The sequence below is a fragment of the Staurois parvus genome, unplaced genomic scaffold, assembly GCF_062004578.1.
Source record: "Staurois parvus isolate SC_StPar_1 unplaced genomic scaffold, SC_StPar_1.0 ptg000018l, whole genome shotgun sequence".
NCBI lineage: Eukaryota > Metazoa > Chordata > Amphibia > Anura > Ranidae > Staurois > Staurois parvus.
Window position 1 is genome coordinate 1,479,659 of NW_028317814.1, and position 72,089 is coordinate 1,551,747.

At 42.0% G+C, this 72,089-nt stretch overlaps 1 protein-coding gene across 1 annotated transcript; it reads left to right on the top strand.

The window, feature by feature from the left end:
* Window positions 1-730: 730 nt before the first annotated feature.
* On the top strand, window positions 731-41,263 carry LOC149473014 (cytochrome P450 2W1-like). Its single transcript, XM_089681992.1, has 9 exons — window positions 731-961; window positions 11,111-11,273; window positions 15,511-15,660; window positions 17,993-18,150; window positions 22,135-22,308; window positions 24,288-24,435; window positions 29,640-29,824; window positions 32,209-32,350; window positions 36,023-41,263. Exons 1-9 carry the CDS (start codon window positions 776-778, stop codon window positions 36,208-36,210), a joined length of 1,494 nt encoding a protein of 497 aa, XP_089538118.1. The 5' UTR covers window positions 731-775; the 3' UTR covers window positions 36,211-41,263.
* The last annotated feature ends 30,826 nt before the right edge of the window (window positions 41,264-72,089 follow it).

Sequence of the window (72,089 nt, forward strand, 5' to 3'; positions counted from 1 at the left end):
TTAAAAAATATAATTTTTTTTCACTATTTTGGGCCAGTTTTCTTTTGATAAAAAAAAATCAGGAGATGTCCATTACCATTTACCACCAAATGAAAGCCCAATTAGTCTTGAAAAAAACAAGGTATCATTCACCTGGATGTACAAAGTAGTTGTGATGATATGTACGGTTTTACTAATGCTTAGGCATTTAGATTTGTTTTACCCTTAGGTGTGAAGGGGTTAATAAAATCGCTAAAAAGGCATTGCAAAGAACACAAAAGCAGGTTTAGTTTTACGACTCTAAAAACAAACTTATATTGAGTTTGTTAAATAAGAGTTAATTCATGATTTTAATTATAAGCAACAGAAAAAAACTAAAACAGCTCATTAAAATATAATAGAAATTGAATTTACAGTGCAGAATAAGAAAGATTTTATGGAAAAAGTGCCAAATCCAAAAGCATTTTCAGGGACACACCTATCAAAGCTGAGATTGTCTAAAAAATGAATGGACAAATGAGAAATATGAGAATTGAGAATTATGTGACATGACAAGTGATGTTGTCTTTGTAACTTTTGCTTGTATGGTTGCCAACCTTTCATTGCTCATTATTTCTTCACCTCTGTTTAATCAGCACTATTTACACTGCAAATCAAAAGAACATACTCTAGTGAAGAAAACTTTTTTTGGATGGGGTGGAGCTGGGTTCTAGAAATGGGACATGCTTAGATTATATAAAAAAGATTTGTTTCAACTCTGAGGTTACAGCATAGACAAGAGAACACAACACCAGCCATGGCAATTCTACCAGAGTCAGTGACACTTTTCCTAATATGCACCCTGGTTATGATGTGCGTAAAAATCCTAATGGACCTGCGGAAAAAAAACATTTACAAATTCCCTCCAGGACCCAGACCTCTTCCCCTAATTGGGAACATGCACATTCTGGATATTGTCAGACAGGATTACACGTTCATGGAGGTGAGTCTTTAAAAAACTTAAAGGGTCATATTTTAGGAGATAAACGTTAAAAAGTAGAAGGGTTCTCTATAGCCAGGGCTTTTTTTTGGGAACGGTACCTCCAGTACTGAAAGTATGTAATGGCAAGGAATACTGGAGGGTCTATTGGTGCTGACTGCTGGGGGATCTATTGTTACAGGGGGATCTATTGATGTTGGGCATCAGTTATAGCTGGGGGGGTCAATTATTGCGGGGAGGGATCTACTGTTGAGAGAAAGGTCTATTGTTGATGGCTGCTGGAGGTTTTATTGATGCTGACTGCTAGGAGATCAATTTTTGCTGATGGGGTCTACTGTTGTTGGGGGGAGGTATTGCTGCTGGGGGGGGGGCTCTATTGTTGCTAAAGGGGATATATTTTTGCTGGGGGCTGTATTCTTGCTGGCTGATTTTCTTGTTATCATTAACAAATTCTTTACAAGTTATGATTTGTGGTTCTGTATTCTCTGAACAGGGTGAATCTAGGAGGTGGGTAAGGGGGTCTAACCAAGTGACAGTGCTTGGGGTTGGGTAACGGGCAGAGATAAGGGGTGACCTACACCTATTCTCTGAGAAAAAAAAAACTCTGCTTATACTCATTAGCAACTATGGTGTAAAAGTGATATTAACCCCAAAAGAAAACATGCATTATGTTGCAGCTAATCATTTCCTAAATGTGATGGCTACAATAGTTTTCTTTTTTAGGCTTCCTTTCTTGTATTTTCCTATTGTGATCCAGCCAGCAAGTCTGTTGTTTTTCAAAAGAAGAATGTATCAGTTACAGAGATGAGACAAACCATTTATTGCTGGCAGGGGTGCTTACAATGGTCAACTTTTAGTTATGTAAAACATTTATCCCAGAAGGAAAAAAACTGCTTGCTATATCTACTTATAAAGTATTACCTGGAGTTTGGCTCAATTTATTAGTGTATATAAATCTGCTGGTACATATAACACTCCCCTTCCCCCACACTGACAATTTTGCTGTCCAAATGTACCCTCTGTGCCCCCCTTATCTAGAGTTAAATTTAAAGCGGTATTAAACCCAAAACCAATAATGTAATATATTGCAGCTTATGAAGCCTTAGATGTGGTGGCTGCCTCAGTTTTCTTTTTTAGGATTTTTCCCCCTGTTTTCACCTGGTGATCTGGCCAGTAACACACCTCTTGTATTAGCCCTGGTTCACATATATGTGGCCGTGCGGGCTGCATTTTGCGCGGTAATGAGAGCCCATTCGTTTGAATGGACTCCCATGCCCCGTGACACGCAGGGAAGAAGTCCCTGCACTTCTTCTGAAAACGCAGCCCGCACGGGAACCTCGGTTCCCAGTATGGTTGTGTTTTCCAGTGCGGGCGGTGTGCCATTATTTCTAATGGCACCCGTCCTTGGGTCCACATTCCTCTGTGCGGGTGGTGCGGCTGCATGGATTTTCGTGCGGATCCGCAGCAGCACCACCCGCACAGATGTGAACCAAGCCTCAGAGTGCCCCCACTCTGGATGAAGGAACAAAAATACACCTTTAGACAACAGCACTGTCAATCTGGAGGGAAGGGAAATGTTAGGTGTACTAACATTTAAATGCCCTAAATAAATGGAAGCCAAACTCCTGCAAACACAGACAAATTTTTTTGTTACATTTGGGATAAATATTTTACATAAAAAAATAAAAGCTGATCATTGTAAGAACCCTTCTGTAACTGCTACATGTGCAGGAGAGCTTGTTCTGTTGAAAAACAACAGACATAGTGACCAGAGTACCATCTGAAAATAAGGGAAAGAAAGCCTCTAAAAGAAGACTAATGCAGCACTACATCTAAGAATTTGTAATCTGCAATATAATAAATGTTTGTTTTTGGGTTTAATTTGGGCAGCACAGTGGCTAAATGGTTAGCACTTCCGCATGGCAGTACTAGGGTCGTTGGTTCAAATCCCAACCACGGCACCACCTGCCTGGAGTTTGCATGTTCTCCCTGTGCCTGCGTGAGTTTCCTCCATGTACTCTGGTTTCCTCCCACACGCCAAAGATATGCTGGTAGGTTAATTGGCTCCTGTCTAAATTGTCCCTAGTAAGTGTATGTATGAATATAAGTTAGGGACCTTAGATTATACACCCCGTGAGGGTTAAGGACTGATGTGAATGTACAATATATATGTAAAGCACTGCGTAAATTGACAGCGCTATATAAGTACCTGAAATAAATAAATAATTTGGCTTTAGTTCTCTCTGTAGCCTATGTTAGGGGGTTTCACATTCTCTGTTGGAAAATGTATTCATTTATTTTTATTAATGCAACAAGAGACAAGTGGGAACACCTAAAGGCTGTTTAAAAAATCAGGAGCAATGAAAACCAGTCTCATGGTTCAGTTGATAGATGACTGGATCAGGAAACTAGAGTTCAAAGTTTTCTCCAGTTTTGTAGTATTTCAGCCAATATATCCAGGTAATGCGATCCAGATCCACCAGGGGGAGCCAGCAGTCTAGATGTCATCCAGGATCCAAAGCTCAAAACCACAGATGAATATCAAGTAGATGCAATCTCCCAGAGGGTGCCAGTGGTTAATATGTCATCCCAAGGGCTCCTTAGGAAGTGGGCTCAGAGAAAAAAGAGCCCAAGCACAAACAGTTCCATAGTGCAACACCGCTTTTATTCAAAATTGTATAAAAAATATATATAGTAGTGACACTTACACTTTCAATAGTCTATTGGCATCTGGCCAGATGAGGAATCCACGTGGCAGAGTCACTGAGAGCAACTTCCTGACATGTTTCGTGCGATAGCACGTTATCAAAGGAAGCTGGCTGCTCTCAGTGACATTTCTTATATAATGTGGGCGGCGCATGCGCATTAGGCCATCGTGACGTCATCATCGTATGTTCGCGCATGCGCAGATCGTCCGCGCGGCGGCTATTTTAAAGAAGTCCAGAATTACATTGACTTCTATGGGGGCTTTTTTGCTCAGTGAGAAAAGACATAGGAACTCACTCTGAGAAGATTCTATGTAGTGAGCCACTAATTGCTACGTGTTTAGATCGTAAGATAAACACATATATCTTAGTTTAAAGAGCAGAGATTGTTTAGATCTCATCCTCTAATTCTCAAAACCGATTATATCCCCTCATTTTGTTGCTATTGGTGTTAGTTAATATGTGTAGTATAGTGGTGGAACTACAAGTCTCAATTGGCTAGAGATCTCTGTAGCATGCGCAGACCCACAAATATAGTTAGTCCTCAGTCATAAAATAGCTAATATTAAACATTATGAATTGTTCATATATATAAAAAATCGTATATGTTAGTAAAATAATAATATAATGGTAAATTATGCATATATAAAATTCCAAATAATAATGATCCATGAAAATATGCAAAATATATCCAAATTGTATCTGTATGTATATAATAAAATTATAAAACGCTCCATATACATACATGAAATAGCATAATAATTAAAAGATATAAAATAAATAATGTACTCAATATTGGTTATGTAAAAAACTGTTCTTCAGTACATATCTTATATTTATATTCACACCTATAGTCGACAACCTCGAATAGATAAAATTTCATAAATAAATGCATAAATAAAACTTGGTGAGCTACCCAATGTAAGGATAATAAAAAACGCCACTCCCTGAGATATAGGATATTTATAATACCTGTAAATGAGTTTCCTTACTATCATGATGGGTATTTAAAAATTAGTAATATAATAAAATTCATAACCATAGACCGTTTAATTTAAAAATAAAATAAATATTCCCATGACTGTTGTGATTAGTTGTAAAATGAGGGGAGTTAACTAGTGTCGATATAACAATTAATATCTAATTCCACATTCAAGCCTAGCGCTGCCGAGGTACGCAACAAATAGATCCATTTAGTTTCTAGCCTCGATACCGCACGGCGTTTAAAAATACCCCTCCAATGGCTATTTACAATGTCAATTCCAATAAATTTCAGACCATGTGGGTTGTTCTTGTGGGCTTCCTTAAAATGCATCGATACTGAGTGGTCTTTAAACCCTTTTTTGATATTCGAAAGATGTTCCCTGAGTCTATCCCGCAACCTTCTGGTGGTTCTACCAATGTATTGTTTCCCACAATTGCATTCCAGTAGATATACCACATGAGTGCTGTAACATGTTATCGTTCCTTGGATGTCATATGTTTTACCGGTAATATTGGAGTGGAAACTCTTAACTGTTTTTTTGCGTGTTCCATTGTAGGCGCACAACATGCACCTATTGCAGGGGTAGAATCCTTTATGGTTGAAATTAAAGGAGAGGTTTTTGGGTGGGTTGATAATGTTCGGTGCTAGAATATTTTTTAACGGTGGGGCTTTCCTGAATGTGATTTCTGGATGACTAGGTAGTGATTCACCCAGTACAGGATCGTTCCTGAGAATGGACCAGTTCTTTTTAATAATTCTTGATATACTTCTATGTTGCAACGAGTAGTTCGTGATGAAGGGACAGAATCTTTCGTTATTCCGTTGAACTCCAGGACCAAGGAGATTCTCTCTATCCAAATTACCAACTTCTCTGATCTCCTTGTCCAAAACGTCAGTATGATACCCTTTCTCAACAAATTGTGATTTGAGAATTTTAACTTGGGAAGTATAATCTTCCAATTTGTCGCAATTTCTGCGAATACATAAGAACTGACTCTTGGGGATCCCATTTAGCCATCTGGGATGATGGCAACTAGTTTTTGGGATAAAACTGTTTCTATCAGTAATTTTGAAGAAACTTTTAGTTAAAATACTCATCCCCTCTCTAAAAAGTGCTAGATCTAAAACGTTTATATCGTAATAACTATATTCATACGTCAGTTTGATATTGAGATTGTTATAATTTAGAGTGTTAAAAAAGTTGGTTAACGTGAATTCGTCACCTTTCCACAGGAGTAAAATATCGTCTATATAGCGTTTATAAAAAACGAGGTCAGGCCAGTCCCTAGAGTAAATAATCTCCTCCTCCCAGTTGGCCATGAACAGATTGGCTAGGCTGGGGGCAAATTTTGCCCCCATAGCAACACCAGTGGTTTGTAAATAGTATTTGTCGCCGAACCAAAAGTAGTTATGTGTCATTGCAAAATCAAGGAGTTCTAGAATAAAATTTTTTTGTAATATTGAAATATCGTCAGATTTACTTAAGTAAAGATCCACTGCCGTCAAACCGTCAGTGTGTTTTATGTTGCTGTATAATGATGTTACGTCCGCCATCACTAAATACGCGGGATGTTGTAACTTGATAGTTTTTAGGTCCAATAAAACCTGTTTGGTATCCTTTAAAAATGCAATAGGTGCAATTTTATCTATTCGAGGTTGTCGACTATAGGTGTGAATATAAATATAAGATATGTACTGAAGAACAGTTTTTTACATAACCAATATTGAGTACATTATTTATTTTATATCTTTTAATTATTATGCTATTTCATGTATGTATATGGAGCGTTTTATAATTTTATTATATACATACAGATACAATTTGGATATATTTTGCATATTTTCATGGATCATTATTATTTGGAATTTTATATATGCATAATTTACCATTATATTATTATTTTACTAACATATACGATTTTTTATATATATGAACAATTCATAATGTTTAATATTAGCTATTTTATGACTGAGGACTAACTATATTTGTGGGTCTGCGCATGCTACAGAGATCTCTAGCCAATTGAGACTTGTAGTTCCACCACTATACTACACATATTAACTAACACCAATAGCAACAAAATGAGGGGATATAATCGGTTTTGAGAATTAGAGGATGAGATCTAAACAATCTCTGCTCTTTAAACTAAGATATATGTGTTTATCTTACGATCTAAACACGTAGCAATTAGTGGCTCACTACATAGAATCTTCTCAGAGTGAGTTCCTATGTCTTTTCTCACCGAACAAAAAAGCCCCCATAGAAGTCAATGTAATTCTGGACTTCTTTAAAATAGCCGCCGCGCGGACGATCTGCGCATGCGCGAACATACGACGATGACGTCACGATGGCCTAATGCGCATGCGCCGCCCACATTATATAAGAAATGTCTTTGAGAGCAGCCAGCTTCCTTTGATAACGTGCTATCGCACGAAACATGTCAGGAAGTTGCTCTCAGTGACTCTGCCACGTGGATTCCTCATCTGGCCAGATGTCAATAGACTATTGAAGTGTAAGTGTCACTACTATATATATTTTTTATACAATTTTGAATAAAAGCAGTGTTGCACTATGGAACTGTTTGTGCTTGGGCTCTTTTTTCTCTGAGCCCACTTCCTAAGGAGCCCTTGGGATGACATATTAACCACTGGCACCCTCTGGGAGATTGCATCTACTTGATATTCATCTGTGATTTTGAGCTTTGGATCCTGGATGACATCTAGACAGCTGGCTCCCCCTGGTGGATCTGTATCGCATTACCTGGATATATTGGCTGAAATACTACAATTTCTGGTGGCATTCATCAACGGATCCGAGTTCTGGATGTCCAACCCTAGATGACCTAATACCATCTATTATATGCGCAATATTAAGCGCTATCTGGTTAGTGCATTCTACAGCTATATTTATCACCGAAGTCACCATACTATAATTTAAAATATCAGAGAGACTGTCACGACTCATCACCTATCTGTAATATTGTGGAATACCTGTTTATTCCTTGAATCATCCTGGTCAAATAGAGACGTTACATAGATACTCATTGAGGATATTGTTGATCAATTTAAGCGCTGCATGGTGTATGAAATTTGAGTGATATAGAAGGTTTTTGAGGTGATTACCTTTCATGCCAGCTGCTCCTGTCACATAGATCTAGCGTTCGTTTTTCTTTGATATTTCAATGTGTAAATTAATAGGTTTATGTGAAAGTTATATAGTATACAAATTACGTTATATATACTGGAAGTTTTATTTTTTTGCTAGTAATGGTGGTGATCAGCGACTTATAATGGGACTGCGGCGGGCATTCTGACACTGGGGGGAACTGACTTGGTGTCACTGACATCCCCAGTGACACCAATACAGTCATCATTGCTAATATAAAGCACTGACACTGTACTAATGGCACTGGGCAGGAAGGGGTTAACATGTGGGGCGATCAAAGGGTTAACTGTGTACTGTTTTACTATGGGGGCTGTGTGTGTGCTTCACAGTAAGCACACTGCTTTGTATGGTTCTGCTTACAAACAAAGCAGTGTGCAGGAGCTGACAGGGGAGAGATCTGTATTGTTTACATACAGGTCTCTCTCCCCCGTCGGAAATCCTCGGAGATCGCCAGGTGCCAGTAGGGAATCACCGACCCGGTGATTGAGAGCTGAGGCTGCAAATGGCGGCACGGACAGGGCGCACACGCCCCCTACCTGGAACCACAAAATCATGTATCTATACGCAATTTAGCGCACCCATGCCGCCCTGTAGCAGTATTTCTGCTATAGGGCAGCGTGGAAGCACAGCTGTCTACACAACTTAGCAGTCCAACTATGTTGTTTACAAGTGTAAAATGTACTGTACACAGGGTGAACTTGTTTCCAGTTTAAGTCTCAGTTCACACTACTGCTACCTGAAAGTTGAGCGATGTCGGATACAAATCACATCAATATAGATGGGGATCTGACTTGGAGGCTACTTCTATTAAAGTCTATGGGCACAAGTCGGATAGAAGTCGCCTTGAAGTAGTACAGGAACCTTTTCTAAAGTCGGAGCAACTTCAGTAGTGCTAATCAAGACAGCTCTTGACTAACATGGGATTTCACATGTCATGCACCTTGGGGTCTCCCAAGTCGGATCCCAAGTCTCGACAGTGTGAACCGAGCCTAAATGAGCATGAATGCGAGCAAAAGAAATTATAGAAATTTTTACACGGTCGTAACACATTGCAACCATGTGTATTGCATTTCCAAATGTATTTTATTATTTTGTACTTATATAGCACTGTCAAATTTTCTTCTTACAGGTATCATTGCATCATTGGCATGAGTCATTGTACGACAAAGGAACACACAATGTAACATTTTTGTCACGCTCATATGCACACGCTGCAGGATGACTTTGGAGTGAAAGCAACTGACAGTATGTCTTAGACATTTTTGGAGATAACCCCCCAAAACATAAAAAGAACATTAACATTTTACCAGAAATAAGGCACAATTCACAAAGCTAACACACCAGGATTATCATACATTACTTATATTTAATAAAGTGAAGGCAATTCACTGATTGTGCATTGAAAATTACAGTCACGTCAGGTTTTAAAGCTGTGTGAATTGAGCCTTATAGTGTCCCTAGAAGGACCCTCTGTTAGTTATTGTTGTTCCACCATTTTGTACATTGGTATCCTCAGGAATACTAACCATGGCATTAATGTTTTAGAGCCCATTTTATTCTTTCTGATTTATTGAATGTGGATGTGTTACTTACATTGTGGGCATGCAGTCTTCACTAAAACCAATTACTCAGAATAATGAAACAAACTTCATATTGGCATGGTCACCAATTTTTGCAGTAACTTACTGCTTAAAATCATCTTCTTCTCCGAAGGTTATAAGTGGGTGCCTGGTAACTCACATGTATCAGGCACTCTCCAGGTGAATGACTCAATGCACAATGTGTTTTCCTTAGTAATTGTGTAAAACCCTACAGTAATACTAGTTGCAGGATGTTAAGTGAACACAAGATGGCAGTGTTCTGCGGTTCAGTTGTGCAGACTCTGTTGAAGAGAAGCTTTGTTGGACTTGTATGCTGGTAGCAGGACTTCACTGTTTAGATAACAAATGGGCAGACTACATTTCCCAGAGGAGCTGGCTAATGGGTGTATAAATACAGAAGCCCAGTAACCAGAAGGCAGGATAGCGGGTGTGTAGAGAAGACTGTGCAGGATGCCGGAGATCTGGACAGGACCAGACCACAGAGACTGAAGGAGTGGGGAGAAATCGAATGCTGTTGGAATCAAGCAGGATGGATCATCCTGTAGGCAGGTGGATCGGAGTGCTGTCATCTGCATCACTTTTCCAACAAAGGAACCAAGAAAACACGGGGGCCCCATGCCATATTACTGAGGCTACAGATCCAGTGAGAGAGTCCTATACTCAAACCTTTGCCAGGTACAAGTGACATTGTTAAGTTCAGTTCAGTGCACGTTTGATTCACAATTGCTCACACCAAGGCCTAGATTGTCTAGCCTATCTAGCAATGCAGCCTACTGATTATTGCATTATCAACATCTTAACTCACAGGACGTGGGTACAATATATGCACCCCGCAGACAAAAATACATTAGCGTCTCAGTCCAGTCTATTCTAGTCACCAAGGAACTTTCTCATCATACTAGCTTGCCACCCTGATGTCTGCATCCGCCCCTTTCTACAATCCCAGTTTAATCCTAGACTTTATCCTTTGTGGTAAAGAGATATTATCACTAAAAGGGGAAGTTCCTTTTTCTCCATGTCTACTCTACTTCAAGGAAATCTTGCTTTTACACCAGGAAAGAACAGAAACTTTATGTGCACTAACTAGGGCCCCAATGAGCGCACAGAAGATTGTTGAGTAAACAAAACAAACAAACAAAAAGGGACATTGACCCCTCTAACCAAAGAATCTTTTTACAAAGTTAAAGCCAGTCACCAGTACTTGAGAACCCAAGTGTGATTTATTTTGACACTTTGGTAGTTCCTTCAAGTTTACTTGGGTAGAAACATGTCAGGGCTGGGACTGCTGTTTAAATTCTGATTTGCAGGACATTTAAGATTGTTTAATTTCTATCTCATGCACATATACCAATGTCATTTGTTGTGCTTGCACTCTTTACATATTTTGCTTCAATATAGTCAGGACATCAGTTCCCTCTAAACTGTGTGAGTGTCTTTTTTATAGTTTCAAACCAGGGGGTTCTCCTTGTCAAAAGTTTAAGGTGGTGTCAGCAGGGGTTGGGCTTTCAAGGCGGGCTTGTGACAGACAGAGAACCCGAAAAGTACTCAGCGGCCCTTAAGGGGGTAGCGCAACAATTGTATATATACTCTGTTCATACAGTTTGCTGTTAGCTTTCTTATTAACATTTGGTCTCTGCAGCATTTTGTTTTGAATATTCTTTTTAATAAGGATTCCTTATTCAACCTTTTTTCCAGCTGGCGAAGAAGTATGGCAATGTCTTCACATTCCATTATGGAAGCGCAAAAGCGGTGGTTTTGGTTGGTTATGAAGCCAATCAAGAGGCCTTGGTGAAGGCAAACTATGATTTTGGAAATCGTGGTGTTTTACTTATTGCTGATGACTTCCAGCATAACCATGGTACAGTGAATAAGTGAACTCCTTAAACAGGATATCCAGCAAAAGTAATCTTGTGATGTGGTGTGTACAAAAAAGTTACTTGTATATATCCCACATCTAAATCACTGCTGTATAGTGAAAAAAATCACAGTTCCATTCATATCGCAAAGAACAGGTGTTCTGTGGATGGAGAAGAGCTGCAGAAGTGATCCTGTATTTTATCCACCCCTCTTCTTCTCTTGTCCTTTCACAGAATGTCTTGTATTCTGTAAAGAAAATGCAAGCTGTTCTGTGAATGGTGAAAGGGAGAGGAAATACGGATAAATGTAAGGATCACTTCCCGGTATAAGAGCCACAGCTCTCATAGCTGCAGTGCTCGAAGTACATCGCTAGCTGTACTTTTTGGCATGAATGAAACTGAGATTTTTACACTTTAAAATTGTGATCCTGACATAGGATAAGCATCATTACGGCCAGTAACATTTTTGTACACACTACATATTCGCCTAGCCATTCTGCCTTGAGTTTCTCATTATGTATCTGTCAAAGACAACCAAAATGGATTTTGCAAGATGGAATAAAGCAGGCATACACTGTAACCTTCAGAAATATGAAAGTGTCTACAGATGCTGGCTTTAGGGCTGTCATGCTAGTTATTGGTGAATTGATTTTGGAGTTGAAAGCCTCAGATCCATCATCCTTATCTTTGTTTTCCTATTGACAGAGACATTGTCCTGTAACAAGCATGCAGCCAGTTAAGTGTTTTTGCTGGTGACACAAATCAGTGAAGCACAGTGAAGGATAGCAGTCCTGGAGTATGTAGTTTAAATCAAGAGCTTCAAGCAAGCACTTAAGTATAGAAATGTTAATACCAATAAGGGTCCTTTCACATGGATGTTCTGTTCGGGTCCACCGCCTGCCCGTTTTTCAGGTTGACCCAATCGGAACTTCCATTCTCCTCTATGGAGCGGTGGGTGTAAACGGACGTGTCAGTTTACACTTGTCGACATCCGATCCGATTCGACCCGCAAAAAAGGGACGGATGGTGATACAATTCCCCTTCCGTCTGTCGGATCGGGTCAGGTGGAAAAGACCAGCAGTCCATTTTATTTGACTGCGCATTGAGGAGAGTGAGCTGCTCTGTGTCCGCTCAGTAGCAGTAGCAGAGCGGACACAGACCTGTCATCCGCTTACTCAGCGGGGATCAGTGGAGAGATTCCCCACTGAGCAAGCAGATCTGCTAAACGGGTCCGCCTCGTGTGAAAGGACCTTAATACCTATATGGGAGCTGTCTTACATGCCAAAGGATTTGTATTTCTGCCCATCCAGTTTTGAGAGAAACACAATCCTTTCTGGCAGTAAAGGGGACCTGTTGCATTTAAATAACACTTACAGGCCATGTACTTCTAAGATCATATGACTGGACAGTGATCCAGCAGACTGCTGAGCTCATCCCATTGTCACTCTGCCCTCTGTTATCAAAGTGTCCCTTGTTAGAATATGATCCCTGCAGCACAGCCCAGCCCTAATACACAGGGCATTGCAAGGCTGATACCAAGGCAAATGGAGGTACTTACACTATTTGCATTGAAAAAAAATGCATGTAATGATGCATAATGAATGCAGAGTAGCATTATTTGTGTCTTTCACATGTTCCTGGAGCTCAGCTTTAAAAATAAGTCAGTAAAGGTATCTAGCTCTGATATTTGTTTCGTATTAATTTCTCAATAATGCACATTAGAGCAGCATTTCTCAACTCTTTATCATTCAAAGCCCCTCTTTAAACATACAGTTGCAAGAAAAAGTATGTGAACCCCTTGGGATTACGTGGAGTTTTGCATGAATTGGGCATAAAATGTGCTCTGAACGTCATCTAAGTCACAACAATAGAAGAACACAGTCTGCTGAACATAATACTACACAAACATTAGATGTTGCCATGGTTTAATTGCACATAACATGTAAACATTCACAGTGCAGGGAGGAAAAAGTATGTGAACCTTTGGAATTAATAACTGGTTGACCCTCCTTTGGCAGCAATAACCTCAACCAAATGTTTCCTGTAGTTGCAGATCAGACCTGCACAACGATCTGGAGTAATTTTGGACCACTCCTCTTCACAAAACTGTTTCAGTGTAGCAATATTCTTGGGATGTCTGGTGTGAATCGCTCTCTCAAGGTCATGCCACAGCATTTCAGTCGGGTTGAGGTCAGGACTCTAACTGGGCCACTCCAGAAGGCGTATTCTGTGCTGTTGCAACCATTGTTTTGTTGAATTACTTGTATGCTTTGGGTCATTGTCCTGTTGCATCACCCATCCTCTGCAGAGCTTCAGTTGGCGGACAGATGGTCGTATGTTTTCCTGCAAAATGTCTTGATAAACTCTGGAATTCATTTTCCCATCAATGACAACAATTTGTCCAGGCCCTGAGGCAGCAAAGCAGCCCCAAACCATGATGCTCCCTCCGCCATGTTTTACAGTGGGGATGAGGTTTTGATGTTTGTGTGCTGCGCCTTTTTTTCTCCACACATAGTGTTGTGTGTTCTTCCCAAACAACTCAATCTTGGTTTCATCTGTCCACAGTATATTTTGCCAGTAGTGCTGTGGAACATCCAGGTGCTCTTTTGCGAACTTCAAAAGTGCTGCAATATTCTTTTTGGACAGCAATGGCTTCCTCTGTGGTGTCCTCCCATGTATTCCATTCTTGTTTAATGTTTTCCTTATTGTAGAGGTGTCAACAAAAATGTTAGCATGTGCCAGAGATTTCTGTAGGTCTTTATCTGACACTCTGGGATTCTTCTTTACCTCATGCAGCATTCTGCGCTGTGCTCTTGCAGTCATTTTTACAGCACGACCACGCCTAGGGAGAGTAGCAACAGTGCTAAACTTTCTCCATTTGTAGACAGTCTGTCTTACCGTGGACACATGAACATCAAGGCTTTTGGAGATACTTTTGTAACCCTTTCCAGCTTCATGCAAGTCAACAATTCTTGATTGTGGGTCTTCTGAGAGCTCTTTTTTGCGAGGCATGGTTCACATCAGACAGTGCTTCTTGAAACCAGTAAACCCAAAACAGGTGTGTGTTTTTTAAGGGCAGGACAGCTGTCAGCAACACATCCAATATCATCACACTGATTGGAGTCAAGGTTGGCTCACTCCTGGCTCCAATTAGCTCTGGGAGAAGTCATTAAGCTAGGGCCCCATACTTTTTCCTCCCTGCACTGTGAATGTTTACATGTTATGTGCAATTAAACCATGGCAACATCTAATGTTTGTGTAGTATTATGTTCAGCAGACTGTGTTCTTCTATTGTTGTGACTTAGATGACGTTCAGAGGACATTTTATGCCCAATTCATGCAAAACTCCACGTAGTCCCAAGGGGTTCACATACTTTTTCTTGCAACTGTATGTAAAATCTTCAGGCACGGCAGTCTAAAATTTAAAAAATGTAAACGTCACTTATCAATAGGTAACTTGGGTCTGGGACAATGTACACAACCACCTTGATGAAATTTTACATCAGAGTCCTCCTTCACATCAGAGTCACCTCTTAACATGAGAAGCCCTCATCACGTCAGAGGCCCCCCTATATATGAGAGCCCCACATCCCATCAGAGTTGCCCCTACACATCCAAGGCTCCATATATTTGAGTCCCCTCCATCACATCTGAGTCCTGTTTTAAATTAGATTCCCGGCCAACCCCACAAAGTCCCTGTATCTGAGAGCCCCACAGTCACAAAGGCCCCCCCATCAGAGACCCCATTCACACAGCCCCGTATTACAGAGACTCCAATCACACAGTTCCCTCTTCACATCAGAACCCTACTTTTTGGTTCCAGCAGAGCAGCAGAGGGTGGGAGGTGAAGGAGGTCTGGAGGTGGCAGACCTCTGTTTTCTCCTGAATGCTGAAGGCCAGCCCACCTGCATTATGTAAACTCATGGCAATGATAAGGAAAACTGGGTCCCAAGCTCACGGCACCCTAGGGGAACCAAGATAACACCCCAGGGTGCCACAGCACTCTGGTTGAGAAACACTGCATTAGAGACATGCATTTAGTTTGAAGGATATGTATGAAGGAATATTTCATTTTCAGACAGTTATTTCCAACACTCTTTCTGCAAGTCTAGTGTTCATAACTCATATCAAACTATATACTGTATATATACTATTTATTTGGTCATCCGCATATTATTTTACACACACAGATATACAAATTTCTGCGTTCTATTTACTTAACATCTTTTTCCCTCTTAGGAGTCCTTTTCTCAAATGAGGAAATATGGAAAGTGACCCGAAGGTTCACTCTGTCCATTCTACGAGACCTTGGAATGGGAAAAGGGCTAATTGAAGGCAGGATTATTGATGAACTGCAGTTCTTAAATGCATACATTCAGTCTCATAATGGTGAGTTATGTACAGAATTCAGTAATAGGTAACAAATCCCAGTTTACAGATTGGTGTTTAATATCTAGTAAACGTCTTCAACTGCCTTGTTATTATTAAGTACAATCAAGTCAACTCCTGGTGAACACAGGAATAGTTTTTTTCCCATAACAATCTTTATTCTGAATCCTAAAATTGCCTACATAATATGTATCCACATCCAAAATGTTTATAAATTGTAAATGAAATTTGAAGAGTGAATTGGTTGTATACAGCAGCGAAGTAAGGCCATAAGCAGTCAGATCTTGACAGAACCGGATATCGTATGTACTATCCAGCGCCTCAGGATATGCACAGCCAAAAGGGAAGCCAAGGGTACCAGGACAGCGGCAACCAAAGGAAATGCTTCAGGGGTGCAGCCCTCCTCAGACGGGGAAATCAGCCACTGGATAGAGAGAAAACAGGTGGCGCACACACCTAGTGCATTATCCAAGGTTTATTGTAGGAGTGAAAGAATAATAAAAACATACTCACAGACGAAGCATGTATCTAAAAAGCATAGAAAAATGACAATGGCCACAACGGCAGGAAAGGTGTTCTCACTGTCAGTGCGGTCAAATACTGACGCGTTTCGGGGACGAATCCCTTTCCTCAGAGCTGATGACCAACCTGTATGGAGGTCAAGTAGTAAATAACCAGGGCTAGATGCCTTGGGAGCAAAGCTCCACCTACTCTACTTCTTATAAGATGAGGGGTTGGAGGGGGTTATTTAAAGTGCAATCTTTTGTAGTTTTTATAAACGCATATACATACATATATACACATGCATATACACATATACAAAGATACATACATGCACTGAGAGACAAAGCAAATAAAAAATTATTAAAAATACATGAATATAGCACCTGCAAATGTAGATAAATAAAACATTTTTTTTTAAATAAGATATATAAAAATAATCATAATAGTAACACTGGCAATGATGATAAAAATAATAATATTAGTAAACATCATAAAAATAAAAGTAATAAGACTAGTGGATAGTGGATGATTATCAGTTTAAAGTAACGAGTGTGGCTGTAGACCATATATATCTATTCAAACGTGAAGCGCTGAGCAAACTGTCGGCGCTATGTGAGTGCTGTGTAATGATATTGGACTGTTGTTGAAAAAAACAAAAAAAATTGGGGACATTAGAAGACATGAAATAAAGATTGTGTCTATGGGTAAATGAATGACCTTTAGGAGGCAATGGTTAAGTGAATGGATGAGACATATGAATATGGTGTAAATACCTCTGATGCAGATGTATGCTGAATGGAAAGTAAGAGCCTTGCTGTTGATGCCTGAGTGGGATGGTGTGGGAGTGTGCTTTATGCCTGTGGGGAAATGACTGCTGGAATGCAAACCACGAGACAGGAAGTAAACTCCGGATGACTCATTTCTGGTATCCCTGGAACAAAACATCAACACGCGCAAGGCTCCTCCCAGGGGGGAAGAAGGGAACTGAGTCAGCATAGCCATGTGAAGGATGGCTGGAGGGGGTGAATGTGGTGTTGTGGTGATAATGGCACGGATGGCCTCGGGAACAAAGGGACTGAACTGAAGAGTGATAGGAGGCAGATAATGAGTGTGACAGAAAGATCTTGACAAAAGTATGGGTTGAAGGAAGTGAAAGAAATCTGGTTAAAAATAATTGGAAAAAAAGAAAAGAAAATCTCCAATCAGAAAAGGGGTCTGTCACTTAAGGACACTAGCAAAGAATTGGAGCCTCACAGAGTGGATGGGGTTCCCAGCAAAAACCTTTGCAAATATCCACTCACCTAAAGGCAGCGTCATAAAATGAATGCTCTAAGAAGCAATTCTTGAATCTGTACTGCACGGTTAAGATACTGTAATATTTTTTCTTTCACACAGTAATATTGCATTTTGCTAATATGTTTTAAAGCATAAATAAACTTTTAAAGCCATATCACATGGTCAGTCTTGACGCATGCATGAAGTGAATTTTAACACAAATAATTGTATGAAGAATCTCAACTTCTTTAGTATATCGGCATCATATTGCCTGAAAATCTTTGCTGTGTTCTCTCCTTAGAAAACCCATAGTGCTCTCTGAATCCTTTGTTACGATCGCACCCTGTATAAGGCTGGTTGCCAAAAAGCAAAAACTACCTTTCGAAGACTGTCTCTAGGCAAAATTGAGTGATGATGGGTCCTCAGCAATATTGTCCATCACTTAGCTTTTCTAACTACACTGTACAAGTACAAGTATTTACATAAAGTATACTATTGAATAGTTAATATAAGCATTGTACTTTAATAGTCATTTTTTATTTTTTCCCTTTAGGCAAACCTTTTGAGAAACAGGTTTTTTATAGTGCTCCACCCAATATAACCTTCCGTATGTTATTTGGGAGACGTTTTGATTATGATGACCCAACTTTTAAGAAAGTAACTGAAATAATAGATGATGTCGTTAAACTCACTGGACATCCTTCAACCAAGGTATACTACATGAAAAAACCCAGTTTACAGAATAGGCAATTCTGTTTCTATGCCTGAAGTTATTATTACCTCAGCATACACCTGTAATTGCCGTCTCCAATCCTCCCACCATACCTCCGCCACTGGGTAATGATAGTGATTTTAGGTGGTGGTGATGGTGGTGAGGGGGGGGGGGGGGGTTTGCAGAGCTAGCATGTCATTTCCTACCACTGTACTAGCATTTGTAATGCCCACAGAGAACTACAGTTCCCATAATTCCACATATCTCCAATTTGGCTTGAGTCTATTTTGCATATCACACACCTAGGTGTCAAGGTACTGTCATGCCCTCTTGAGTGAACATGATGAATGAATACAGTTGGGCATGTGTTATGCAAAGTATCAACAGGGCGGGGCATAGGCCGGACATAGGCAGGCTGATTGTGAGCGAAGTGGGTGGAGTCTTGGGGTCTTCTATGGTGATTGACACGCTAGGGCTCTCCAAGGAATGGTAGCCTGATTTTAGCAATGTCCCCAATGATGTCATGCTGCCATGCTGTAGGCCGATCGAGAACATAATGCAAAATGGCACAACGCAGCAATTTGGAGACAGAGAAAACTGCATTGTCCCCTGCTTGAAAGAGTAGGATGAGCGAGCTTTCAGTTGCAGGGGGAACAGGTAGAATTCTCAATATCTTTGCATCTACAGTATATAAAAAGCAAAGAAAGATACAGTTTGTTTTGCATGTTAGAAAGTTTTAGTACATTTTGAATTTAGGATTTTGACCATAGATCTACTGTAAGCTATATATTTCCCATTTCTAAATAAGCTCTCATTTGAAAGATTTGCAAACCCCAACAATGAACTTCTTTTATTTGTACTGTTTTAGTCTGTTAAATATACAATTAAAAGTGTTTATACAGTTGTGTTCAAAATAATAGCAGTCAGACATCTCTAACCTGATCAATCACTGTTTTTGGTAGAAATAATATTTCTGCATGGCAAATAATTTACTAGCAGGTGTGGTAGAGTAATAGAAATCCAACAGACCCAACAGTCATGACATGCATGCTGCTGATTCTGTGTAATTGAATCACTAATTGAAAGGGGCATGTTCAAAATAATAGCAGTGTAGAGTTCTATTAGTGAGGTCATTCATTCTTTGAAAAACAGGTGGCAATTATTGCCCTTTATTAAGGAAGGAAGGCAGCAAATGTTGTACATGCTGGTTAGAGTGCATTTCTCTCTGAAATTCTGAGGAAAATGGGTCGTTCCAGACATTGTTCAGAAGAACAGCATACCTTGATTAAAAAGTTGATTGGAGAGGGGAAAACATAAAGAAGTGCAGAAAATGATAAGCTGCTCAGCTAAAATGATCGCAAATGCTTTAAAATGGCAACCAAAACCTGAAAGACGTGGAAGAAAGTGAAAAACTACCATTCGAATGGATAGAAGAATAGCCAAAATGACAAGGACTCAGCCAACAATCAGCTCCAGAAAGATCAAAGAAGGTCTAAAGTTACCTGTGAGTACTGTTACAATTAGAAGACACCTATGTGAAGCCAAGCTATCTGCAAGAAGCCCACGCAAAGTCCCACTGTTGAAAAAAAGACATGTGCTGAAGAGGTTACAATTTGCCAAAGAGCACATTGACTGGCCTAAAGAGAAATGACGCAACATTTGGTGGACTGATGACAGTAAGATTGTTCCTTTTAAGTCTAGTGGCCAGAGACAGTTTGTCAGACCACCCCCAAACACTGAATTCAAGCCACAGCACACAGTGAAGACAGTGAAGCATGGTTGTGCAAGCATCATGATATGGGGATGTTTCGCATACTACAGTGTTGGGCCTATTTATTGCATACCAGGGATCATGGATCAGTTTGAATACATCAGAATACTTGAAGCGGTCATGCTGCTTTATGCTGAAGAGGAAATGCCCTTGAAATGGGTGTTCCAACAAGACAACGACCCCAAACACACCAGTAAACGTGCAACATCTTGGTTCCAGACCAACAAGATTGACGTTATGGAGTGGCCAGCCCAATCTCTGGATCTTAATCCAATAGAAAACTTGTGGGGTGACATAAAAAATGCAGTTTCTGAGGCAAAACCAAGAAATAGAGAAGAACTGTGGAATGTAGTCCAATCATCCTGGGCTGGAATACCTGTTCACAGGTGCCAGAAGTTGGTTGACTCCATGCAACACAGATGTACAGCAGTTCTCAGAAACAGTGCTTATACATCTAAATATTAATTAAGTGATTCAAAGGAAAGCAAAATCTTCAAACATTTTTCAGTTTATATAGTGAATGTTTGTGTTTGTAAAGAAGAATACAAACACTGCTATTTTTTTGAACAGTCTCACTTTTCTTCACTTTTTTTAGAGGAACAACACAAATTTGATATATTTTTTTGTCATGTTTTGATTTGGAATAGAATGTGTAGTGTTCCCAATGCATTTGTGTGTATGGAAATAAAATCTATTAGAAGGATTTTGAGCTTTTTTCACTTTTTTCAACACACTGCTATTATTTTGAACACAACTGTATCTGTTCAATAAGTGCCAAACATGCTGTTGCTCTGGTCAGAGGCCCAGTGAACCTGTAAATTCCTGTACACTGTGCTTGTGTTGCACTGAAATCCCAAGGATTTACAAAATACAGAACACTTTTTTATCCTTTGTTATTAGAATCCAGTGAGGGGGGTGGTGTTTTGTAGTCCAACTCAGCAAAGGACAGGAAATGTTTTACTGGCAGCATCAACAGGGGAAAAACCTGGGGAAAAGAAGCTGCATTATATTATATTTTAGTTGGGTTTGGATACACTTTAACCACTTCAATACCAGACACTTTCACCTCCTTCCTGCCCAGGCCAATTTTCAGATTTCAGCACTCTCACACTTTGAATGACAATTACTCAGTCATGCAACACTGTACCCAAGTTAACATTTTTATCATTTTTTGAGACAGATAGAGCTTTCTTTTGGTGGTATTTAATCACCACTGGGTTTTTTTTTCTAAACAAAAAAAGTCTCACAATGTTGAAAGAGAATTTCTGTCAGAAAATTTTGCAAACAAGTAAGATTTCTTCTTCACTGATGTGTGCTGATGAGGCTGCATTGATAGGCACTGATGAGACTGCATGGATGGACACTGATGAGGCCGCACTGATGGGCACTAATGAGGCCGCACTGAGACAGCACTGATAAACTGTACTGACGGGCACCGATGAGGCTGCACTGATGGGCACTGATAAGCTGCACTGATGAGGATGAAAGTCGATAACTGACTGTGTTTGTTTACTCTGTGACAGGTGTGATTGGATCCAGCTGATCACATGGTAAAGGGCCACTGTTATTGACCCTTTACCTCGATCTGTGATCCGCTGTGACTAAGGCAAACAACGGTCACAGAGCGCTCCTGATGCACGCCCTAGGGGGTGCACGGGATGTGTGCATGTAGGAGGACATCCAGGGACGTCTTTCCAGAACTGGAGAACCGCGCTGTAGCCGTTTATCAACTATAGCACGGTGTTAAAGTGATTAGAACAGACATATATTGAGCCTTGTCCACAATTTTACAAAGCAGCATGCAAAACACAATTTTTCTGGTTAGAAGACAAGCAAAGGTCATCGATTGCTCAACATTTCTTTTACACAGCCTATACCTCCCAACCTTTACAGTTAAAAAGGTAATTTAATATCCTACCCCATCCTATCATACATTTTACAATTCTGCAGATAGACCATAGCACTTCTGGCAATCCCAAGCCCTTTTGGGGCACAAACCCCTAACATTTGAGCTGCAGGGAAGTTTGCCTCACCTATTAAAAATTTACTGTTAAAACCTATAAACAATGTCAGACCAATATGATTTTGCAAATAATTAAATATTTTGTTCTGCATTTGCATTAAAGAATGCTGCTATAAACTACTTTGCTTTATTGATGTAAACATTCCCAAGTGCATTTTTAATTCAATTGCTGTATTCATTTATCTGCAGTACTACAATGTATTCCCAATACTAAAATACTTCTTGAAAACTCCTGGCCTTGTTTTAAAAAGAATTGATGAGCTTAATGAGGTTTTGCTTGAGCTTTATAAACAAGCACAAGAGTCTAAATCTGAAGACTCCTTCAGGACCTACGGTGAGGCATTCCTACAGAAAGAAGAAAGGGTAAGCATCATCCATTACAAATACAGAATAGTTTGTTATTCTTAAAAAGAATATAAGCTGTGGAAACCATGTACTAAAAAAGGCAAAGGTCTAGTAATCAGTATTGCCTGAAGCCTCTCTGCAGCTGTTGCCCTCCTAATGACTGGTGGCCTGACAATTAATGGGGGCCTTGGATAATGATCAAGCAGCAGCAGAAGAGGTGCAAAAAACTGAGATTCACAGAATGTATGAAACAGAAGCAGGAAGAAGCTTGTTCACAAGTCTTCAGATACAGCTTCCTTTTCGGCAAGGAAAACAGTGAATGGGACAGTGGAGGCATTACCAAATCTTACCAAATCTCACCAAAGGTACCTCTTGCACAGCAGATATACAGTTGCAAGAAAAAGTATGTGAACCCCTTGGGATTACGTGGATTTTTGCATGAATTGGGCATAAAATGTGCTCTGAACGTCATCTAAGTCACAACAATAGAAGAACACAGTCTGCTGAACATAATACTACACAAACATTAGATGTTGCCATGGTTTAATTGCACATAACATGTAAACATTCACAGTGCAGGGAGGAAAAAGTATGTGAGGCCCTAGCTTAATGACTTCTCCCAGAGCTAATTGGAGCTAGGAGTGAGCCAACCTTGACTCCAATCAGTGTGATGATATTGGATGTGTTGCTGACAGCTGTCCTGCCCTTAAAAAACACACACCTGTTTTGGGCTTACTGGTTTCAAGAAGCACTGTCTGATGTGAACCATGCCTCGCAGAAAAGAGATCTCAGAAGACCTACGATCAAGAGTTGTTGACTTGCCTGAAGCTGGAAAGGGTTACAAAAGTATCTCCAAAAGCCTTGATGTTCATGTGTCCACGGTAAGACAGACTGTCTACAAATGGAGAAAGTTTAGCACTGTTGCTACTCTCCCTTGGCATGGTCGTCCTGTAAAAATGACTGCAAAAGCACAGCGCAGAATGCTGCATGAGGTAAAGAAGAATCCCAGAGTGTCAGCTAAAGACCTACAGAAATCTCTGGCACATGCTAACATTTTTGTTGACACATCTACAATAAGGAAAACATTAAACAAGAATGGAGTACATGGGGGGACACCACAGAGGAAGCCATTGCTGTCCAAAAAGAATATTGCAGCATGTTTGAAGTTTGCAAAAGAGCACCTGGATGTTCCACAGCACTACTGGCAAAATATACTGTGGACAGATGAAACCAAGATTGAGTTGTTTGGGAAGAACACACAACACTATGTGTGGAGAAAAAAAGGCACAGCACACCAACATCAAAACCTCATCCCCACTGTAAAACATGGCGGAGGAAGCATCATGGTTTGGGGCTGCTTTGCTGCCTCAGGGCCTGGGCGGATTGTTGTCATTGATGGGAAAATGAATTCCAGAGTTTATCAAGACATTTTGCAGGAAAACATACGACCATCTGTCCGCCAACTGAAGCTCTGCAGAGGATGGGTGATGCAACAGGACAATGACCCAAAGCATACAAGTAATTCAACAAAACAATGGTTGCAACAGCACAGAATACGCCTTCTGGAGTGGCCCAGTTAGAGTCCTGACCTCAACAACATTGAAATGCTGTGGCATGACCTTAAGAGAGCGATTCACACCAGACATCCCAAGAATATTGCTACACTGAAACAGTTTTGTGAAGAGGAGTGGTCCAAAATTACTCCAGAAAAATTAAGTTGAATTAGCACATTTTAAGTTTAATTTTACAGAAAGTTGTATACAATGGTATTCCAAGCTGCTGCTAGAGTGGACTGACTGCACAGTTTCTAATGTGTTCAAGGGCTGCCTACGCATGTATTCCTGAGGGAAGAAGATTACACAGAATGAACATATGCCCTGCTAAATCTGTTCACAAGGCATAACAGTGAATGATATAAAATGTATAAAATGTTTACTAGAAGTATATAAAATGTTTAACAAAAGATGTTAATTTATGTTAATATTGGCCCAAAAAAGGAAAAGGCATTGGAGGAGAAAGAAAAGTTATTTACAGAGAAGAACCTATTGGCTACCTCTTTTGATCTTATACTTGGTGGTACAGAGACAACCTCAACTACATTACAATGGGCCATCCTGCTCATGATGAAATACCCTCAAATTCAAAGTAAGGATTTTTAGCCAGCTATTCATTGTAAAATAATTATGCTACATTGCGGAATGCACAATTTCCTCAGTATTCCTCGTGACTAGATGTAATCAAAGAGAAGCTAATTTAAAAAGCATGGCATCCAAGAATTCTTCTGTTTCAGTAAGAAACACTTACAACCCTCCTTCAGTATTTACACACTTACTGCTTCTTCCCCATTCACTCACAGAATCCAAGCTCAAAGCCCCTCATTTTTACTAGCCAATGTACTGTCCCTCTGCCTTCCTAACCCAGCTACAGCAACTGAAGTACTAGACTAGAACATGTTACAGGCCAAAAATGAGCATCTAGTTTAACAATTACTACATGATCCTAATTTTGGAAACTCAATATGTAAACAACAGATTTGATGCTGACAGCCCACACTCAATGAAGGAAAAGCTAAATGAAAGAGCTAATCAAAATTATGTGAATTTTCTCTGCTGTTCTTGTTTTAAAAAAATATGTGAATGTTAAAGGCATAGTATATCTAAACTACAGAAACAACATTTTGTACATTAACCACACATGTCCCATCTTTACATCATACTGGCCAAATGTTTTGGCAAGATAGTTATAGATCTCAAGACCTTTTGTCTTCTTCTGAACCTCTGGTACACATACCCCAGATGGGTACTTCAGACAAGTCCTTGGGGTACGTATTGCAGCTCCAGTAGGGAGCTGCTGCATAGATGGGTCCTTCTTACATCCCCAGTGATGACCTACCCTGAACAGAGCCAGACACTTTAGTAACAATGCAAATCGAATTATTAGGTCCAGATAAGCCCTGAAAAATTAAGATATGCCTATTCAGTTACAGCAACAGGGTTAACCTGATATTAAAAACAGGAATAAACAATCTCTAAGACAGGGTCCCAGCTGGACTGCACACCTTCCCCACCAAAAGCCTTTGGTCTCCCAAAGAAGCTATAGTTTTAACAATAATCTAATAAACATAATTAAAATTGACATATAACTATAAAACAAGTACTGACAAATGGTGAGGGCAAAGGAATGTCCCACCATTGTGTGTTAGAAATTGGGCTGACTCTATCATCCATCAATATGGTGATTGGATGTACTTGCACAACAGGGAGTCTGCACACTATGCAATGACCTCTTCAGAACTGTTCCTATTTGAGCCATAATTTGATCTCTTGGGAAGATACATCTGTTTCTTGACTCTGCTTTCTAGGCTCAAGTGTTTCCTGGGTGGAGGACTCCCTTTCAGACCCTAGTGGTTGTGGAAGGATACTTCCACCTTTTCTGCAGAATCAGCAGTTGTCTCTTCCTGCCCTTATTTACCTTGAATCTGAAACTGCAGCCTTGAATACCACACAATAGTTCCTTGTACTAGACAGGGTAGTATCAGGGGACTCAGACTGGCATGGCCATCTCAGTCCTAAGTCTTCCGCCCAGTCACCTTCTTCCTCCTATTGGAGAGGTTACTGTGGTCAAGTCACCAGATGATTTTGATGCCAGATCTGGAAGAAACTGGGAGGAAAAATTACTGGGCACAGATGACATATGGTTGGGAACTCCAGCAATTAGCTAATTTGTGCTTTCCATGGAGACCCAAGTTCTTCAACAACACCTAATCTTCAGGCTGCAGACCATAACCTGAACACGAACATATAAAAGGAGTGCCCATTTGCATCATTTTCCATGCTATTATAGCCATGAGATCCATTGGATATAATGCTGTTTCTTATCTGCCGTGAAAGTCCCAAACATGTTAAGGAGGGTGCGATTAAACCAATCAGGCTGTGGGTCTCGTTGTGGATATAGGGTTGTCCATCTGGATCTCCAACTATGTCCAACAACTTTCTAATGAGTTTGTTTTCAAAGTCACTACCTTGGTCTGAATTAATCTTTTGAATGAATCTGTAATGGACAAACAGCTTCTCCACTAGAACATTCTCAGTTGAGTCAGTCGAGTTCATACTTCTTTGGAGGTTTCAGCATTGCGTGGTCATCTGAATAGGGCATCAGCATCTTGGTTTCCAACTCCCAGTTGATACTTCAAACTGAAGTGAAATCTAGACAAAGCAGCAAGTTACTTGAGAGAACTGTTGTCTGTCTTGACTTCAAATTCTGTCCTGTACAAGTATTCTTTCAGTTTGTCTACCACTGCCCATTTCAGAGCCAAGAACTCTAGATTGTGAGTGGGGTAATTCTTCTCAGCTGGAGTAATCCACCTAGGCAATGGTCATCAAAGGTCCACCATGCTTTTGATATAACTCTTCATCTAGATCCTTGGGCTTGGTAGCCACTCTCTCAGGGAAGACTACAAGCATATAATAGGTGACAGACGGCTGACAGAACTGACGTTTCTCTAAGCAAGCTCCAGTCAACTTTATGAATTCACTTCACCACCTTTTCTAGTGGTTTTTCATGCTCTTCCAGTGTTCTTCCAAAGACAATTAGGTCATCCAGGTATGCCAACACTTCTCCCCAGTTCATACTTCCCACAGTCTCCTCCATCAGTCACTGAAAGTCCACAGAGACCCCGGTCAAGCCTTGAGGCATTCTGTCAAATTATTAATACCCTAGTGGGCATATGAAGAAGGTCTTCTCTCTGTCTTCAGGAAGTATGGGGATCTGGTGGCGTTCACTCCTCAGATCAAGCATGGATAACCATTTGGCCCCTGATGGGCAATGGAGTACATCCTCTATTTGTGGGGTGGTCTGGGATGGTACTTTGTTTTAGAGTGCAGTAACCAGTGAACATTCTATTTCAGCAATTCTTCTAGACCACCACTGTGGTAGAAGTGTAAGGGCTCCTGGATTCTTTGTTTCATTAAGATCTTTCTCCAAGTGCTTGTCTCCTGCACCCCACATTCCATTTTTTCTTGGAGAATAGCTTTCACCATTCCATGATCTGCACCTTGAGCTGGTTCTTCCAGTCCAGTGGGGCAAAGGGGCATTTACCTCGTGTACTTGTCATAAAAGGCACATTATAGCAGAGTCACATGTGCACCTGAGCTAAGAAGAGCTTTATTGTAGATGCCTTCTTCAGGCGCTACTGGAGAAGGGCCTACCAGCCTTTTAGAAGCAGCTGTGGTCACAGATTCAGTTGACTGAGCCTACACCCCTTTCTTTGGTGACACTTTTCTTGACATTCAGGTTAGTGTTTTGATGGTTGGAGTGCATTTTTCTCCTGCACTGGAAACCTGATATTGGGGGAGGTGTTTTTAATTTTCTCTTTGGGAGATAAGGGGAGGCTCTACTTGAAGGCTCAACTCTCCTTCTGAACCTTGAGTTTTGAGTTGGAGCTAGCTGATTGGGCTGGGCACCCAGTTAACGTCTTCACCTGCTTTGCAGGTATCAGATCCAGTACTGCCTGGCAGTCTTTTTTGCCTGGGCCCAAGAGTGGATGGGTTTTAGGCACTGGGCCTGGTAACGCCCAGTTCCCCATAAGTATGGCATTTTTTCAATCTTTCAGAGCTCATTCCTGTGACAGAAGAAGGCCTTTTGATTTAGGTTGAATTATTGCTATGTGAAGATTGATAACAACTTGCTGCATCCTTGCCTGAATCTCTATCACTTGCACCACTGACTTCTAAACCTCAGCAAAAGCCTGCTTCAGGGTAGATTGAGACTGAGCCATCTGTATTATTACTTGAGTTAGGACTTTGAGAACTGGAGGCATCTCACTGTTCATCTCTTACAGTGTACCAAAAGTAGTCAACATGGAACACACAGAGGCACTATTGCAGTGCTGCCTAGAACCTGTGTTGAAATTGGATTTCTGAATCTTAGATGCTAGCAGTGCCTCTCAAATTGTCTTGAATAACTCAGTGGTTCACTCCGATTTCTTATCTGAAGTTTCAACCATATGGGGTACAAAGGTTGCACCCATTTCAGTGTCCATAAGGCTTAATTTGCAGAATCTGGTTCCCTCCCAACTATAAAAATTACCCAGTTAAGGATTTTGTCTAGATGTGCGATGAAATTGCACTTTCACATTATAAAATTTACTGCTACTGCAAAATGGTATTTTTTTGGCATGGGAACCTTTTCCCTGGGGAAGTACTACACTTAGCCTTGATTGGCCATTCTGCTTTTCACACCATGCCACAGTAGTGACTGGGTACATTTTGCTGACTCAGCTTGCACTTAGACATGGTCATCACTCTGCACAAAGGGCCAAAGGGATAAACAATTGTTAATATGGAGTCTATGAATTTTATTCTCTCTTATCAACTGTGAAAAGCCTTGCTAAACATGCTGGGGGGATAAAAGCAGAAGACAGAGATAGAACTCTAAAAGAGAACAACAGGAGATGTAATAAATAGTATGGCCCATATACTCTTCTTAGGCCCTATTTACACCACTGGCCAGAAGAAAAACAAATCTACAGTATTCTGGTGGAAGGGCATGTAAACTCTCATTGGAGCACTCATTGTCAAAGTGACTGTATTTGTAATCCACAAAGAAATGCTCCCAATGTATTTTGGACAGATTCTCCTGGCAAAGTTCAGAAACCGCAAGAATGCTTTGCAAAGTACAGGTTGCCAAAATGTCTCTAACCACTGATGGGTTGGCATTCTGCTCCATAAAAGGCCAGCCAAAAGGTACCACACCCTCTGGGGTTCCCCTCTCAAGCCTAGGCCTTAGACTCATGCTCACAAGGGTCCTCTGGCATAGTCCCTTTCTTTCTCCCTCCATGGAGTTCCCAAGCCACATCCTTCTCAGGCACTCTGGGGTTCTCTCCTCTGTTCACAATACAACACAGCACAACACACCAGTTTGTGACTTTCTCAGCTCTTCAGGTGTTGCTCTGCTACTCTTCCTTCCTCTCTTTCTTGAGCTCTTTGCACATTACAGCTGCCTGGTCTGAAGCATGGGCTCCTTACCTTTTGTGCTCAGGATGCAAAGTTTATTATGAAGCCACCGAAGTGGCCAATCATGTTCCTCCTTTCCTCCCTTCCTCTTACAAACTGTCAATTGAAAGTCAGGGATGAACAGACAAGCTTCCAGCTGTGCAGCTCTGAATTAAAGGTGCGACTAGCTGGGCTACATTAGGCATGGCAATTAATATTTTAGTAAAAAGATACTTTATAATGATTTATTTATTTATTTCAGGTACTTATATAGCGCTGTCAATTTACGGAGCGCTTTTGATGAAAGCCTTTCTTTATTATCTAACTAACAAAATTAAAATTTTTTTGTTTATTAAGAAAAAGTTCAAGATGAGATTGAAGATGTGATTGGACTGGAGCGTCCTCCGAGGTGGGATGACCACAAGGTGCTACCTTATTGCCTTGCAGTTATACATGAAGTTCAACGTCTTGGTAACATCCTCCAATTCCTACCACATGCTACACCCACAGATATCAGCTTCAGGGGCTACACTATACCTAAGGTAAGAATTTAATTATTTTGTTGAGTAGAGGCTATAGAGAGCTTTAGAGCAGAGAAATCCAAACAGCTTTATAGGTACCCCACTGGGCACATATGTAAGCTTTAATATACAGCTGTGTAATCATTGATACATCGTTAAATGCATTTTTGTTAAAAGCAAGTAGTGTAAGTATCTGAGTGAGTACCTATTAGCACCGGGTTTCAGCCTTTTGCAGTCCCTGTATGGCAAGCCTGGAATGTGAGAGAAAGAAGCAGCACAAGGAACCAATCAGTTCATATGCTGACAAGAAACATGTCAAGGTCTAGTCACAGACTGGGGAGGGTTCCGGAAAACCTGGGCTCAGAGGAAGTGGGTTGAATGATGCTAGCCATCAGACTGTGGACATCTAATTGCAGAAAAAAAATGACTGCAGAGAAAATTTCTGGGCTGAAGGTGAATAATAGAGAAAAAAAAATATTGTTTTGCTGTATCATCTTTTATTGGCTAATTATTTTTTTCTTGTTATTTTTACTGGAGTTCTGCTTTAAGCTCTCATTAATAGTTTACCATATTTTGAAAATGTCCTAATAAGACTGTAAGCAGGTGCTTATGGGGTGCTTACAAATACATTATTACTGGTGTATTCATGGAATTGTAAAATTATGCATTGAGTTTAGGCTGCCCAAGGTAGGGAGGGGTTAACAGTGTCTCAGACCTTTTCCTGGATATATTTGAGCCCTGCAGGGTAATGTGCAAAAATTGATTTTCAGAAAAAGTTTTATGGTAAATTGTTTTAAGCCCCATTCACACTTGAGCAACGCAATCGCTTTGCATGTTTTTAGCGTGTTTTTGGGACAGCACTATTCACCATTTCCAAAAATGCACTAAAAGAAGCTCATGTACCAAATTTTTCATACTTTTTTTTGCATGTAGACACAGAAAATGCATAGCTGCTACTCGCATTTGGGGCTCCATTAAGCATTAATAGCACCCCAAGCACGTCAGGCATTTTAGTGTGTTTTTCATGCATTTGCAGAAACACATTTCTGCCCATGCTTTTGATACACCCAAGTGTGAGCAGGGCCTTAGTGGAAAGACTGAAAGAAGCTCTTGCCATTTCAGACTTAAGGAAAAAATTACTGCTGAATAATAAATCCTAAATGGTATGTAGCTCAACAGTGCAGGGAATCTTCCTTTTAATAAAAGGAAAAAAGATCATTGTGCCCAATATATATTCTCCCTCACCCCTTGTTCACATATCCATGGTCCTGCTGGCCGTGTTTTGCATGGGCACGAGAGCCCATTCATTTTAATGGACTCCAGTGCCCTGGGACACACAGGGAAGAAGTTCCTGCACTTCTTCTGAAAACGAAGCCTGCATGGGAACCTCGGTTCCCAGTACGGTTGCGATTTCCAGTTCTGTGTTCATTCCATGCCTAGAAGACTTGGTGCTGTCCTTACAAATCATGGAGGTCATACAAAATACTAGATGTAGTAGTTTTCGTTGTGGGGTGTATTCAGTTTTGCATCAACTAATTTGAGTAAAACTGAAGATTCTGTAATCTAAGTTATATTATTAACCTTTCTTTCAAATAATGAGCTAAACAAATGTTCTATAAAACTCAGTTTTGTCAACATTTTGGAAATTGTTCTTGTGTTCATTGAGATATTGATTAAAATCTTACTTTTCAAAAGGGGTGTCCTCATTTATACTGAGCACTGTATCTTCATAAATGTGTATTCAATGTGCAAACAATTCATATGAATAAACACACAAAAAACAAGTCAATTCAATGTGAAAAGATCAAATTAAATGAATGAATCAGCTCTTCCGCCACCCAAAGAAGTATATCCAAACTCTTAAATGTCACTTCATGCTACACATCTTAAGGACAGCAGCTCACCCTTAATTATGACTCTCAAAATGGGAATGTCTCATAGAGCTTCAGCATGTATCTTCAAACCAACTACTCCTTTCAACAGGCCATAGACACCATGAGCAAATATCTCAGATGAGGATCCATATGATTATATTAAGGGAAACCGCAAAACTCACAATAGTGAAATACCATAAGACACTTAATTACATAAATTTAAAATAAATGCACTCACATGATTGCAGACTTGGAAAGCATTTAAAGCAAAGCTGACTGGCATCTGGAGTAAAACAAATAGTTTTGTCCTTAAGTGTCCTCCAGTGTCCATCTGTGTGCATCCGTGTGTGTGTGTGGTGACATCACAAGGACCCGCCCAACACATGTTTTGTCACAATTACTTCCTAAGGGACTTGAGAAAATCATCATGATAAAACACAAGTTGGGCAGGTAATATTGGGACATTTGTTGCCTCTGAAATTAGAATTATATGTCAGTTGATGTTTAATCTAATCTTTTATTATTTAATAGGGAACCACAGTGATTCCTCTTTTCACATCAGTTTTATATGATGAGACTAAATGGGACAGCCCCAGGGGATTTAACCCCAATCATTTTCTTGATGCTAATGGAAAGTTTTTGAAGAGAGATGAATTCTTTGCATTCTCCAAAGGTGAGCAAATAAAATACTGACTACATGACTTGGATTGCCAGGGATTCATCAGAACCCACTAACAGTTTATTGTGCATAGAAAATAAGAACATAACTGTTTCCAAAGCACTAATCTATTTATGGGTAATATATAGGGGTATACTGCCTTTGTGTAATGATCCATCTACAGAAGCACATTGGGTGAAAGTCATAGACCAGTGGTGGCCAACTTACTTGACAGGGGTGGCCTCATGTGTAGCCTCCGACAACACCAAAGGGCTGCAGTGATCATTCAGTTTCAAACACAGCAGACACACAGCAGGATATAGTTAAAGATTATGGACATAATACAAGAGATGGTCAGAGACTGTGGAAATGATACAAGAGATGATCAGAGACTGTGGGCATGACACTATAGATGGTCAGAGACTGCAGGCATCTTGCACAAGATGGTGAGAGACTGCCAACATGATATAAAAGATGGTTAGAGACTGTGGACATGATACAAGACATGGTCAGAGACTGCAGGCATGACACAAGAGATGGTCAGAGACTGAGGGTATCACACGAAAGATGGTTAGAGACTGCAGGTAGCATACAAGAAATGGTCAGAGTCTATGGACATGACATAAGAGATGGTCAGAGACTGCAGACCTGCTGCAAGAGACTGCCAGAGACTGCGAACATGATATAGGAGTTGATGGAGACTGGGAATATACTTCAAGAGACAATCATACACTTGAGACACATTACGCAAAACAGCTAGAGATTACTGCTATAACAGGGCAATAATGGAAACAGAGATTGGTGTCAACAGAGGCCTCAAGGGCTGAACAGTAAGTGCCAAAGGGCTGCATGCAGTCCCCGGGCCGCAGGTTGGGTACCAGGGTCTTAGAATGTTGTCGTCTTCTACTACTGTGTTTGGGATGTTTGCCAGTTGCACTGCAAGCTCCACACCTTATGCCAATGAACAGGTCTTAAACTGAGGTCAGTACTTTCAGCCTTCATCTGATCAAAGGTGTTTGCTTCAATTTTATTTGGCTACTTTGCACTTCAGATTAATTTTGGTTGCATCTTGGGCTACTCACAGATTCTGCTTCTGCCTGCTGACTACCCTGATTTTCTACCTGATATACTGGGGTTGCATCTCGAACATTCCATACTTCCTACTGGTCCCAGAGTGTCCACTGTGCCCAATGACACAGTGCCTCCAAAGAATAAGGACATACTGTGGGGCAAAAAAGTATTTAGTCAGCCACCAATTGTGCAAGTTCTCCCACTTAAAAAGATGAGAGAGGCCTGTAATTGGCATCATAGGTAGACCTCAACTATGAGAGACAAAATGAGAAAAAAAATCCAGACAATCACATTGGCTGATTTGGAAAGAATTTATTTGCAAATTATGGTTTAAAATAAGTATTTGGTCAATATCAAAAGTTCATCTCAATACTTTGTTATATATCCTTTGTTGGCAATGACAGAGGTCAAACGTTTCCTGTAAGTCTTCACAAGGTTGGCACACACTGTTGCTGGTATGTTGGCCCATTCCTCCATGCAGATCTCCTCTAGAGCAGTGATGTTTTGGGGCTGTCGCTGGGCAACACGGACTTTCAACTCCCTCCAAAGGTTTTCTATGGGGTTGAGATCTGGAGACTGGCTAGGCCACTCCAGGACCTTGAAATGCTTCTTACGAAGCCACTCCTTCGTTGCCCGGGTGGTATGTTTGGGATCATTTTCATGTTGGAAGACCCAGCCACGTTTCATCTTCAATTCCCTTGGTGATGGAAGGAGGTTTGCACTCAAAATCTCACGATACATGGTCCCATTCATTTTGTCCTGTACATGGATCAGTCGTCCTGCTCCCTTTGTGGAGAAACAGCCCCAAAGCATGATGTTGCCACCCCCATGCTTCACAGTAGGTATGGTGTTCTTTGGATGCAACTCAGCATTCTCTCTCCTCCAAACACGACGAGTTGTGTTTCTACCAAACAGTTCTATTTTGGTTTCATCTGACCATATGACATTCTCCCAATCCTCTTCTGGATCATCCAAATGCTCTCTAGCAAACTTCAGACGGGCCCGGACATGTACTGGCTTAAGCAGGGGGACACGTCTGGCACTGCAGGATCTGAGTCCCTGGCGGCGTAGTGTGTTACTGATGGTAGCCTTTGTTACGTTGGTCCCAGCTCTCTGCAGGTCATTCACTAGGTCCCCCCGTGTGGTCCTGGGATTTTTGCTCACCGTTCTTGTGATGATTTTGACCCCACGGGGTGAGATCTTGCGTGGAGCCCCAGTTCGAGGGAGATTATCAGTGGTCTTGTATGTCTTCCATTTTCTAATTATTGCTCCCACAGTTGATTTGTTCACACCAAGCTGCTTGCCTATTGCAGATTCAGTCTTCCCAGCCTGGTGCAGGTCTACAATTTTGTTTCTGGTGTCCTTTGACAGCTCTTTGGTCTTCACCATAGTGGAGTTTGGAGTGTGACTGTTTGAGGTTGTGGACAGGTGTCTTTTATACTGATAACAAGTTCAAACAGGTGCCATTGGTACAGGTAATGAGTGCAGGACAGAGGAGCCTCTTAAAGAAGAAGGTACAGGTCTGTGAGAGCCAGAAATCTTGCTTGTTTGTAGGTGTCCAAATACTTATTTTCCACCATAATTTGCAAATAAATTCTTTCCAAATCAGCCAATGTGATTGTCTGGATTTTTTTTCTCATTTTGTCTCTCACAGTTGAGGTCTACCTATGATGCCAATTACAGGCCTCTCTCATCTTTTTAAGTGGGAGAACTTGCACAATTGGTGGCTGACTAAATACTTCTTTGCCCCACTGTATTTTATACCACTGAGATGGGAATCCAGAAGACATTAAAGGAGAGTTTACATTTATGACTGATATGTGTAGAACAGCCATTGTCAGCTCTAGGGTTCCTCCAGAGGTTTTAAGATTTTTCGCAACCACTAATATCAATGATCTTTTGAGATATCTGTAAGGGCTCGTTCACACTTGGCTGTTTTGCCAACGCTTGCCAAACGCCCCTATAGTGTTTGGCAAGCGTTGGTCCGGCGTTTGTGGAGCGTTTTTAACGCTCGGCAAACGCTCCGCAAACGCCGCATGCGCGGTTTAGCGGGGGTTGCTAGGCGTTTGCCGAGCGTTAATAACGCCCCACAAACGCCTATAATGCATTTGAGTGGTGTTACCGCTCCGCAAACGCCCCGCAACCGCGTCGCAACCGCACCGCAAACGCCGGCCGGGCGTTTGTGGAGCGGCACCATAGATGAGAATAGGAGGCTTCAACGCCTCCTGACTCGTCCAGAGGCGTCCGTTTTGCCGCGACGCAAACGCTCCCGTTAGAACAGCACCATGTGCTGTAATGTGCAGAATTGGCAGAGGCGTTTGGGAAGCGGTAAAAACGCTTCTCAATTGCCTCTCTGCCGCCTGCACACAAGGCTAGTGTGAATGTAGCCTTAGAGTGACAATCTTCTCACTGATCGCCACTGTAAGTAGCATTCTTCTAGTTGATCACCAAATAGGAAATATTTGTGGTTTGGAGGACACTGCCTTCTTCAGTCTGAACCAGCAATAGATGTAAATCCTGCACTAACCACATATGGGCTGGGAATCTCAAGAAAATGGACTGTCCATTTAAACCTAATTTTTCCCTGATAACCATTTATTTTTCCTTTACAAACAGGACGCAGGGTGTGTGCTGGGGAGAGTCTGGCCAGGATGGAACTTTTCATTTTCATCACAGGAATGCTTCAAAAGTTTACTTTCACTCCTCCACCAGGAGTGAAAAAGGAAGACTTGAACCTCACTGCAGATGCTTTCTTCATTATGAGACCTAAAAGCTACTATACTGTTGCTACACCCAGAATATAGATAATTGCAAATTTAAAGTAATGACAACATATGCAGTTTGCAATTGATTTTTTCTCATGGGCTCCATGTAGGAGCAAAGTTCTCCTACACTGTGGAGCACTTTGATTTTCACAATCTGTTTCTCTACTTCATGCCAAGGTTTTACTATGTGATTTACTATAAATCTCATTTTGTTTGTTTCAGTTATTGGCAATTATGCAACATAGTCAGAATCTAAGTAGTACTATATGAAATATAATAAAACTGAATGTGCAGCTCTAAACAATTTTTACATTCAAAGTGACAGAAACAATTGAGTACTGCCCGTGATACTTTTTTATTTGCACTAACATACAATTTTGAGGACAAGCTTTCGGGGTATGTCCCCTTCTTCAAAGTCCAAGCAGTACTATTACAAATCACAAAGGTTAAGCAGAATGTTAGAAGGGATGAAAAAAAAAAAAAAAAAAAGGCTACAGATAAGATACAGCAAAAGGAGGGGGGAGGGGGGGATACTACACTCACACAGAGGGAGTCTAGCTAATAGTCATAAAACTGTTGGATAATGAGTGAGGAATCCCATGTCCAAATTAAGGCCCTTATCTCTTGTGTGAAATAGAATTATCATTCTTAGCTCAAAAGTTTTTCTTTCCTGAATGGATTTGAATTTTCCTTTCAGAAATAAAACATTGAGGTCTCCCATTGTGTGGCCTGGTTGTGTGAAATGGTGTCCTACAGGTGTGCAGAGGTCATCTTCTTTATGTTCCTTGATGGTATGTCTGTGCAAATTCATCCTTGTTTGCAACTTCTGTCCTGTTTCGCCAACATAAGATCCTTTGCTGCATTTTCTGCACTGGATAAGGTACACAACATTACTGGAGGTGCAGCTGTATGATCCGGAGATATTAAAGATCCCTTTTGAGTGTCTGACACTTTTTGATTGATTGATTTGGTTGCACAGCTTGCAGTGTTTCTTATTGCAGGGTTTGCTTCCATTATTTGTGACATCATTATCAGAAGGAAGTTTCCTACTGATTAGTTTATTTCTGAGGTTGGGGTGTTGTCTAAAGGCCAGTATTGGGGGTTGCTGGAATATTTCTTTCAGAGTTCCATCCTCTGTTATGATGGGTTGTAAATCTTTGATTATTTTTCTTATTCCCTCTAGTGCTGGGTTGTATGTGGTTACTAGAGGTACACGGTTGTTTGTTTTTTTCTCTTTGTACTGAAGTAGATTTTCTCTTCATGTTCTCAAGGCTGTGTTTATGCTGGTGTTGATAGTTTTGTCCTTGTAACCTTTCTTATGGAAGGAGTCTGCTAGTGTCCCGAGATGTCTATCTCTGTCTCTTGGGTCAGAACATATTCGGTGGTATCTGATGGCCTGACTGTGTATGATGGCACGTTTCGTGTGTTGGGGGTGGAAGCTGGAACTGTGGAGATAGTTTCATCTGTCAGTGGGTTTCCTGTATATTGAGGTGTGAAGCGTATCATCCCTGATGTATACTGTGGTGTCTAGGAAGTTGACGTGTGTGTTTGAGTATTCCATTTTAAGTTTGATTGATGGATGAAAAGTGTTCATCAATGAGTAAAATTGTTTTAGGATTTCTTCACCTTCTGTCCATATGATGAAAATATCATCAATATAGCGATAGTATCTGTATGGTTTTTGTTCCATGCTGTTCAGGAATCTTTCCTCCAGGTCAGCCATAAATAAATTGGCATATTGGGGTGCCATTTTACTTCCCATCGCAGTGCCCATACATTGAAGATAGATGTCTTTATTGAAAGCAAAGTAGTTGTGTGTAAGTATGAATTCAATGAGTTGTGTAACATCCTCAGCAGTGCATTTGTTGTTTGGTGAGGATGATAAAGATCTGTGACATGCAGCTAATCCATCCTTGTGAGGGATATTACTATACAGGGATACTACATCCATAGTCAAAGTGAAAATTCATCACGCCAAAAACAAAAAAAAACTTCCAAAATAAAATACAAGAAATGGTGACCATAAGAATTACTCTACAAGTGATAAGTGCATAAAGGCATATACTGTATATATACATGTAAGGGAAAATGGAGCAGCCATTTTAGGTATAAATAAAATACATTGTTAATATGAAATACATTGGTAATGAAGCAGATGGCCTGACAGGGTTTCCTCGTCAATACAGTATATTTAAAAGTCTATATGCAGTCCCAGTGTATTGCAAAATGAAACAGTGAACACTCTAAACTCAGATGTTAATAGTCAAAAATCTTTTGTACAAAAAAGGAAACACCCAAACTTCCACATATCTACCAAGGAGAGGGCAAGCAACACAAACTGCTTACTAAATTAAATTGACCCCCAAAGATTGATTGGTCAAATAGCACTTTTTAGGAACAACACCTATGTAGCCCGGTCAATGGATCTATGCAAAGTCTTTTCTTTATTTAGTTCCTTTTTTTTCTTACGATACCACGTTCTGCATGTTCTTGTTCCATGTACAAATTGTTTGCATGATATCTTTATGTGTACAAATGCTGCTGTTTTTTTTCTGCCAGTGTGGCTGTCCTAATATGGCTGCAATCTTCTGTTTGTCCCTCTGGGGTCACTGTGGTGGCTCCTAGGAGTCCCTGTACACCACCCGGCACACAAAGGTCCTCCTGGTGGACTTTACTGCCAGGCTTCCTTGATGGACATTTCGCAGTGCGGCTCGTCTGCAGTTCTCCTTCCCTCTCTGCAGATAGTGGTGGGGTGGTGCTAGACATGCCACTTCGCCTTTGCTCCCCAATAGGGAGTGTGGGCCGCTTCTTATGTGTCGGAGGTCTTTCGGCGTGAGCTGCCACCCCCCCCAGGGACGGGTCCTGCGTCAGATCATTGGGGGACTACTTTCTGATGAGTAGCGGGTGGTGAGGGATGAGATGGATGGGGGTTCTACATCAATGGAGCAGGTGTCACCTATGATTTCAATGTGTACACCCCCATATACATGCTAGGTAAGACTGGGTTTATATATGGCTGACATAAGATGGGAGCACATAGCTACTCTGTTTATACTAGGTATAAAGGATCATTATTTCTTTTATGCTTGTACTTGAAATTGGTTCATTGGACACCATGTCCTCTACAGGTCATTTACATTGGTCCCTACTTTACCATCACTTTTTCTTTCCCCCTTTCTTTCCTTTTTTGCTGATGTGGTCACCCATACACCTATATTTAGAATTATGTTAATCACTTACTTCATTTGAGCAGATAGCACTGATGACGCTAATGAGCACACTATATACAGTATATGCTAAGTAAGGCTTGCTTCACTCATAGCCCAGGTCAAAAGCCCTGACCGGTTAGAGCCTCCCAGTCTGTCCTGAAGTAACCTCACTACACGGCATACTGGGAAGCAGTTGGATTTTGTTCTGATGTCTCTACTAAAATGTAAAGGGGAGTTCACCTTTACCAAAAACTGCCTATGCAGATAAGGGGTGTCTGTAGATAAAAACAGTCTGTACAGCTCTACCTAAAGTTGAATAATGCCCTTGCTAAAGGTGTAGGCTATTTATGTACCTCATGAATGGAATACCCTCAAGACTGTCACGTACCTCACTTGTAAGCCTGACAGCAGAGGAGGGCCTCTCATACAGCTCTGGCTCAAGGGCCACTGAAGGTGGAACAGCAACCACAAGAGCACAGCAGGGTATGAGTGCCTGGTCAGTCTTGTAGTTTGTGTAGAAATACCTGGCACTTCGCTGGCAGATGAACAGCTGGCGGCAGACTGACGTCATAGCAGAGCAGGCTGGCAGCAGGATGCACAACAGAGCAGGCTGGTAGCAGGTGGGCTGGCAGCAGGCAGACATCACAGCTGGACAGGCTGGTAGCAGAGTAGGCTGGCAGCAGGCAGACATCAGCAGAGTAGACTGGCAGCAGATGGTACAGCAGGACTGACAGGCAGCAGGCAGACGTCACAGCTGGACAGGTTGGTGGCAGGCAGATGTCACAGCTGGACAGACTGGTAGCAAAGTAGGCTGGCAGCAGGCAGACATCACAGCTGGACAGGCTGGTGGCAGAGCAGGCTGACAGCGGGCAAACATCGCAGCAGAGTAAACTGGCAGCGCATGGCACAGCAGGATTGACCGGCAGCAGGCAAACGTCACAGCAGGACAGACAGGTAGCAGAGCAGGCTGGCTGTAGGCAGACATCACGGCAGGACAGGCTGGTAGCAGAGCAGGCTGACAGACCTGGAGGGGGGCAAATGAGCTGGGTTGATAACAGATGGGAAGATCAGGCATAAACGGCAGGCAAAAGAGTAGTCAGGTCACAGGCCAAGGTCAGCAATGGCAGATCAAGCAGAAGCAGAAGGTTGAGGCGGAGTTCAAGAAGCAAGCTGAGGTCAATCACAGGTATAACATACAGGAGAAGGCACAGGAATACAGGGGGGGGGGGCTGCAGATCAGACAGCACAGGCTAACAGAACTGCTGAGTTTTAAAAAGTCCCACTGGCACCAAAAATAGCAGCGGTTGGTCGAGGGTGCACGCGCATGCGCGAAAGCAAATGCACACAATTATGCAAAACAGAACGGGCACCCGCACATCTGCACCTGTGTATGTCCAGAGGCTTCAGCTGCCCTATGGCTAGTATCTTCTTGGCGAGGACTTTGCTAAGTGAGGCCTACATTTCACTGCTCACCTCCTCCATCACAAGAGTGAGTTCTCAGACAGTGAGCTCAGGGCTACTAAATCAAGGGAGAGAAAGAGCATGTGAAGAGTCAAAAAGTCTGAATCAAAGAAAAAGCTCACTGGCGGGGGTGAGCATTAAATGACTAGGCCTCACTTAGCAACGTCCTGGAAGTACTTAGCAATATCTTGGGGGTTTTCTAGTCAGGACATTATTCAACTTTAGTCAGAGTTGCCCAGTTTCTTTTTATCCACAGATACCCCTTACCTGCATAGGCAGTTCTTTGGTGAAGGTGAAATATCACTTTAAGCCATGATAGGCATACTCAGTGTTTTACATATTATGGATACATGGGGTTTTAATACTTTTTAGTCGTGTTTATGTACTAACATTAACATAAAAATAGTGCAGCGCTGAAAATAATGACAAAATGACAAAAAAGTAGTCCACTAAAAGTCTATGTCATATAAACGTATCCAGTGTCAGATGTGGATTCAGAATAGGTGATCCGTGTGGAAATGGCTGGAAAACGCACTCACCAGAAGTAAGACACATAAACGCAGTGTGTATATAAAGCTCATGGATCTTCAATCCAGAGGGAAGTAAAGCTGATCCGGTTACAGGAATGGTGGATCCCTCCTCCGCAGATGCAGCAACAGATCTTCCTTAACACGATTAGATGTAGAATTCCAAGACTAAGGTTCTGCAAGCAAAAGCTCCTCAAGGGAGTTTTAGGGAAGGACACCCATAGTGAAGTAGGTAATAAAAGGCAGCTTTATTCACAATAATGATATCCAATTCAAAGCAGGCAGGTATCATACAGATGTGTCAGCAAGACAACTAACCCTGGTACTTTGAATAGTGGCCGCCGGGCCTCCACGTGGCACCGGCGGCGTAGCGTCTCGACGTCCAGGCTCCTCCTTACGCGTTACGTGCGCACGCACATCTTCAGAGGTATGGTTCAGAGGTATGGTTCCATACCTCTGAAGATGTGCGTGCGCACGTAACGCGTAAGGAGGAGCCTGGACGTCGAGACGCTACGCCGCCGGTGCCACGTGGAGGCCCGGCGGCCACTATTCAAAGTACCAGGGTTAGTTGTCTTGCTGACACATCTGTATGATACCTGCCTGCTTTGAATTGGATATCATTATTGTGAATAAAGCTGCCTTTTATTACCTACTTCACTATGGGTGTCCTTCCCTAAAACTCCCTTGAGGAGCTTTTGCTTGCAGAACCTTGGTCTTGGAATTCTACATCTAATCGTGTTAAGGAAGATCTGTTGCTGCATCTGCGGAGGAGGGATCCACCATTCCTGTAACCGGATCAGCTTTACTTCCCTCTGGATTGAAGATCCATGAGCTTTATATACACACTGCGTTTATGTGTCTTACTTCTGGTGAGTGCGTTTTCCAGCCATTTCCACACGGATCACCTATTCTGAATCCACATCTGACACTGGATACGTTTATATGACATAGACTTTTAGTGGACTACTTTTTTGTCATTTTGTCATTATTTTCAGCGCTGCACTATTTTTATGTTATTGCTTTTAAGTGTTATTGGTTGCTTAGAGTGCCTAGCCGCTTTCAGGATTAGCGCTCACTGCTGTTTCTTCTTATTCATTATGTACTAACATTGATACAGTGTTTTGTGTATGTAATGTCATTGCATACTCTGTGGATCTTTTGCAATAAACTTGGCATATTAGCCTTTTATTGAACTATACATGATTGTCATTTCTGCCTTAAAAGTCCCATAAAGTGGTTATGTATGATTGTTCTGTTTGAAATTAATGTCTTTTTTGTATATCAACTTGCACATAAAAGGGGACCTTCGCCCAGTAAAAATGTATTTGCCACTGGTTCCACTCCCTCTCCCTTTCTTACGATTAGATTATTAAACAATAAACTGTAAGTGTTTCTGAGTTTCTTTTTGTTGCAATGCAGCACTTCCTGTATTTTCTCCTAGGCAAAAATGATGTTCTGCTCCCTGCAGCCTTTTAGCACATGCTAACTGACAGATTCAACAAATACAAAGATGTGGGCTTCAGGATCCCAACAGAGATCTGCACACTTGGGAAGATGCTCAGGAAATCCAGTGCTTAGAACTTGGCAGGGCTTTTTTCTCAGAGAAAGGGTGCAGGTACTACCCCTTTTGAGTCAGCTCTAGTCTCTGCCCCCAACCCACCTCCAAGCACTGTCCCTTGGTTCCACTCCCTATCCACCTCCAAGTACTGCCCACTTTAGAGAATACAAAATCAAATATAATTTTGTGGTGCTAAATAATTTGTATAGAATTTGTTAATGATAACTAGCAGTAAATCAAAAAGCAGTAAAATAGATCCCCGGCAGTCAGCAGCAATATGTCCCCCCCAGCAACAATAGACCCTCCCAGCAACAATATATTCCTCAACAACAAAAGACTGCCTGCAAGAAAATACCCCTCCCGCAACAATAAACTCCCAGCAACAACAGAACCCCCACCAGCAATGATAGATCTCCAACCACCCAGCAACAATAGACCCTTTAGCAGTTGGCAACAATGGATCCCTCCTTCATCAGTAGATCCCTCATAGCAACAATTGACCCCACCAGAAGCAAAATACCCCCCAGCAACAATAGATTTCCCCAGCAACAATAAAGCCCCTTTCAGCAATAGAACCCCAACAACGACAATAGATCCCAAGAAGCCAGCATCAATAGACCTTTCAGCACACCCCACCACCCCTTGTCCCATTACATATATTCAGTACTGGAGGAGTGTTCTTACTTAAAAAAAGCACTGGAACTTGGCATGTCCGCATAGACATGGGAAATCAGATGTGCCCCGAGTCTTTACTGGGCCTGGGCAGAGCCCTTTGGCACATCTGTTCATGCACTGAATTTTTAAAGATGTGACACCAGAGAAGGGGGGGGACTGGCCATAAGGAAAACTGAAGATCCTCTTTAATTTATTGTGTAGTAGTCATACTGACAGCCTTTTTTTATTTTTACCAACATATACCAAATTAAATTATCAGAAAGTTTAGCTTTCCAACATGAGTCAAGTAACCTAGGACTTTGAAGACGTTTTGTAGTGCTATTGGGTAGCAGTATCAGCCAAGGACCAGACAAGGTTTACTTGTCCTATACTGACTGCATGCAGGACACAAAGGTTCAAAGATACATACTTAGAATTAAAGTGAAGGTTATACATGGAAGGCATCCAAACAAAATTACAGGAATACCAGCAACATTTCTTACATTTTCCCACTAGATAGTGATATAGCATAACTATCAATATAGCACAAGGGAAAGAGTTACTGGCAAACAATGTGGAGCATCAACTGATAATTAAGGCAAAAAGGAGAAGGAGCAGTCTCTCACTTGTTATGGGACGGGCTACAGAGGATAGCTCAGGTAGTTGAGGACAGGAACCCTACAGCAGGCTCCACACAGGTACGGTTGCAGAAGTCTCTGGTAAAGCAGTCCAGATAGCTGTGAGCAATGCAACCTAATTGATTGGCTGTACTAGGGATTTTTGTCCAGACAATAACCACCAATGTGGCTGGGACTTAAGAAAGTGATGCGTTCTCTTATGCTTTTCAGTGGCCTACACTCAAATTTTCAACATAGGAGGGCCTGGGCCTTGGTCACAGCTAGCTGTCCCAGTCATGGATGCTCCAGTCATGGCTGCTCCATCAGGCCTAACGGTATTTGATTGGTCAGCACAGGAAGGTAGGAGAGGCTGCCATTTATTTCCTCTAGACATGTCCAGATGTCCAACTAATAACGGGAGCACAAACGATTGTGGGTAATGGAGTTAAGTGGCCCTGAATCCACAACTAAGGAGTGGTACTCTACTACAGTGCTATAAGTTTCAGAATATATTTTTATGGAAGATGTAAATACATTATATTGCCAAAAATATTGGGACACCTGCCTTTAAAAGCACATAAACTTTATTGACATCCCAGTCTTAGTCCTTAGGGTTCAATATTGAGTTGGCCCACCCTTTGCAGCTATGACAGCTTCAACTCTTTTGGGAAGGCTGTCCACAAGGTTTAGGATTGCAGCTATGGGAATATTTGACCATTCTTCCAGAAGCGCATTTGTAAGGTCAAGCACTGATGTCGGACGAGAAGGCCTGGCTCCCAGTCTCCACTCTAATTCATCCCAAAGGTGTTCTGTCGGGTTGAGGTCAGGACTCTGTGCAGGTCAGTCAAGTTCCTCCACCCAAAACTTGCTCATCTATGTCTTTATGTACCTTGCTTTGTGCACTGGTACGCAGTCATGTTGGAACAGGAGGGGGCCAACCCCAAACTGTTCCCACAAAGTTGGGAGCATGAAATTGTCCAAAATGTCTTGGTATGCTGACACCTTAAGAGTTCCCTTCACTGGAACTAAGGGACCAAGCCCAATCCATTAAAAAACAACCCTACACCATAATCCCCCCTCCACCAAACGTTATACACTTGGCAAAATGTAGTCAAGCAAGTATCATTCTCCTAGCAACTGCCAAACCCAGACACGTCCATTGGATTACAAGACAGAGAAGCGTGATTCATCACTCCATAGAACATGTCTCTTCTGTTCCAGAGTCCAGTGATGTCGTATTTTTACACCACTGACACTTTGCATTGCCCTTGGTGATGTAAGGCTTAGATGCAGCTGCTCAGCCATGGAAGCCCATTCCATGAAGCTCTCTACACACTGTTGTTGTGCTAACCTGAAGGCCACACAAAGTTTGGAAGTCTTTAATTATTGACAATGCAGACAGTTGTGGACTTCTGCGCACTGTGTGCTTCAGCATGCGCTGATCCCGCTCTGTCATTTTACATGGCCTTTGTAGCTGAGTTGCTGTTGTTCCCAGTTGCTTCCACTTTTTTATAATACCACTAACAGTTGATGTGGAATATTTAGTAGCAGAGAAATTTCACAGATGGATTTATTGCACAGGGGGCAGCCTATCACGGTACCACACTTGAATTCTTTGAGCTCCTGAGAGCGACCCATTCTTTCACAGATGTTTGCAGAAGCAGTCTGCATGCCTTTTTTTTTATACACCTGTGGCCATGGAAGTGTGTTTTGAGACTTGAAGTTTCAGATAGACTGCATTGCTACTGAATAATTATAGATCTAATGCACACACAAAAATAAAGTGATTGATCAATGTGTAATTCTGCCCAGCTAAATAAGATTCATTGTGAAGCCTATACAGTCTTGTATGCCATGCTTATATAGCACTACTCCCACAGGAACTGTTGGATATAGTGAACTGAAATGTAGTCAGGGTACTCCTGAGCCAGTGAATTATTGTATTAATAAATCGATGAAAAATAGTGACTGCCTATTTAAGTTGTATTGAATCTGTATTCTCAAATAAAAGATAAATAATAATAATATGTGATGTAGCGCTGCTAACTGGTATAAATACTGAAATACATAAATAAATAAATTATGCCATAAAAAAACATCAATCCATCAAATTATGCCATAATAAAATGCCATCAATCTATATCATTGTGAATAAAACTCATGTTAAATATGCTCGAAATTGTGAAAAAATATATATAAATGTGAATAAGCTCTTAAAGTTAATTCAATTCCAAAAAGTGTGTGAACCAACACCATATAACATACAGTGGTGCTCCAAGTTTGCTTTGCACACTATAGTGCCACCTCAATGCTCTCAGAACTCTCACCTTCAATTTTCTATTATGTTGCGTAGACCAATGACAGTGTGAGGATGGGGTGCTAACAAGTTTAGGCAAAATTCATCACACAAGAAGGTGTCCAAAGGCAGTAGAAAGAAACTCATAACCTCTTCCTTGAACCTCTCCTTCTCAGGATGACGTAGTCTCATACATTCCCTTCTCTAAGTGCATTAAATAGGTCTTGGGCAGGACCAAAAGAGAAAGCATTGAATAGAGAACACCCAGAACACAGAATAACGCACTATAGAAAGAAATATTTGTGGTCATCTGTCTATTATACCTGTGTGAATTTGCTGGATGTCCTATTCCAAAACAATCGGTTTTCATATCGATTTGCAACCCCCTTCCTTGAGGCCTATTTGTGTCCATTTAGCCAACAGAACATTTGTGAGGTTGGACAATAAGACCTGGCTCACAAGTGACATTTCAAATCATTCCAAATGATTTTAATAAGGTTGAGCTCAGGGCTTTGTGCTATGTGTTTCAATTTCTCGACAATAAACTCATCAAGCCATGTCTTCATGAACCTGACATTGTGCACAGGGGCACAGTCACACTGGAATACAAAAGGGTGTTCCTCAATCTGTTACTACAAAGTCAGAAGCACACAATTGTCTATAATGCAAAGAAATTTTAGTCAATTGCGTACTTATAACTTTGTAGTAAAAGGTGTTGCTACAAGTATCTTAGTGAACAGGACCCTTTACTGTAAAAAACACCTGAACTCAGTAATTTGGAGGTGTGTCCACAATTTTGGCCATACAGTTTACCTTGCTTTCAGTTCTATTCTACTTGTTCCCATGCTCTAGGAGTCCAGTGCCATGCTGTTTGCTCAAGGTACTGCAGGGCAATGTCAGGAGCGTGTAACGCTCCTGTTCCATGGCAGCTGCTGATCTCATTCCAGCATCTTGGTTTTGGCTGAGCTGCACTCTCTCTGTCTGTCTGTCCACCTGCAGGGTCATTGCTAGACACAGCCTCTGGGTGGAGACCAAACCTGTTTTAAGCCAGCCAAGCCCACAGCCTCGTGCTTGTGATAGTGCTTGTACCACATGCTTCAAGATCCTTGTTTACCTGTCTTGTCCCCATGACTGACCTTTACCTTCACCCGAGCCCTGCCAGCTAGTTTGAATTCCCTTGTTCATAACTTTGGATCAAATTTAACTACACTCAGAACTCTGCCTGCCTTGTGAACATAGATTTGACTCTGACTACTCTTTAAATGCTGCCTACTGTGAACCTAGACTGTCACTGGACCACTCTGCCTGTCTGTCAACCACAAGTACCTGTTCACTGTGCTTAGGTCACGCTTACCTCAGCATGATAGCCAGGCACTAAAGTATTATGTATAGGACCTGGGGCAACCGAATACCGTTAGACCTGCTTTCCTTATGGGAAAGGGGCTGCTATAGGTGAAGAACACAGAAGCCAGTGCCTGATCACCGATGCTAGGTGTAAGAGTGACAGGTACATTTTGGTTATCTGTTTGTGGTCAGTGTAAAATCATTTGAAAGAAAGAACAAAAAACAATAATAAAGTAAAAAAAAAAACAGTAAATAATTGTAACTGAGCAAAATACACCTGGGATGCTTTTCCATATATGTGACTCTAGCATTTACTGCACTACTTCAAAGTGTGAAATGTCATATGGGTGTAACATGTAACATGTTACCAAAGGTCAATCTGGTTTGTCACTCTGGTTTCCTCCATTCTTCACAGTTTTCCAAAAGGTTTTCATTGTCCTGTAAATTTTTTCTATTTGTGTACAACATGCCATAAGGCATGGGACAATTTTAAATGTTTTTGTTTTCTTTGAGGGTTTAAGACAGTGGTTCTCAACCTTTCTAATGCCGCGACCCTTTAATACAGTTCCTCATGTTGTGGTGACCCCCAACCATAAAATTATTTTCGTTGCTACTTCATAACTGTAATTTTGCAGTGGGAGGACTAGCGCCCCATCACTAATGTCAGTGGGATGAATAGTGCCCCATCATTGGTGTCAGTGGGAGGAATAGTGTCCCATCATTGGTGTCAGTGGGAGGAATAGGGTCCCATCATTGGTGTCAGTGGGAGGAATAGTGTCCCTTCATTGGTATCAGTGGAGGAATAGTGCTCCATCATTGGTATTAGTGGGAGGAATAGTGCCCCATCATTGGTATCAGTGGAAGGAATAGTGCCCCATCATTGGTATCAGTGGAAGGAATAGTGCCCCATCATTGGTATCAGTGGGAGGAATAGTGCCCCATCATTGGTGTCAGTGGGAGGAATAGTGCCCCATCATTGGGATCAGTGGGAGGAATAGTGCCCCATCATTGATATCAGTGGGAGGAATAGTGCCCCATCATTGGTGTCAGTGGGGGGAATAGTGCCCCATCATTGGCATCAGTGGGGGGAATAGTGCCCCATCATTAGTATCAGTGGGAGGAATAGTGCCCCATCATTGGTATCAGTGGGAGGACTAGTGCCCCATCATTGGTATCAGTGGGAGGAATAGTGCCCCATCATTAGTATCAGTGGGAGGAATAGTGCCCCATCATTGGTATCAGTGGGAGGAATAGTGCCCCATCATTGGTATCAGTGGGAGGAATAGTGCCCCATCATTGGCATCAGTGGGAGGAATAGTGCCCCATCATTGGTATCAGTGGGAGGAATAGTGCCCCATCATTGGTATCAGTGGGAGGAATAGTGCCCCATCATTGGTATCAGTGGGAGGAATAGTGCCCCATCATTGGTATCAGTGGGAGGAATAGTGCCCCATCATTGGTATCAGTGGGAGGAATAGTGCCCCATTGTGGGTGTCAGTGGGAGGAATAGTGCCCCATTGTGGGTGCCAGTGGGAGGAATAGTGCCCCATTGTGGGTGTCATTGGGAGGAAAAGTGCCCCATCGTTGGTGTCAGTGGGGGGAGGAATAGTGCCCCATCGTTGGTGTCAGTGGGGGGAGGAATAGTGCCCCATCGTTGGTGTCAGTGGGGGGAGGAATAGTGCCCCATCGTTGGTGTCAGTGGGGGGAGGAATAGTGCCCCATCAATGGTGTCAGTGGGGGGAGGAATAGTGCCCCATCGTTGGTGTCAGTGGGGGGAGGAATAGTGCCCCATCGTTGGTGTCAGTGGGGGGAGGAATAGTGCCCCATCATTGGTGTCAGTGGGGGGAGGAATAGTGCCCCATCGTTGGTGTCAGTGGGGGGAGGAATAGTGCCCCATCGTTGGTGTCAGTGAGGGGAGGAATAGTGCCTCATCGTTGGTGTCAGTGGGGGGTGGAATAGTGCCTCATCGTTGGTGTCAGTGGGGGGAGGAATAGTGCCTCATCGTTGGTGTCAGTGGGGGGAGGAATAGTGCCCCATCGTTGGTGTCAGTGAAGGGAGGAATAGTGTCTCATCGTTGGTGTCAGTGGGGGGAGGAATAGTGCCCCATCGTTGGTATTAGTGACACAAATGATGGGGCACTATCCCTCCCACTGACACCAATGATACTTACCTTGCTGACTCCTGCTCCAGCCTGGGCTCACTCTCTCCCTCTCCCATCTACAGCCTGCATACCTGGCTGCAGCAGCAAAATTTGCACTTACCTGTCAGCTGTCTTCCTTCTCTGGCCGCTCTCTTCACTTGCTCCTGCAGCTCCCTCGATCTTCTTTAATCTACGCGCGCTGCCGCTCGGCTCCTCCGCTCCAAGCTCCACCTCCTCGCCGGTGATTGGCCGCCTGTGTGCCTCTCCTGAGCTACAGTTCCGGTGGCCAATCAGCGGCGAGGAGGCGGTGACAGGGGAAGCATATCATCCCGCCCACACATCGCCGGAGACAGGAGCGGTGTCTCGGTTCCTAAGACCATCGGAAATATGTGTTTTCCGATGGTCTTAGGCGACCCCTGTGAAATGGTCGTTCGACCCCCAAAGGGGTCGCGACCCCCAGGTTGAGAACCGCTGGTTTAAGAAGTTATGGACTGTAAGTGCTGCTACTAAAATCAAATTCAGCACTTGGATTCTTGTCAGAGACATTGTTATCCAAGCATACCCACATGGAAGAAAAGTATATTTGAAATATATTTTAAAAATATTCTTCCCAAATATATTTACATATTTGAAATACTAAAATGTTGTCCATAGTCAATATATATATATATACACACACACTGTATGTTGAAATGCGTTTTTATTATAAAATATATGAAAATATTTTTAAAAATACATTTCAAATATATTGTATGTCTTTAAAAATACAAATCTACATTTTTGGAGTGCATTTAAATATATATGTAAAAATATATGTTAAAATTACTTTTGTATGTAAAAAAAAATCTGAAGAATATATTAAAAAAAAATATTATTTGTTATTTATTATTTGTTATTATTTGTATTTTTAAAGACATACAGTATATTTGAAATGTATTTTTAAAAATATTTTTCATATATTTTGTAATAAAACGCATTTCAACATACAGTACTTATATAAGTTTTTATTGAAATATATTTTGAAATATATTGAATATGGTCAAAATTGTATTATTTCAAATATATGTCAATATATTTGGGAAGAACATTTTTCAAATATATTTCAAATATATTTTTCTTCCATATGGGTACCTACTGTAGCTTCTCATACACACATACGCTATATTGTCAAAAGTATTGGGACACCCCTCCAAATCATTGGATTTAGGTGTTCCAATCACCTCCAAGCGCATGCAAACTGCTTCTACAAACATTTGTGAAAGATTTGGTCGCTCTCAGGAGCTCAATGAATTCAAGCGTGGTACCTTGATAGGTTGCCACCTATGCTATAAGTCCATCTGTGACATTTTCTTGCTACTAAATATTCCACAGGCAACTGTTAGTAGTATTATAACAAAGTGGAAGCAACTGGGAACAATAGCAACTCGGCCATGAAGTGGTATTCCATTTAAAATGACAGCACATGCTAAAGCACACAGTGCACAGAAGTTGCAAATTGTTTGCAGAGTCAATAGGTAAAGAGCTCCAAACTTCATGAGGCCTTCAGATTAGCACAACAACAGAGCGTAGAGAGCTTCATGGAATGGGTTTCCATGGCCGAGCAGCTGTATCCAAGCCTTACATCACCAAGTGCAATGCAAAGCGTCAGATGCAGTGGTGTAATGCACGACACCACTGGACTCTAGAGCAGTGAAGACGTGTTCTCTAGAGTGATGAATCACAATTCTCTGTCTGGCTAGCTGATGGAAGTGTCTGGGTTTGGCAGTTGCCAGAAGAACAGTTCTTGCCAAGTGTAAAGTTTAGTGAAGTGGGGATTATGGTGTGGGATTGTTTTTCATGGGTTGGGCTTGGCCCCTTAGTTCCAGTGAAGGGATCTCTTAACCACTTCATGCCCCCCATATAGTACAATGACGGGCGCAAGGTGGTTCTCTCGTTATGGGATGATGTCATATGACGTGATCCCATTCTAACCGCGCATGCGCAGCTCCGGGAGTGTGCAGCACGGCGGATCACCGATCAATGGAAAGAGCCGAAGATTTCGGCTCAGTCATGTGATCAGCTGTGTCCAATCACAGCTGATCGCATGTAAATAGGGAAATGCCGGTTATCGGCATTTTTCTCCTCACAAGCTGTCACGCTGACAGCTCGAGAGGAGAGGAGAGCCGGTAATCGGCATTTCTCGGAGGAGACATGTACACTGATCATGAGAGTACTGATGATCAGTGTGCCCTGATGATCTGTGTAGCCCCAGCAGTGCCACCTGTCAGTGTCCATCAATGCCAGCTGTCAGTGCTCATCAGTGCCACGTGCCAATGTCCATCAGTGCCACATCAATGCCACATATCAGTGCCTAATAGTGCACATCAATTCAACATATCAGTGCCCATCTGAGCTGCCTTTCAGTGTCACCTATCAGTGCCAGTCAGTGCCACCTATCAATGCCAGTCAGTGCCACCTATCAGTGTCCATCAGTGCAGCCTATCAGTGCCCATCACTGCAGGCTCATTAGCGCACAGCAGTGAAGGAAAAAAATCAGTTATTTACAACATTTTACAACAAAAACTAAGAAAAAACATTTTTTCCCCAAAAAATGGTTTTTGGTTTGTGTATCAAAAAAAACCCAGAGGTGATTAAATACTACCAAAAGAAAGCTCTATCTGTCTCAAAAAAAATATAAAAATTTCATATCAGTACAGTGTTGCATGACCACGCAATTGTCATTCAAATTGCGACAGCGCTGAAAGCTGAAAATTGGCCTGGGCAGGAAGGGGGTAGAAGTGCCCAGTAGGCAAGTGGTTAAGGTGTCAGCATACCAAGACATTTTGGACAATTTCATGCTCCCAACTTTGTGGGAACACTTGGGAGATGGCCCCTTCCTGTTCCAACATGACTGCACACCAGTGCACAAAGCAAGGTCCATAAAGACATGGTTGAGCAAGTTTTGGGTGGAGGAACTTGTCTGGCCTGCAGAGAGTCCTGACCTCAACACGACAGAACACCTTTGGGATGAATTAGAGCGGAGACTGGGAGTCAGGACTTCTCGTCCGACATTAGTACCTGAACTTACAATGGGCTTCTGGAAGAATAGTCAAAAATTCTCATAGACACACTCCTAAACCTTGTGGACAGCCTTCCCAGAAGAGTTGAAGCTATTATAGCTGCAAAGGGTGGGCCAACTCAATATTGATCCCTACGGACCAAGACTGGGATACCATTAAAGTCCATGTGCGTGTAAAGGCGGGTGTTCCAATACTTTTGGCAATATAGTGTACATGCATACATTCCTCTTATTGCCCCTAAAAACTAACAATTGACATGTGAGCAATGGGAACAGCCTATCATTACATATAATGAATTTTATATGTGGCTCTTTGGTCAGGGACTCCATATGTCAGGGGCCACATTTAAGGCCCCCTATACCTTGTAACTGACATCCACTGTGGTACGGGGTTGATAACCAGCTTAGAGCAGGATGGACATTTTCCAAGTTTAAAAAGATACCTCTGGCTACTGCTAACTGTTCCCTGTATGAAAATTAAAAATATGCAAAATACGTGTGAATAAGGTGTCAATGAATTGTTTGTTCACCAATGCCAGAAGTCTGCCAAGCAAAACAGGCGAGTTGGAAGCTTTGGTGTATGAAGAGAACTATTATCTAATTGGTATTGCTGCTGAATCTTGGCTTCATTCTTCACATGACTAGACCATTAATATAACTGGCTATGTTCTCTTTCGGAGAGACAGGGTAAATAGGAAAGGTGTTGGTGTCTGTCTCTATGTGAGAAGTGATCATGGGCGAGTGTGAAAGAGGACCTAGTTGATGGAGAGTGTGATGAGGCTGAGGTATTATGGGTGGGACTGCACATGGGGGTGTGTACTACAAAGGTAATCAGAGTTTGTTATAGGCCTCCCAGTGTTAATGAGGAGGTGGAGACTCAGCTCCTTGCACAGATCAAAAGGGCTGCAAGGGCTGGGACAATGATAATAATTGGGGATTTTAACTACCTAGAAATTGACTGGAGTAATGGTACTGCAGGAACAGTTAAAGGGCAAAATTTTTTAACCTACTACAGGACAATTTTATGGTACAGTTCATAGAGGCCGATACTAGAAATGATGCTCTGCTGGACCTGGTAATCTCAAACCATACATAGCTTAATACGAATGTCCATATAAAAGAACATCTGGGTAGCAGTGACCATAACATGATTTCATTTATTGTTAGCTGTAAACAGCGAGCACATACGGGAAAATAAAAAAAAGCTCAGCTTTAAGAGAGCTAATTTTCCAAGGCTGAGAGCTGCTCTCCAAGACTTAGACTGGGAGGGAATATGGCGCATCAATGAACAGAACACAGAAATGGGAGCTCTTCAAAAAGACTGTATGTGAACACACTACAAAATATATTCCCATGGGCAACAAGTTTAAAAGACTAAAAATCAAACCTATCTGGCTTACGGCCAAAGTTAAAAAAGCTATAGATAATAAAAAAAGAGCTTTTATTAAATATAAAAATGAAGGCACATTATCATCGTTTAAACATTACAAAGAATATATCGGAATATGCAAAAAGGAAATAAAGGCTGCAAAAATTTAAAACAAACGACAGATTGTAAAAGATAGCAAGACCAACCCCAAAAATTCTTCAACTATATTAATAGTAAAAAGGTCCGGTCCGGGCATGTAGGCCCTTTACAAAATAATCTAGGGTGGGTGACTGGGGACAAAGAGAAGGCAAATTTATTAAAAACCTTCTTCAGCTCTGTGTATACAAAGGAGCATGAGGGAGCTCTTGTCTATAATGGGCATGGTATTGACACAGCTCCAGATGATCCACATTGGCTCACAATTGATATGATCCAAAAATATTTAGATAGAATAAAGGTGAATAAAGCACCTGGACTGGATGGCATACACCCACGGGTCCTTAAAGAATTGAGCTCTGTAATTTCAAAACCATTGTTTCTAATTTTTAGGGACTCTTTAATGACTGGCATAGTAGCACTGGATTGGCGTAAAACCAATATGGTGCCAATATTTAAAAAGGGGTTACAATCCTTACCAAGTAATTATAGACCTGTTAATGTAACCTCTATATTTGGGAAGATACTGGAGAGTTTAATAAAGGACCACATAGATTAGTTCTTGCTGGAAAAAAATATTTTAAGCAACAGACAGCATGGATTCATGAAAGACAGAAGTTGTCAAACAAATCTGATTTCTTTTTATGAGGAGGTGGGCAAAACCTTGGAGAAAGGGGTGGCGGTGAATGTGGTACACTTGGATTTTGCAAAAGCATTTGACACAGTTCCCCACACACGGCTAATGTGTAAGGTAAATTCTATGGGCTTGGAAAAATCCATATGTAAATGGATAGAAAACTGGCTAAAAGATCGTATTCAGAGAGTAGTGGTTAATGATTCATACTCTGAATGGTCTGGGGTTATCAGTGGTGTACCCCAAAATTCAGTGTTGGGACCCTTACTTTTTAATATATTTATAAACGATATAGGGTTGGGATTATAAATATAATTTCAGTATTTGCAGATGACACCAAGCTGTGCAGTGGAATAATGTCCTTATAGGATGTCTTCAATTTACAAGCCGACCTCAATGCACTGTTTAATTGGGCAACTATGTGACAAGTGAGGTTTAATGTTGATAAATGTAAGGTTATGCACTTGGCGGCTAAGAATGTGCATCATACATACTAGGGGGGAGTACAACTGGGGGAATCAATGGTGGAGAAGGATCTGGGGGTTCTGGTAGATCACAAGCTTAATAATGGCATGCAATGCCAAGCTGCAGAGTCTAAAGCGAGCAATATCCTCTCTTTTATTAAAAGAGGTATAACAAGGATTTTGTTTATATGGATCCCCGGCTCCTTGGGGTTTTTTTTTTGGGGGGGGGGGGTTATTGCGCCTTTTTATATATATATTTATTCCTGGCTCATGGTCCTATGCCTTATATGGTTGGTGCCAGCTTCCGATCTAACGGGGCCGTGACCCAGGAATGCCTCATCTCTATTATGCTGATATGTCTTTGTACCTGTTTACATTTTCTTTATATACAGTGGGGCAAAAAAGTATTTAGTCAGCCACCAATTGTGCAAGTTCTCCCACTTAAAAAGATGAGAGAGGCCTGTAATTGGCATCATAGGTAGACCTCAACTATGAGAGACAAAATAAGAAAAAAAATCCAGACAATCACATTGGCTGATTTGGAAAGAATTTATTTGCAAATTACGGTGGAAAATAAGTATTTGGTCAATATCAAAATTTCATCTCAATACTTTGTTATATATCCTTTGTTGGCAATGACAGAGGTCAAACGTTTCCTGTATGTCTTTACAAGGTTGGCACACACTGTTGCTGGCATGTTGGCCCATTCCTCCGTGCAGATCTCCTCTATAGCAGTGATGTTTTGGGGCTGTCGCTGGGCAACACGGACTTCAACTCCCTCCAAAGGTTTTCTATGGGGTTGAGATCTGGAGACTGGCTAGGCCACTCCAGGACCTTGAAATGCTTCTTACGAAGCCACTCCTTCGTTGCCCGGGCGGTATGTTTGGGATCATTGTCATGTTGGAAGACCAAGCCACGTTTCATCTTCAATGCCCTTGCTGATGGAAGGAGATTTGCACTCAAAATCTCACGATACATGGCCCCATTCATTCTGTCCTGTACATGGATCAGTCGTCCTGGTCCCTTTGCGGAGAAACAGCCCCAAAGCATGATGTTGCCACCCCCATGCTTCACAGTAGGTATGGTGTTCTTTGGATGCAACTCAGCATTCTCTCTCCTTCAAGCATGATGAGTTGTGTTTCTACCAAACAGTTCTATTTTGGTTTCATCTGACCATATGACATTCTCCCAATCCTCTTCTGGATCATCCAAACGCTCTCTAGAAAACTTCAGATGGGCCCGGACATGTACTGGCTTAAGCAGGGGGACACGTCTGGCACTGCAGGATCTGAGTCCCTGGCGGCGTAGTGTTACTGATGGTAGCCTTTGTTACGTTGGTCCCAGCTCTCTGCAGGTCATTCACTAGGTCCCCCCGTGTGGTCCTGGGATTTTTGCTCACCGTTCTTGTGATCATTTTGACCCCACGGGGTGAGATCTTGCGTGGAGCCCCAGATCAAGGGAGATTATCAGTGGTCTTGTATGTCTTCCATTTTCTAATTATTGCTCCCACAGTTGATTTGTTCACACCAAGCTGCTTGCCTATTGCAGATTCAGTCTTCCCAGCCTGGTGCAGGTCTACAATTTTGTTTCTGGTGTCCTTCGACAGCTCTTTGGTCTTCACCATAGTAGAGTTTGGAGTGTGACTGTTTGAGGTTGTGGACAGGTGTCTTTTATACTGATAACAAGTTCAAACAGGTGCCATTGATACAGGTAATGAGTGCAGGATGGAGGAGCCTCTTAAAGAAGAAGGTACAGGTCTGTGAGAGCCAGAAATCTTGCTTGTTTGTAGGTGACCAAATACTTATTTTCCACCATAATTTGCAAATAAATTCTTTCCAAATCAGCTAATGTGATTGTCTGGATTTTTTTTTCTCATTTTGTCTCTCATAGTTGAGGTCTACCTATGATGCCAATTACAGGCCTCTCATCTTTTTAAGTGGGAGAACTTGCACAATTGGTGGCTGACTAAATACTTTTTTGCCCCACTGTATTATGGTGTCATATTATGCATTTCTTAAGGTAATGTACTTGACGTTGTCTTTTTGCCTGTTATGTTCCCCCCCCCTTTTTTTTTTCTTCTCTTCCCCTTTTCCCTCCCCTTCCCCCTTTCTTCCCCTCCCCATGAAGGTTCTTTTTGTATTATGCTGTTTATGACGCACCCATGTGCCCAGAGGTAGAGCTACCCCTTATGTGTATCCTTGTGGTTGGGATGCAATTTCCACTGATTGTGGTTTCATTACACTACCTTAGAGTGTACATTTTCTTCTTCTGTCTCTTGTTTCTTGTCTTTTTTTTTCTCCTTTCTCACAGATCCGGGGCAGTTCAGGGTAAGGTTGCATTTGAGGACTGGACCTTTATTCTTAGCGTATTTTGCCAGCTGAATTCCCTTGACTCAATATTGCTTTAAAAACTTTGAAGATTTTTTCTCAAAATATCCATGGTTTTAATTCTCTGACCAAGCGTTCTAAAGTGTTCCATCATCTTAAGTCCCAAGACGTGGAAGTAGTCTGTCTGCAGGAGACAAGGTTTTTTCAATCCTCCAACCATGCTACCTCTCTCACCACTATCCAACCTTTTTCTTTGTTTTGGCCCTTAAGCATAGGGGCGTGGTGATTGCCTTTAGAAGCAATCTGCTGTTTACTTGCAACCTGGAAATAGCTGATCCCACAGGCAGGTATTTGCTCTTCCGATGTTCTCTTTGGGACCAGTAGGTAACCCTGGTGGGTTATTACGTGCCAAAATAGATTTCAACACACATTTTTTTCTCACTTGTTGAAGGTGATTTTGCACCATCAACGTGGTATTCTCTTATTGCTGGACGATTCGAATGTAGCTCTTAATTCCTCTGTCGATCGCCGTTACCCGATGGGAGGAACCCCTAGCCACGACCTTTCTCGGGAATCTAAATTGTGTGATATGCTGCAAGCTTATGGTTTGGTAGATGTCTGGCGGGAAATGCGTCCTATGTCGCGGGATTATACTTTTTATTCGGCCCCACACCTGAGCTTTTGTAGAATAGATCACGTTTTCATTTCCTTCCAACATTTATCTTTAATTCAAAAGATTGTCATCTGGACCTCACCCTGGTCTGATCATGACCCATTGGTTTTTTCACTGTGTCTTTCTGGTATGGCTCGGCCCTCTTTTCTGTGGAGACTCAATGAATCCCTACTCACCACTGAGGCTTCTTGCTCTAATGTTCTTTCGCACATTCAGTCCTATTTTACGGACAATGTGGGTTCTGTATCCTCGACTGTTTCTCTGTGGGAGGCTCACAAAGCCACCATTAGGGGTCACTTGATTCAGATTGCCTCGTTCAGGAAACAGGCCAGAGAGAAGAGGATGTTGGAATTGACCTCGCAATTGGCCGTGGTAGACGCTACTTGGAAAGCCTGCCCGACTATGGCCAATAGGAAAGCTCGGGATGTGGTGGCTGCTGAACTTGATCTTCTTTCCACTACATGAGCTGAGAAGGCCTTACATCGGGCCGGACATAGGTTTTATACATGCGCCAATAAACTGGGGCCAATGTTGGCCAAGAAACTTAATTCGCTAGGTCGCACGCATAAACCTGTTGAACTCCGAATGAGGGGCGGTGGCCTTACCTCAGACCCTGTGAAGATTACACATAGATTTGCTGATTTTTTTGTCCTCTACCAAAAACCGAACACCTTTGTCACAGAACATGCTGATAGTTTTTTCGCTGAGCTGCACCTACCCTCCTTATCCATTCCTGCCCGATATGCCCTGAATGCGGATATCTCCGAATCTGAACTCCACCAAGCCATCAAATCTTTGAAGGCCTCCAAGGCTCCAGGGCCAGAAGGGTTTTCTGGGCTCTACTATAAAATATTTGCCACCGTTCTGGTTCCTCACTTGACAGCCTTCTTCAATTCTTTGAAGCAGGGTTTCTGGCTTTCTACTATTATCCCTAAGAAGTCTAAAGATGCCTTTAAGCTTTCAGACCGATCTCGCTGCTAAATGTGGAGTTAAAGATTCTGGGAAAGGTTCTGAGCACCCAAATTAATAAGTATCTACTCTCACGTATCCATCAAGATCAGGTTGGCTTCGTTCCTAGGCGACAAGCTGCTGATAACATTCGTAAAGTCATCCATCTCATTCATATTTTACATCACAGCAGGGGTTTCTTTTATCCCTGGACATTTATAAAGCATTTGATTCGCTTTCTTGGGAGTATTTGACGTATACGCTGTCTAGATGGGGGTTTGGTGACACATTTCTGGCTTGGATCTCAGCTTTATATTTGTCTCACTTGGCATCTGTTAAATATGTAGGTTTTTTTCCTCTCCTTTCCCTATTTTCAGGGGCACGAGACAGGGATGCCCACTATCACCAGCTCTTTTTGTTTTCACTCTCGAACCTCTAGCTGCAGCCATTCGAAATCACCCAGATATTTCTGGTGTCCCCTATGCCGGCACTCAATACAAGGCCAACTTTTATGCGGATGATGCTCTTTTGGTTGTAACCAATCCTCTCATCACTCTCCCCAATCTCCAGGTCACATTGGACCGTTTTTTGACTATATATGGCCTTCGCATCAATTTGTCTAAAACCACGGCATTGAATATTATACTCCCTGCCGACCTGGTTGAGCGGTGTCAGACACAATTTCCCTACCGTTGGGCATCCCATTCCATGGCTTATCTTGGCGTTACACTTACTTCTTCCTACTCTGCCTTATTTTCGGCTAATTATTACCCCTTATTGTGCTCTGTTACTTCCCTGCTTCATTCTTGGCAGTTTCCTTCTTTATCATGGATTGGCCGGATACATGCTGTCAAGATGACTATCTTGCCGAAGATCCTGTACTTTTTGCGCACTCTCCCTATTCAGGTCCCTGCGTCTTTTCTTCGTGTACTGCAAAGCTGGATTCTCAGTTTTATTTGGGCTCATAAACGTCCCAGAGTGCCTAGAGCTACTCTGTATACTCATAGATTACAGGGAGGTTTGGGAGTTCCACATTTAGAGTTTCTAGATACTACTTGGCGGCTCAGATTTCCCTTTTGTCTATGCTTCATGCCCCGACAGATATTGTGTTATGGGTACTCTTGGAATTACCCAACTGTGCTTTCCTTAACTACATTGCTTTGGCTTCCGCCTAAGTTGTGCCCTCCGGATTTGAGCCCTATCATGCTTCACAGTTTACGAACCTGGGATTCTGTTAAATATTCGGGTAATTTGATATCGTCGTTTCTACCTCTTTTGCCGATTATGCATAATCCTTTATTTCCACCAGGCCTAGAACATCCCCCTTCTTTCTCTTGGTGGACCTCCCATGGCTTTGTTATTGTACATGATTTTCTGAGCGCTTGTACGTTTCCATCATAAGAGTCGAGAATCAAGGGGGGTCCCGCCACAGGAATATTATCAGTATTTGCAATTGCGCCACTGGGTCCTATCCCTCTGTTGTAAATCTACATATCGTTACCGAAAATGCCCTTTGAACATGTCTGTCAGCATTCCCCAGGGTCCCCTGTTCTCATTTCTGTAATTTATGCCTCTCTTAACAGTAGCTCCTCCTCACTACCCCTGTCTTATGTCTCTCAATGGGAGCAAGATCTGGGTTTCTCGATTGCGGCGGAGGATTGGCGTAGGGCCTGGGGGATGGTGGTGAAATGTTCATTCAATACAGTCACTCTTGAGACAGCCTACAAAGTTCTCTTGCAGTGGTACTGGATCCCGGCTCTGACTGCTCACTTTAATCCGATTGGCGGAGATAGGTTTTTTCCGGAACTGTGGACTACGTGGGGACATCTTGCACATTTGGTGGTCGTGCCCACGATTGATAGGCTTCTGGTCTAGGGTTTTTGGTTTGCTGCAAATGCTATTTCATGTTACGGTCCATAGGGATGCAAGGGTGGCCCTCCTGCATTGCCCAGTTTTGGATCTGTCTAGGTCTCAGCAGAAATTGGCATCCTACCTATTTATTTCAGCCAAACGTGCTATAGCTCAAGCTTGGAGAACCCCTTCGGTTGTCTTCCAGGGGGTGAAGATCCGGATGAATGCTATGTTGATCAATGAACAGATGTCTAGCGTTCTTCAAGATTCTCATCCAAGATTCTTTAAGGTTTGGGAACCTTGGATATGTTATTCCTTGCCATCCCTGCCTCCTACTAGTTATGGCCTTTTATAGTCGTTGCCTGTGCTAGCCCTGGATCCGTGATTCTTCTAGTTTTCCTTTCCTCCATGTTTTCTTTCTGATTCTTTCTTTTTTTCTTATATTTTTTTTCTCTCTCAATGTTTTTATACTTTCTTTTTCCTTCTTTCTAACCTTTTTTTTTCCTCTTCTTTTTCTGGTAATATGATGGATTGCTGCTCCTATTATTTGGTTCGGCTTTTTGCTGTCCCTCCTTGATGTCATTGGACATTCCTTTTTTCCCTGCAGGAGCAAATTGGATCATGCTTTGCTGGGTTATTTTGCCTTCCTCTGGATCAACTGTGGGTATAGAATTATAACTTTTTTTTTTTTTATGGTTGAACTGGATGGACTTTTGTCTTTTTTTAGCCAGACTAACTATGTAACTATGTAACTATGTGCTGTGATAGAAGGCCAATTAGTTAATGATTTACAAAAATGTATTTATGTGGAAAAAGTTTTGGTAAATAGCTTAGCTTTTCAAGTAAGTAAATAAATTCTGGTATCCAAGATTATGCAAACTTTTCTGCTTTCTGGCTCATATTGCGTGACATGTGTTAGCAAAACTGTACATATCATCACAACTGCTTTGTGCATCCAGGTAAATTATACCGCGTTTTTTTTCAGGACAAATTGGGCTTTCATGTGGTGGTAATTGGTAATGGATATCTCCTGATTTTTTTTTTTGCCAAAGGAAATCTGGCCCAAAATAGTATAAAAAAAAAAAAAAAATTTTTTAAATTTAGCTGTATATTTCTGCTACTACCATAACCTGCCACCAAAGAACAACCCAAAATAATTTATCCTACTTCTGACAATCGCAGCGATACCACATGTGTGTATGTTAGTTGTTGTTTGTACCCGTAGTACGGCCCAGAAACAATAGTGCTCAGCGCTCAGCGGGACTAAGGGACTGCAGCGGGCATTCTGACACGGGGGGGGGGGAACTGACCTGGTGTCACTGACATCCCTAGTGACACCAATACAGTGATCAGTGCTAATAAAAAGCACTGACACTGTACTAATGGCACTGGGCAGGAAGGGGTTAACGTGTGGGGCGATCAAAGGGTTAAGTGTGTGCTGTTTCACATTATGTGCTGTGTGTTTGCTTCACTGTAAGCACACTGCTTTGTATGGCTCTGCTACGCAGAGCCATACAAAGCAGTGTGCAGGAGCTGACAGGGGAGAGAACTGTAATGTTTACATACAGTTCTCTTTTCCCCCTGTCGTTAATACTCGGCAATCACCAGGTGCGAGTAATCACCAGCCCGGACCTGGTGATTGACAGCCAAAGTCGCGAATAGCAGCACATATATGGCAGCATATATACGTGATTTTGCACACCCATGCCACCCTGTAGCAGTATTTCTGCTATAGGGCAGACAGGAAGCAGTTATAAATTTAGAAAAAAACCCTGACCAAAAAAAAAACAAACTGACCCTGACCTTGACCCAAACACTAACCCCGGCACATGCCTAGATCAAACCTTGATCTAGGTATTTTTGTTTATTTTATTATTATTATTCATTTCTTTTTTACACACACTTGTTTTTCTTTTCCCTCTCTGAAAGGACAGAGAGAGATACAATGTATTTCCTCCTCCATTCGGAGAGAGAAACCAAGGGGGGCAGGCTTCAAAGTGACTGATCACTGTGATAGCCAATCAGAGGCTATCACAGCGATCAGGTGACCCGGAATCGGTAATTAGAACGGAACCCGGGGCTCTCAGTGACACCCCGGTCTTTGTGCTGGGTACGCAAATTAGTGGCCCCATGGGAAAATGCCCAATTCTGTGCATGCAGTTGGCGTCAAGGGGTTAAAGAAAGCACATGGCAAATAGCAGCCGCTTGCAGTACAGATCTAATTATAATATAGGGTAGGGGTGTAGTTATATCATCCCACATCTGAGTGTGACATCATACGTGCGTCATAATGTTATTTTGTGTCATGATGTTGATATATGTTGTGCATCTTGACGTCACGTGACGTAAATGACTTTAAATAGACTCCATCAAACGTCCGTAACCAGAAGCGTAGAGGAACGGCTTGAAGAACAGTGTAGGCAGCAGAGTAGTGGTTGTAAGGGAACAAGCTGCCCTACAAAACTGTCAGACATTTAATGGAGTCTATTTAAAGTGCACCTTTAGTCCAAAAATGAATTCTTGGTAGTTCACTTGATGCTGGCCCCTTTTTAATATTTTTCATAGAGCTACCCCTGGTGACCATCCCTGTATTCTGAAGAGGCTGCATATACATCCTTAAAGGGGACCTCCGGATGTAAAACCACCCTGATGCTATCTACCTACCCTAAGCTGTACCACCTTTAAGAGGGATTCCGGGCAGACCTCCCTTGATTAAATACATTGCGCATTTTCCCTGCGCATAAGGTGAGTGCGCATCTTAGCTATTTGTTGCCACCCACAGAATCTGCTTGATGACTGATACACCACCGGGAATAACCGTGTCACCTTGGGGCCTTCATATGATCTTTGATTTTATTTATGGACTTTTATTCTAATATTTTATTATTTCACAAGTAATATTTATGATTATAGTATATTTGGTATTGTTTGATTCCAGTAACGTATTAAAAAATACTGTGCCTCATTTTATATTTTTTTTATGTAGTCGAAATCACCAGAATATACTTTTTTTCATAATTTTCACAGTTTTTCCTCTCAGTTCTAAATAAATAAAGTATATAATTTAAAGTATGGTATCAAAAGAAAACAACTGTAAGACAATCATGTCCAAAACCTGAAAATACCCCTGGGACTCAAAGGAGTTAATATAGGTTACAGGTGCTGGGATTCAAGTGGCTTAGCTCTTATATTGTGGAATTTGGAAGTTAGATGGGGGAACAGGCCATATACTGTATATGTGGAGGAGGTAATGAAGTGGCTAACAAAACCTTTTGCCTCTTACTCCTCCCAAGTGCAGAGCAACCGCCTGTCTGCAAGTACCGCTAATGCACTCTTTTCCTTCTTTTCTGCTAATCCTTCTTTAGTATAGAAAACAGGCATGAGGATTTGGTGGAATTACCGTGCACTGCTATCGCCAAGACTGGAACAAATATTAGGAGAAATTGGAGTATTTGACCAAAAAAACCTGGAGCACCATATCCAAATTAAAGTGTTACTAAACCCACAACAGTAAAATCACTGTGTGTATACAGTCAAGCATAATGTATGTGGAATACCTACAGCGCAATGGATATCCTATCTAACAAATATTGCAGATAACATGTACTGTGTTCCCACATATAGACCATAAAACAAAAGAAAATGCTGCGCAATACTATAAATTTACAAATTATTATTATTATTATACAGGATTTATATAGCGCCAACAGTTTGCTCAGCGCTTTACAATAGAACGGGAGACAATACAGCAACAATACAGTTCAATACAAGAGGGAAAGGAGGGCCTGCTCCTTGGAGCTTACAATCTAGGAGGGAGGTGCTAGTGGTACAAAAGGTAGTATCTGTTGGGGGTGGACTGGTAGGAAGAGTAAAAGATTCCATTATTAGCTGAGGGCAGGATATGCTTTCCTGAAGAGATAGGTTTTCAGAGATCGCCTAAAAGTTAGCAGAATAGGCGATAGTCTGATAAATTGGGGTAGAGAGTTCCAGAGGATGGGGGAAGCTCTGGAGAAGTCCTGGAGACTAGCATGGGAGGAGGAGACAAGGGAGCTAGAGAGCAAGAGGTCTTGTGAGGAGCGGAGAGTACGGTTTGGGTGATATTTAGAGACAAGATTGTTGATGTAATTTAGGGGCAGAGTTATAAAAAGCTATATACATTATTGTTAATGTTTTGAATTTTATCCGTTGGGCAATGGGAAGCCAGTGGAGGGATTGGCAGAGAAGGGTAGCAGATACAGAATGGTTAGTAACGTGAATAAGTCTGGCAGCAGCATTCATGATAGACTGAAGAGGGGATAGCCTGCGAATCGATAGGCCAATGAGGAGGGAGTTGCAATAGTCAAGGCGAGATATAACAAGGGAGTGAATAAGTTGCTTAGTGGTTTCCGTGGTTAGGAACGGGCGTATCTTGGAGATGTTGCGGAGGTTAAGTCTAGAAGATTTGGACAGTGATTGGATTTGGGGGTGAAAGGACAGATGGGAGTCTAGGATTACACCTAGTACCCTGGCATGAGGGGAGGGACTGATGATTGTGTTATTGATCTTGATGGAGAAGTCAGAGGAGGGGGCACGGGCTAGGTGAAATACTAAGAGCTTAGTTTTGGAAAGATTGAGTTTGAGGAAGTGGAGTGACATGCATGCTGATATGTTGCTTAGTAGGTTAGTAATGAGAGATGAGACTGAAGGGGTGAGGTGAGGGGTAGAAAGATAGATTTGTGTGTCATCAGCATAGAGGTGGTACTTAAAGCCATGGGAATTTATCAAGTGACCAAGGGAGGAGGTGTAGATGGAGAAGAGAAGGGGTCCAAGGACAGAACCTTGAGGGACCCCTACAGAAAGAGGGAGTGAAGAGGAGGAGGCAGTGTTATAGGTAACGCTGAAGGAGTGCTGCGATAGGTAGGAGGAGAACCAGGAAAGAGCAGAGTCTCTGAGACCAAGAGAGTGGAGTTTTTTGAGGAGGAGGGGATGGTCAACCGTATCAAAAGCCGCAGAGAGGTCAAGTTGTAAGAGTACGGAGTAGTGGCCATTGGTTTTAGCTGTTAGTAGATCATTAGTGAGTTATAGTAAGGCAGTTTCAGTGGAGTGGAGTGAGTGAAAGCCAGACTGTAAAGGGTCAAGGTGGGAGCTCAGGCGATTGTAGACTAAGCATTCTAGGAGTTTAGAGGTAAATGGCAGCAGGGAGATGGGTCTTAAGTTGTTCAGGTCGGTGGGGTCAAGGGAGGGCTTTTTAAGTATGGGAGTGATGTACGCATGCTTTAGAGGGGAGGGGAAGGCACGAGTAGAGAGGGAAAGATTGAAGATGTGAGTGAGGGAGCATAGGATGGAAAAAGAGGGTGACCGTAGTAGTTGTGAGGAGACAGGATCCAGGGGGCAGGTAGTGAGCTGGGCTTCTGAGAAAACCTTAGTAACCTCTTCGGTAGTAGTGAGGTCAAAAGAGGAAAGTGTTGAGGGAGGTTTAATATAAGGTATGCTCAGTGGGATGGATGTCTGTGCAGTGGCAAATATTGCTAAATAAGTCAAACATGCATATGTGAATATTGAAACATAAATCATGCTACGTGACAATATTATTGAAATAAATATAAACCCATATTTGTGCATAAACTGCATATAACAGTGCTACATATATAGTGTATCCAAACCCAAATGAATCGTTTCGGTGGTGAACTGTTCCTTTAATGCTTCCCAATCTTTACATGTGCTGATGTGATATGTCTCCTGTGCATCATATATCAAATAACATCAACAAGTGTCCCAATACTATGATAGCAAAATCCTGGTGAACCGTCCCTTTAAGACCGCTGTGTTCCAAGTGCATATGTGCAATCACTCCAATGCGTATACACATACGATGCTCCTGTGTGACCCCCCAGTGCTTATCCATCTCCGACACACTTTTGCGCTCACCTTATGGTTTGACCTGATGTGACGTACATGTAAAGATTTGAGTAGCTGAGATGTGATCTGTAGAAATATGACAATGTAATTTTAGATCATTCCAAGTTAATAAAAGGATGTGTTCAGAATTAAGTCAGAAACATATGATCACCAATTAGCACCTGAAGGGACAGAGCATCCTCTAGACGGGAGGTGACACCAGGATGCCAATAAGATTAGTCACCTTCTGGAAATCAGGAAGGAAAAGGTTCTAGACAGTTCGGCTTCATGACACAGTGGGAGACCAGAGGTGGTTCCGATGTGTCTGGAAGCTTTGATGTATATACACAGATCAAAGGAATATATTTCATCTCTCATAAAAGCTAAACTATTAGTTGCAGAGAGATGAAAATACTTCCTTCTGATTGGACACACTGTAGGCTACATCTGCATGTAAAACTGTATTTGTAGCCTATGTAGAATCCCAGAGAAATGCAGAAAACGGTTATATTGCGCCTGATTGTGACAGCTGAACAGTGATTGGTACTGCTGCGATTGGACTGATGCGCTGGTGTCGGAAATTCAATCCCTGACTTGGTGATTCAAACCGTTCCTGGTCCAAGCGACTTTGGGCATTTCAGTACCCAGAACATCCTGTGGGCTGGTACAGGAACACCCCCCAGAGTCAATTGGCCAAGGGCTAATGTCCAGCTTACATCCATATTCCCATAAATTGAGGACCTGGGATATGGACAGTGTGTTTCTGTCAGGGCAGGAGCTGAGGAACGGACAGGCAGGCCTAATAACAATGTAACGCACTGGCTGTGACAACCACCACCCACAGACCGACGTCCCCCAGGGCGCGGAGTCTAAGTCCCAGGCTGCCCTTCACCAGGGCCCCTGATGGTGGGAATGGACTTGACGCAGCCAGGAACCAGGTCGCGGCCCCCGAGACACCTCAGTTGCGGTAATGGCCGCTGCCAATGGCGTGTAGCTGGTGGAAAAGACAATAGAGTAGTCGGGCAGGCCGGGTCGATAACAACGGGACAAAACGGTACAGGACAGCAGACGAGAATCACGGGTCACGGGCCGAGTTCAGCAATGGAGGGTCAGATCAAAGGAGAACACAAAGAATGGTCAGGTCACAAGCCAAGTCAGATACCAGGAGAGTCACGAGAGTCAGAACAGAGTTATAGCAACACAAAGACACAAGACACAAGTGCAAAGGGCATGTGCGGACCACAGGCTTATATGTAATCAGCCACACCCCTCTGGGGGATGGACCTCAGAGACCAGAAGGCATAAAGGATTCCCACCATGCTCTGCAGAAATCCAACATGGATGCCAGCACATGGAGAAACATAACCTCTGGGAAAAGGTAGGACCTTGACAGATTCGTACGGAGCCAGTTCTATTGACTGGCGGATCGCGGACTTTCCCTGACTTGCTCCAGTCGCAACTCTTGGTAAAAGTTTTATTTCTGTTTTTATTCCCTTTTATTTTATAGTCAATAGCCAATTGTGCGTCTTCTTGTATTTTCTGTATTATTTGTGACTCTTTATACTTTGTACATATTTTATGCACTGCCCACTTTCGGGATATTAAATTATAAAATTAATAAGTGACTTCTGGGTACTTAAGCTCGGGCTCATATCCCCAGAGAGACTAGATTGTATTGTATTGCAGTGTTTTTATATGCTAGGTCCAGTTCATTGCCAATCTGTATGCAATTGCACTGCGTGTTGGCAGCTTGTAAAAGTAACAGATCTGCCAGACGGAGATCTATGTGTGTGTGGTGGCCCAGCAGGCCAGTCTGCGGATAAAACTGTTGGGTGGTGGCAAGCTACCGTTTGTGGTGTATCTGGTGTGGGGGTGTGTGGACAGTGGAAGAGTGATTAACACCGGGTTTCCAGCTTGTAGGATAGCTGGAGGAATCCTAGAAAGGTGTACCGATTGTTAGGCTGCTCCTCAACCCTTAGTGTGCACCAGATTGTATATAAGATTTGTATCTGCCTGTGTGTAGTCCGCCAGCTGGATTGGAGTGGAGTCTCCCTCTAGTGGTGGCCAGAGGTAGTGCGGGCTGTGAAAGTATATCACCGCTGGTCTTATATATATTCAGTCCCCCTTATTCCCTGTCACCCGTCACCCCAAGTCACGGCCACATATGCGCGCCTCGATTAGCTAGTCGCTGTGGGAGTGTGCGTGTGGGGTGGATCCGTGACACCCGAATATTCAGGTCAAACTGCGCCTTTCCCTTTAACCTGGGTGGGTATGCTGGTACACAGATCTCCACCTCCTTCAGCACTTCTAAGCTCCAAAACGCTCCACAGATAAACAAAAAAAATGCTCCAAATAGTGAAGTATATTCAAATGTGTAAAACTTTATTAAAATATTGTAAAATATTGCACTCACATTCATTTGTGTCCACTTGGAACATTACAGGATCAAGGACTCTCTATACAGTGTTATTCCATGAATTAAATACATGGATCCCTTATTCAAAATGCTGATGAGAAAAGGTATTTAGCAGTTTATACTTACTAAAATAATTGCATTTCCATATTCTCTGTTCTGTGGGAGACCAGATACCTGTATAGCGAATGCAGGACCTTGGGTTTAGTAACACTTTAAGTCAGAAATTCCAAAAAAAGCTCATATAGACTTTTGAGGTGCCCCAAAGAGTAACACACACAGGATACATAACTTAAAACCCCCCATATTGCACTTTTTTTTATAAATCTTGATTAAAACTAGACATAATGTAGTCATTTTTCACCCCTCTCCTTGCACGTCACTGTTGTTCTTCTTTTTCTTTGCTATTGTTTTTTTACGTGCAGCAAAAATCCATAAAACTTCTCTGTTAAAAAAAAACTAAAAAAAAATAGGCATAGTCCAACTAAAATAAATATAAGTAAATTTGTGCTGAAGCCCACTGTGTGGCATACTAGATATAACATACATATATACATAGTATTCATTATTAATATACAGGAGCAATAACTCTTCTCCTCAGCTTATGACATCCATTTCACAGGTGACTGTTACTCTTCAACATGTTTTGCAGAAATCTATGCCTGCTCCTTCAGGAGGATATAAACTGCTAAACTACTGTATATGTTGATGTTGAAAACTCCAGCTTAATCCCATGTGGCAAAGGACCAACCCAAGCATAAGGAACTGGTGGACCCCCAAGAGCTGTCAGGGAACAGGCATCCCCCACGTGAAGATACAGGGGGCATAGAAAGGCCCAGGACTCTGCTGCTAGTCAAAATTAAAAGTTGTACGGTGTATATTCATATGGTAGAAGGGAAGGGGAGCCCAACGACCACTATATCCATGGCTGAAAACAAGCTCATCACATTCATGCCACCATGATGTATTAAAGCCAACAGGTATCCAATTCACACGGGGAAATAACGACCACTGTGCCAAAGCTTTCAAAACATCAAAGTGCCTCCCTCTTCCATCAAGCAGACCCCCCCTGCTATCCCTAAGGCTGGTCATAACTCCATTAGGCAGCACAGTGGATAAATGGTTAGCACTTTTGCCTGCCAGTACTAGGGTCATTAGTTCAAATCCCAACCACGGCACCACCTGCCTAGAGTTTGCATGTTCTTCCTGTGCCTGCGTGGGTTTCCTCTGGGTACTCCTGTTTCCTCCCAAAATCCAAAGACATGCTGGTAGGTTAATTGGCTCCTGTCTAAATTAGCCCTAGTATGTGTTTGTAAGAGACCAGATAGAGTGGATGCAGGTTCCAGGGTTTAGTAACACTTTAGGCTACAATTAGATGGGGGTGTACACATGACACAGTAGAAATACTTTGCCTCATGGACATGGCAAAAATAATACCCCTCTTATGTCTGGTGGGCAGTATGCCAATGAATGTAACCTATTCAAGTGAATGGCTCTGCGCTGCTACTGCCCTGAAACCTTGTGTAATGAAGGTGGTTGTAGAATGGTAGCGCAGCATTTACAGGGTTAAAAATGGAGAACATTTCCGCTAAGGATAGGTTTATTCAGCTGAAATTCCTTCATAGAGCTTACTACATTCCATCCTGACTTGCTAACATTTACCAGGCATTTAACTCACAATGTACAAGGTGAGCAGGCTCCACGACCATGCTGGTAGGTTAATAGGGTCCTGTCTAAATTGGCCCTAGTATGTGTATGTATGAATGTAAGTTAGGGACCTTAGATTGTACGCCCCTTGAGGGTTAGGGACTGATGTGAATGTATAATATATATGTAAAGCGCTGTGTAAATTGACGGCGCTATATAAGTACCTGAAATAAATAAATAATAAATTAGGCAACAGCTAATGCCTCAACACCATCCTGTCCTTATGCAATCCTATTTCATATTATACAATCCTCTTGTAGATTCAAAACCAATTAAATGAATGCCATGCCCCCTAATTGATGTACATTCTCCATTTACAGTGGCTTGCTGGACACACAGCAGAAAAGGAGTCCCTGGAAAAGTTCATGGCAACTATGGCATGGTTTAGTCCTTAGTGTACTTTCTTGTATCTGATTGTATCTGCTTTATTATTGTTGCTAATTTGTGTCTGATGTAGTACTGAAACATAATGTCCTGCACCTTTTTTGTTCTGCTCTGCCCAAATTTGTTTTGTAACTCCCTGTCAATAAATATTCTGCTGGAACATGTTGGAGAATGTCTCGGGACAATAATGGCATCTGACACAGCTTAATCTGTCTAGTACTGAAGTTAATATTGCAGAAAAAAGCAAACAG

Coding starts and splice junctions, on each gene's coding strand:
- LOC149473014 (XM_089681992.1), top strand. CDS start 776: ATGGCAATTCTACCAGAGTCAGTGACACTTTTCCTAATATGCACCCTG. Junction 11,274..15,510: donor TGACTTCCAGCATAACCATG/GTACAGTGAATA, acceptor TTTCCCTCTTAG/GAGTCCTTTTCTCAAATGAG. Junction 22,309..24,287: donor TCCTACAGAAAGAAGAAAGG/GTAAGCATCATC, acceptor GGCCCAAAAAAG/GAAAAGGCATTGGAGGAGAA.